This window comes from Mustela erminea, chromosome 10 (assembly GCF_009829155.1).
Source record: "Mustela erminea isolate mMusErm1 chromosome 10, mMusErm1.Pri, whole genome shotgun sequence".
NCBI classification, from domain to species: Eukaryota; Metazoa; Chordata; class Mammalia; order Carnivora; family Mustelidae; genus Mustela; species Mustela erminea.
The window spans coordinates 9,333,174-9,395,912 of record NC_045623.1 but is presented as its reverse complement, the minus strand read 5'-3'; the positions used below and the strand labels follow the sequence as shown (position 1 = coordinate 9,395,912).

The following is a 62,739-nucleotide window of genomic DNA, read 5'->3' as shown; positions in this document are numbered from 1 at the left end:
ATACATAGAATTACATGGTGGCCAATATTTATATAATATTTTAAGCCTCTGATAGCACTTTTACACATGACCAGACTCTTTCAGAAGTAGTATGGGTTGTGATGACAGATTTGAGCTTAAATTCTGGTTCAACTTGCTGGATGTGTGATCTTAAGTACGTTACTTAACCTCTCAGGATCTGTTTTCTCCTCTGTAAAATGGTGATGGTGATGGTGATGGGGCAAGGTGATACCCGCCACATAGGATAAGGCTTGAATGAGAAAAATATCTAGTATGATGTCTGACACATAGGAGGCACTCAATTTCCTTTCCTTCTCTAAAGGTAGCTATTTGCATCAGTTGACCTCAAACTTCCAGGGTAGTCAAATGTGTAGAAAGGTAACATAGTCTCTTCAGATCTGTCTCATGTCACACAGTGATTCTTCACTGCAGTGATGGGGGTGGGGGGAGTGATGTCTGTCTGGTTAAAAAGCCCCTGCATCCCCTGCCCCCAGACTTCCCTGCTGAGAATCACTGGGCTACACTTTGATATCCCAAGTATCTCTCAGTAATTTAATATTGTTGTTTGATATTTTCACTCATGGCTTTATTTCAATAAAGACTTGCCTTCATGGGAGGATAAGACATGAAGCTAATGAAAAAGGTGGTCCATTTTTTTTTAATTTTTACTTTTTTTCAAAGATTTATTTATTTGACAGACAGAAATCACAAGTAGGCAGAGAGGCAGGCACAGAGAGAGGGGAGGCAGGCACCCTGCCGAGCAGAGAACCCGATTCAGGGTTCCATCCTAGGACCCCGGGATCATGACCTGAGCCAAAAGCAGAGGCTTTAACCCACTGAGCCACCCAGGCGCCCCAAGGTTGTCCATTATTATCTTCTCATGTGTAGCTAGAGGCTGGGAAGCACTTTTTTTTTTCCTCCTTGGGCAGTGGAGGTGAGGCAGTTAATGGAAAGAATGGTGGAAACACAAAGAGTTGATTGGGCCATGTGGGGAAAATGGATAAAAAGGGAGAGGAAACTGAAGACAATTATTATTTTTCTCCTAGATCCTCATTTAGCAGGCTGTGACTTGGCTCCTTCTGGGGCACCACTCCCTCTCAATAGAAACTCTTACCTGTATGCGGTAACACTATCGTACTTCTAGTCTTACCTACCCTGGGTATGAGGCCTGGATCCACCACTGGAGTCCTATATGGCTAACCTGAACCAATTAATTGAAGTCCTATTAAGTACCATAAAGTCCTGGAATTGTATCCGTCAGAACCTAAATTGTTCTCGCTAGAATGACACATGAGTAGTTATAGTGTTTGGTAACTGCAAATATAGAGGGCAAAGAGAAGGGAAATGGCCTCCGTCTGCTATGAACTGCTCACAGACCATATTAACGGAGCATCACTTTTGGCTTGTTATGAAGAAGGGATATAGGACCAAGGTATTCATAAATTTCCTATTTGAAATGTTGTTTAGAGTTTGGGGTAAGGGACCTTCTAACTGAACCTGCTAAGGATACTCTTTAGGCCAGAAGGTTAGATTTGAACCGAAGCGGTAAAATAACACTGAAGGTCAAGTTATGACTTTTAGAAGACGCAGACAAACAATTTTCTGGGGGAGCCAAACCTTTCAGTACACATAGGGGCTCATGTAGCGATAAGTGCAGGGCCCCCTTCCAAGCTGCGATCTAACTGCTTTGTCTCAGGAAATAAGGCTTCCTGCGTGTATCTGTTTGACCCTCTTCTAAGAGCAGACTTCCAAGGGCTGCCTGCCTGGACCCCGTCCTTATTTTGTCATCATCTTCAAGGGAGTCCAAGTACACAGCAGTGAAAACCAATAGACAAAACAGTGTGTGATTTTGTGCTAAATTGCGTGAATAGACCAAAAAACAAGAGTAAAATCATGTTGTATAAAACTGCTCAGAAACAGCTTCACGGGGAAAGAATTTTTGCTGGAGGGGAGGTAGAATGCGAAAAAAAAAAAAAAAAGACAGTAGAGAGCATTGCTAAGGCTCTGTTTCTGTGACAGTTAATTCTCACTCATGGCTTTCATACTGAAACTCCTGGAGATGACTGATGTGAAAGAGGAAACAAGACAAAGTCAGAAGAAGCAGGAGCTCAGGCACATTTTAAGACAGTCTGAATTAGAGCAGCCGGTGGGATGTGTGGAGACTTCCCCAGCCGGAGGGAGATTGGGAATTCCGTTTCATCAATAGAACCGAAGCATACCATGTATGCTGTGAAGCAGAAGCTTTATTATGCAGTATTGAACTGTGCACACCCTTTCCCTCTATTAATAGTGCACAGATTGAGCTCACTGTGCACTTAAAACAAATCTTCAAACAACCTGGGGATAGCTGGGAGCTGATAATTCACCTTGAAGTTTGACTTGTTTGGTCAAATGTGCCTCTGGCATCAGATTTGAGCTTCTCCAGATGTTTGTGGTGTGTCATATTCTGGTTCTTGCACTTTAGCTGATACAATACGGTTGTCTAATGCATCTGCCATGTGCTCATGGACAAGGCCAAAGAATGAACCTGGGTTGGGAATGTTTATTCTCTCACAGTTTGCTTTTTCAGTTTGGTTCAGCACTGGTCCCTTCTTGCAAAAGGCTGATTGGGACCAAGCTGGAAATACAGCAGGGAAGAGTTGTTCTGAAAGTCCCCTGAGAACTGGCCCTTTGCCAATTAAATTTTCTATAGATTTTATCCCTCTGCCAACTGTCAGTGCAATTTTTGGCAAGTCACATAATCTGAGGACTGCAAGTTACACACACTTCACCCTGGGCCTCTGGATCATCTGAAAAGTGAAAGGACTAGGAAAGATGATTTTGAGGTCCTTCGCCTCTAAGATTTGAGAATTTCTTAATTCCTGAATAGCAAACATCAGGTTTTTTGACACCAGAGCAATGGGTTTGTTTACCTGTATGTGTTCTCCCAAATATTACCTGCCTCAAGCCACTGAGATCTTTCCCAGATGGACACACAGCAGGCTGGCAAAGCACTGTGGAGTTTCCTTAAGAAAGTAGGCCCAGCCACTCCTATTTATTATCTTTTCATTCAACAAACATTTATTGAAGGTCTGTTACATGCTAGTTGCTAATCTTTAGAACTTGACCCATGGCTTTTTATCCATCTTATGCTTGCTTTCTTTGACAAACCAGGCAGACAACAGTATAGGAAATGTGCATTTAATCATTCTCTTGAATGGTCAGAACTCAGAAATCTTAAGTTTTCTATAACAAAATGTAATACAGTCATGGTGGGTCCAAAGTGCCAGGGAGGCAGACCTCAACATGTGAAAAGTATGGAAAGGGGGAGGGGTGTGAACAATACATTCTTTTTGATCAAAGCTTTATTCCCCGGTCCCATTTCAAAGGTCCACTGTCCCTGCTTTCAGAAGTCTCTGTGTGTTTCAAGGAGGGGACATGTTTTTATTTCCTTCATTGGAATTGTGACTGGGTCCTGAGATCAGAATTTGGAGCGAGAGACATTGAGATAGAACTCAGGCAGCTCTCACAGAACCTAATTTGTACCTTAGAATGAAGGGAAAGGAACCTGCTAGAGATGAGTCCATCAGGAATTCCTGGCTTCCTGAGCTCTGGCTCTCTGTGCTGAGACAATAGCCAAAGAGGCAGAGGATAGTGCCTATCTGTAGGAAGCAAACCGGTTTTGTTAGTTCCCTCTTTTCTAGATCCTTTTGGAGGACTGACATTTGGGGCTGGGTAATTCTTTGTTGTGGGTGGATAATGCTGTACATTGTAGGATTTTGAGCAGCATCTCTGGGTTCTATCCATAACATTAGCACCCTCCCCTCTCCCCTGAGTTGTGCCAACTAAAATTGTCTCCAAACATTTTCAGATGTCCGCTGTGTGTGGGGAGGAGTGTGAAAAATCACACTGGGTGAGTCCCACCGCTCTAGATGTTGTTGAAAGCTGAGGTTATCGCTGTCCGTGCAAGATAGAAAGTCAGAGCCTGACACTTCGTGTTGACATAATGCCGTATACAGCGATGACGAGAGGTCCTTTCCCGGACCATTCAAGGATGCACGTCATCTGAGAAATCAAATGGCATTGGTTTGTTTAAAAAAGAAGATACTTGGATAATTTGGAAACCAGGGTGTCCCAACTACATGTTTTAAGTTACAATTATGACCGTGCCCACATTTCTTTAACATTTGTCAAGTGGGAGGAGATTCCAAGGCACTTTTGGCAGCATCCTAAGGAAAGGTGAGTTATTTGACCCATCACTACCTCTAAATTGTGACGTGGCAACTAATTAGCAGCTTCTTACTATATATACTGAGGTTTAATTTATGGATTATAAAATGTGGAGGTATTGCAAGTCAAAACTTTCTGGGAACTTAGAGCAATATTATAGCAATATAAAGATGCAGAGACAAGTCAGAGGCAATATCCCATCCTCTTACTCCCTGGATGTTGCTGGCGGGGGTTGCTGGTTAGTAAGGGGAGGTCCCTGAGGTACAGAGATCCACTTGTCTCCACTTGCAATTGACTTAGTCCTAACACATATCCAGTTCAGATGAGTTATGTTTCCAGCTTTTAATACATGTCTTTGAAGGGAGATTTATCTGGTTCATATTGGAGTCTTCTGTGGGTTGCTTTTGACTTTTTTTTTTTTTTTTTTTGCTTCTTGATCTTATTTGTTCATTCCAAACCTCTAGACATGAATTCATTTCCCCCCAGAAATACAAAACTAGGTCAGATCTTACTGTGAAATAGTTCTGCAGATTCCTGGGATTCTGAAAATAACACAAATAGGGTGTCCTTACAACCATTCAGTAAACATTTATGGAGAACCAGTTGTCTCTGTGCCTGTATGAGGGTATCTCTTGTTCAGAGATGGGCTCATTTTTCTGTTATTTTGATGATGTTCTATCAAGACCACTTGCTACCATGGGTTGCTGGGGGATGAGATGGCTTGAGTCTCTTCTTCAGGAAGGGGATCATGCTTAGAGCAAACAGGAACAGAGAGATGAGCCAGGAGCAGTCTCCTGGGTAGAAGTAGAAAGATGACTTCTGCTTGAGTGTCCAACCAAAGAATGTATGTGACCTAAAATGTTGTGCTCAGCATCGGTTTGATGTGCAACCCTCCCAGGAGCTCCCTGGGAGTAGTCTGAAACCACACCCCCTTACTTGTAGGGCAGAGAGAGACAGAAGAAAGAGGCAGGCCACTCCAGGCCACTCCAGGTTGGTGGGTGGCAGTTTCAGTAAGCAAAGGTCATTTATACACGAGGCTTGTCCTGGGTACCAAGAAGACGAGTAGATCCTTGCAAGTCGTAAAAGTTAATATAGAGGCCATTACTAGGTTCGGTCACATATACTGTGCAAGGTGTTCTCAACACCACAATATTATCTCAAGGCTGTGTCCTTGGAGCAGCCTCTGGGAGCAAGACAGACAAGTGGGATCCTTGTCCCAAGGACAGGGGTGGAGGTGAAGAGCCCCTGATCACCTGGGTCTAGCTCATGAGTCAACTGACAGTCACATCTTTTCAATGACCTTCCCCCACAGTTCCTTATGGTTTTTACAAGTAATGATAATCTACTTATTTATTTTTAAAAATTGATTTAAGGTTATGCCTCTGTAGTTGTATGGAGAAAGACTTGGGGTTGTAGCTAATCTGATAATCGTATATAACTATGTATGCTGTGAGTGAACATTCTTACATGCACGTCATGGCTTTTAAAAAGGCTGCCAATTACTGCTCGAAGGGAAATACAAGATAGAGATGAATAAGCCGTACTTTGTAGGTCAGATTATCTAGTTGCAGAATGTTAAAAATTCATTTATAGTGTCATGGGGAATCAAGGAAAGAAGAACGTGTTCCTTTTCTGCTAGTGAGATCCTCAAGGGAGCGTTTCCTCAGGGAAATCTCTCTCCGCTGAAAACCGTGGAGGTGGGAACCGGTGGGTTTCCTTATAAAGAATCCATTTTCTGTGCTTCACTGTTGTGTTTGGAGAAGAGAAAGAAGGAAAAGCGGTCAACAGATCTTTGCCTGCCCTACTTAACAATCTGGGCAAGGATTATACGTGCCTTCGAGAGTGTAAGATATCATGAATTATTCATGCATGCCAAGGGGATATGGAAGAAACAGACCACTGGGAAAGTGGGCTATAAGCTGGGAAGCACTTAATTGAAATGGGTGAAGGAAGTGTGGCTTTGAACTGCCAGCGAGTCTAGGAGACTTCCAGGAAGGGCCATGAGAGAGGGAGCAAGGCCAGAGAGCAGAGCAGGCAGCTGACAGAAGCAGGAAGCGCAAGGAAAGAAACTCAAAGAGAGCTGTGACCACATGGCTGAGGACTTTGACACAAGAGTGCCCAGAGAGTCACCTTAGGTTCCAGAGCAAAGGAATGCTGTGATGAAAATAGCATTGGAATATATATATATATATATATATATATATATATATATATATATATATATATTTGGCATCTTATTTCCTATCAGTGGATGCAGGGAGAGGAAGAAGCAAGTATAGGGTTTTAGAACTAGGCTGGTGTATGAAATAATGGAGGCTGAAATAGGGTCGGTCTGAGGGACAACCCAGGAAAATGCCATGCGGCCTTGAATGTCAAGGATAGAGGGGGATGGAAATAGCTCTAAGCTTGCGAGCCCGGATGCCTTGTGGTGATGCCGCTGAGTCATGGGGCAGTGCTGGCTGGAGCTTCATGAACTCAGCCACACAGACTCCATACAAGACTATTCGGGGAGCAATATCCTACCAATAATTGGAGCCAGAGGACTGAAGTGACAGGCAGAAGTCTCAACACGGGGAGCCGGCTGGGGAGTCATTTGTTAAACTTCTGGTCAGTAGGAGCTTTGTTGATGGGGCTAGGGAGGAAGTCACTTGTGTGAGTGTGTATATGCGTGTCCTGAGGCTTTATAAGATAACCGTGAAATCCAGAGGAACTCTCGGGGCTCAACATCTCTTTCTCTTTCTCTTTTTGCCCTGTGGCTAGATAACTTGGTAAAAGAAAAGATGTTTGAATTTGCACAAATATTTGACTTGCAGAGTTGTTTTTGCTGTAAGTGTATAGATGAGATCTACACTCTTTGTTCACACATATTTACCTTTCACAAGACCAGTAGGAACAGTGCCCACTGCCCTGGCATTGTCAAATGTTTCTTTCTGAGGCTGTTGCTGGAGGTTGCTTGACTCTTGTTAGGAACACAGCACACACAGATCCAATCCCCACACCATTCGTGATTCATCTCACCTGTCATACCAATGACTTTGCATGTTTCTGTGTGGCCAGAGGACATTATTTTAGCATCAGGTAAGGGGAGAGAGGCAGGAGTACCCAGCTGATGGCAAAGAAAGAAGAGACACCCAGGGACGCCTTTGAGTTCAGCAGCTGTAGGTGACTCCGCCTTTTAATCTCAGAGTCTGCAAAGGGAGAGAAAAAAGTTCAGGGTCACAGAGGAAAAGCTGGATGTCTTCTTCACGTGGCTGCTTGACAAAGAAAAGTACGTGAAGAATAGAGTAAGTTGTTTCTAATACAACTTTTTACCCCCATTTGGGGGCAGTTTTGTACCCTATTCTCTACCTTTCTGTAACTGGCTTAAAATCAGAGCTTTCTCTTTCTTCAAAAGAAGTTCCATTCTATTATCCACTCCCATGAACACTCAGCCAAATGAGAAACTAGACCAATAAAGAGATTGTTACTGCTTACCAAAAAAAGAATAGGATAAGGGGTCATGGCCAGTCCTTGGTTTCAGACACATTTTTTTTCCTGTAGGCAGTGACCTTTACATTTGCTTCACACTACTACAAGGCGATGTGAAAGTATTGTTCCCATTTTGAAGCCAAGAAAGGGAGAAGTGAAGGAATGAGACTACTCTTCTTTTACTGTATTTGCTTCTTAGACAATCCAATCTCATTTAATTCATTTCAGCTTTGACTTTTATTAGGCAGGTTATTCAACTTAAACATGCCTCATTTTCTTTACCTAGAAAATAAGGCTAAGATGATAATGGGCTTCACAGAGTTGTTTTGAGGGTGTAAAGCCCTGAGATACAATAGGAACTCGCATGTAATAAGCACCCAACAGGTATCACCTGTAACACTAAGAGGGACCCCAATAAGCATGACTTCCATTAAGCTGACCATCTCCAAACCCACCTTCTTAGTCTGAGCTCTGTCCTGAGTTCCACATCTAGATTTATGGTTGCCACTGTATATGCCCATTAAAAATTTAATTATTCAGTAAATATTTTGGGGGCAACTGCTGTTGGGGTTCAAAAGAGTCCAGTAAGTAATACCCTTTTCCCCACCTAAATTGGTTCTCAACCAATTAAAGGGTAAGACAAAAAGAATGAGGCAATTGGAAGGCCAAAATATCACCTTTACCACTGGTTAAGTGTGATAATAAAAGATGAAGCTTTATGAAGCAGGTAGATGGGCTGCTGCAGCCCAGACCTTCCCAGTGACGGGCAGCACCTGACTGGGGCAGGCTTCCTGCTGCAAGGACAGATTCTGCTTCTAGGAACTCATGGCTTGGGGGAGCAGACTTTCTGAGGGTTAGCTGGAGAGAAAAGGTAAAAGAAAGAGCCAAACTCTTTGTGTCTAACTTTTACTAAGGTCACTAATCAGATAAATTAACTCCTCCCACCCTGGGGAGAAGGGGAAGAAGGGAGACGAGAGAGCCTAGAAGGGTTACATGGAGGAGAATCCTTTCTTGTGGAGGGAAATATATAGAGGAGGGTTGAAGTTTATGCTGTCATATGCTGGGTAATGTGTTGTAAGCGTTGGACATCTCTGCCTACGTGCACGACGGACGCCTCCAACTCCTCGCCAAATCCTCAACTTCATGTTGCTTCTCCTATTTTAATTTGGTTTGCTAGCATCACTAACCTCCTAAGCACCCGGGGTAGAAACATCAGACCCGTTTTGACTTCCTCTTTCTCTTGTCCTTCATATTTGTGTCACGAAGATGATTTTTTTCATTAGCTTTTGATTCTTCCTCTTTCTTTTCTATTGCCGTTCAGTTAAAGCCCTCATAATTTCTCCCCTGGACCACTCACATAGGCTCCTGACTTCATACCTTCCTATTCTAACAAAACCATTCTCTTCTCCAAAGCCCAGCTTGAACTCTGCCTCCTCTACTCAGCCAGTCATAATTAACTATTCTTTCCCCTAGACACCACATCTACACTGGAATTCGTTCCTCTTAGAACATTTATGCTATTATGCTATTCACCTCCATATCATCGGACTTAAAAATTGCATTGCACGTATTTGGCACACAATAGATACTTGCTGAATGAATGACCTAAATTAGAAGTAGAGTCCAAGAACATAGGATGTAAACTCTGCCATCTTATCCAATTGTTTAAAAAATACACTTACTTTGTATGTGGCAAAGCTAAATAAGTCGGAGTTGGACCCTAAGACTTTCAGTCTTTGGATCGAAAAGTCTTCTCAAAGCCAGGCTGGAACCAAATATTTTCTGAAATTTGAGCTATGTCTTGCTACCATATTGTATTTAGTCCTAGCACTGATACATGGGACACTTGTCCTGATGTATTCAATAGGCATGTATGGAAAAAGAATCTGCTCACTGAATCAAAGGTGTGCTCAATTTCTGTGGTTTGTTCAGTTATTGTCCTTTCCATTGGAAGGCATTAGTTATACAGTTTGGGGATACTTATTGAGATCTGAACTGAGACACTGCTGTTAACACCTATCCTTCTAAATGCCCAATGCTTCATTTCCCCCTTTTCTTCAGGGAAGGCCTTCCATCAGGTACTGCCTCATTGATCTATGTGTGGGCAACTGACCCAAGTGGAGCCTTTCTGAGAATGTGGAATAGGACTGTGGGATTAAGGCTCACTCTGGTTACTCTATTGAGTGAGAGAGACTATTAAAAGTAGGAACTCTTCAGAATCACATTCTGCCCTATAGACTAAAACAGAAGAAATTAAATTAGTAACAAGAGAATAAAGTAGAGGGTTGAAAAGCCCAGTGGAATTTAAATTCCTGGTTCTAGCAGTTCCTGAAACCAAATTGTGCTTCCTGTTCTTAGTTTCATGAAATGTACTAATTCTCTTTTATTGAATTCTCCATTTAGCTTAGGGTTATTTGAGTTGGTTTTTTGTTATAGTCAACTAAAAGCATTCTATTCACTAGTCAACAATTTGTTCCTTAGGATAGTGGAAGATCTCTCTTTTTCTTATATGTATGATTTTTTTATTAGATACTTTTTTATTGTGATAAAAACATAAAATTTACCATATTTACCATTTTAAGTGTACAGTTTAATAGTTTTAACCATATTCACATTATTATGAAACATTTTCAAAAATTTTTTCATTTTAATCTGAAACTCTATACCCATTAAACAACTCCCTTTGCTTTTCCCTCCCCCACAAGCTGCTGGTAACCACCATTCTACTTTCTGTTTCTATGAATTTGACGACTACTTTAGAGATCTCATGTAAGTAGAACATACAGTATTTGTCTACCACTGGCTTATTTCACTTAGCATGATACCCTGAAAATTTATTCGTGTTGTAGCATGTGAAAGAATTTCCTTCCTTTTTAAGGGTGAATAATATTCCATTGTATGTATATACCACCTTTTTTTTTTTTAAGAGAGAGAGTGTAGGGTGGGGTGAGTTGGGGTGGGGCTGGGGAGGGAAAGAGGGGAGGGCACAGAGGGAATCTCAAGCAGGCTCCCCACCCAACGTGGAGCTTGACCTGGGGCTCTATCTCACAACCCTGAGATCATGACCTGAGCCGAAATGGAGCCACCAACTGAGCCACCCAGATGCCCCAATCTATCACTTTTAGTTTATTCATTAATCTGCTACAGACATTTTGGGTTGGTTCCATCTCTTGGCTATTGTGACTCATGCTGCTATGAACATGGGTGTATGATTATCTCTTTGAGAACATGCTTTCAATTCTTTGGGTACTGTTAGATCATATGGTAGTTCTATTTTTAATTCTTTGAGAAATTTCCATACTATTTTCCATAGCAGTTGCAACATTTTACAATCTCATCAACACATGCGAAATATTCCAATTTCTTCATATCCTCACCAATACTTGTTATTTTCTGTTTTTTGTTGTTGTTGTTGTTTTTGTTTTTTAATAGTAGCTATCCTAACGCTTGTGAGGTGATACTGTGATTTGGATTTGCATTTCTCTGATGGTTAGTGATATCAAACATCTTTTCATATGTTTGTTGGCCATTTGTTTATCTTCTTGGAGAAATGTCTATTCAAGGCCTTTGTGCATTTTTTAATTGGGTTATTTGATTTTTTGTAGTTAAGTTGTAAGAATTTTTCATGTATTCTGGATATATGATATATGATTTGCAAATACTTTCTCCCATTTCATAGGTTGCCTTTTCATATACATACTTTTAAATTAAAAAGTAAGCTGACAAAAATATGATTTATTCAGTTAAATTCAGCAAATATTTATAGGGCACTTAAATGTTCAAGGTATTCCACCTGGTTCTGGGCTTGATATAAAATAGCAGTTCTCCTGACATACTCCCTCCACTATAGACTGAATTTAATTCAGCTGCAGTAGAGATGGTCTTAAAAGTTATAATCCCATCTGTACATTTTCTTGACACTAGCTCAACCCTAGCTTTTTTATACACTGAAGCAGAGAAACTAGGGTGCTGGGCCTCTTGGAGTCCTACTCTTTTAGTCTGGGAGGCCAGTTCAATCTGGAGCTTTCTTATTAATGCTGGGCCACTATTAATGGGATCGTGAGCCAGTCCTAGATGGGCTGAGTAAGTTGGAGTTGGAGCCTAAGATTTTTAGTCTTCAGATCGAAAGTCTTCTCAAAGGCAGGCTAGAACCAAATCAGTTTTGGGTGGGGGATTTGGGACATAGATCACCAACTGAATATATCAAAGATGTCAAATGATTGTCATTTCCCCCATTGTTTCACCAAAGCAGTCCTTTTGAGTTAGACAGGGCCACAGAATCCTAAGCACTGGTCTCTAGGCATCCATCCCCACCCAGTCAATGAGAAGGCTTACAAGATGAAGCCTCATTGTGATTTTTGACCTGTATTCCATTAATATTGTTTCGTGTTAGTCTTATGTAATTCAGTCCCAACTGCAATTGTGATCAAGTTCTCCATGAAGAGGACTCTCAAGCTTTCTATGCCCCAATACATAATATATCTGTTAAACCAATTAGATTTTAATTTGTATTTGATTTTAGCCCAATAAGCCATGCAAAAAGTTTGGAGAAACCCACCTGTCACTTTGATATCACCTGTGGCTTTGGCAATGTTGTTCTCAATCATACAGGAGTATGTGTTGTTGATTGTGACATTGTAGAGTACAGACACAACCTTCATGGTCACATTCTCAGGGTTCAGCTCAAAGCTGGTATTGGAGACCTCTGAGAAGTTGGCTCCCTGGTCAACTTGGGATGCCCAGACCACTGTAGGCTGGGGGAACCATCGGGGAGCCTCACACCGTAAGCTCTCTGAGCTGGCATTATAGTCCACATTCACCTCTGGGATGCTGAAGGCTGCAGGGATGAAAGTCAAAAGGGACAGATGTCAAGGTCATACAGATAAAATAATATAGCCTTTGAAGAGCAGAGTTTTAAAAACATAGTCATTTCTACCACTGAAGTGACTCAGTACTTCCTAAATGGGCTGCCTGTGTATGGCCCATTGTATTATAGATGCAAATAATGACTTACACAACCCTTTGACAAAAATCACAAACTCCAAGGACCTAAATTCTAGGTATAATTGTTATAACAAATTTCTCCAACTAAGAGGAGTTCCAATTCGTCCCTTAAAGATAAGGGATAAAGTTGATCACAAAATGTTTATTCCTTAAGGATTTGGGGCATTTTTCTCAGGCACCTGTGAAGCTTCTTGGATGTTATGTATTTTTCTGCCTGGAGGATAAAGTTAGGGTGGGGAGGCAGAGGGAGAAGGAAAAAACAAACAGCATTCACTCGTCATCCACAGAAATTCCATACACGGGACTTGTCATCATGGGGGTTTGGATTTTGCTTGGGTGGAGACGCTCCAGTCCTGGTATCCAGGGGTAGAGACAGTCATTTGTTTTCTTCTAAGATAATCCTCCTTACTGGGGAGGTATATGAACTTTGAAATTGAGACTATTTTCCTCTGATATCCAGGCAATGAGACATTTGTGGAAAAATGTTAAGACCTGGACTTTTGACTATAAAATGCTTATTATGCCAAATGGCAAGATCCAAGTTATTAATTTATTTGGCACTTTTGTTTGCCTGGGACTGTGCTGGGACTGAGTGACTGGTGAAAGGAAAGCCTTGATTGCCCTTAGAGAATCTTCCATGTAGCAGGGGAGAGGAGACTCATCTGCTCACAGCAGGCAGGGAATGAACTCCTGGGAGATGATGTAAGTTGCTGAGAGTACATGATAATGAACCACCATTTATTGAGGGTGCATTCCTTGCCAGGTGCCAAATTCCAGACATTATTTCATTTGGTTCTCACTACAGTTCTAGGGATCTGTCTTATTATCAGCATTTTAAAAAACAAGCTTTGAATTTTGGAATGATTTTAGATTTACAGAAACATTGCCAAGATAGCACAGAGAGTTCTTATATATACCTCACTGTTTTCCCTAATGTTAACATCTTAACCATGGTATATTTGTCAAAACCTAGAAACCATCACTGATATATAACTACTAACTCATCTCCAGACTTCATCTATATTTTACCAGTTTTTCCACTCACGTCCTTTTTCTTCCCAGGATCCCATATTGCATTTAATTGGCATGTCCTCTTAGGTTCCTCTGGTCTGTGTCAGTTTCTCAGTCTTTCTGTGTTTTTCATGATCTTGACAGTCTGAGTGGTCCAGTTCAGGTATTTTGTCTTTACCCCAACCTCTATTGGAATTTGTCTGGGGTTTTTCTCATGAGGCTATGGGTTTTGGAGAGAAGGCCATAGAAGGAAAAGTGCCCTTCTCATCATATCATAGAAGAATGCATACTGTTGACATGACTTAATCATTGATGATGTTAACTTTGATCACCTGGCTGAGGCAGTATTTGCCAGGTTTCTCTGGAAGCTGGACCTCACTAAGAAAAACACACCCCAAGTGTGGTCAAGGGGGAGGGAGGTTGTACTAAGCTCCACCTCCTGGAGTGGGGAGATCTAAATACATTATTTGGAATTCATCTGTAAGGAAGATTTGTGTCATCTCCTTCATGTTTATGGAAATTGATAAAGTTGATCACAAAATGTTCATGTGTATTTGTTGAATACTTGGAGTTCTCATTTACTACCATGCTGTTTGTTTTGTTGCTCAGATTGTTCCAGCTTTGCCATTGGAAGCCCTTTGAGTTGGCTCCAGTGTCCCTTTGGCATGACCCTATTAATCTCCATTTTAAGATGAATAAACTGAAGGTCAGTGAATTTGCCTTGCCCAGGTCCCAGTACTTGCCCAGGTCTGGCTCTACATCTGTAGAAACACATGTCAGGAAGTGTCCAAGGAAGGCCTGTGTAGACTAGTGTAGGCCAGGAGGCCTCAGGTTACTTTCTGCCTATTTTGTAAGTCCTTTCTTAAATGCCATATTCTCCATGGGGGCTCTCCAATCTCTACCCTCCCTATGCATCTGGATGTGATCCCTCTCCCCCTGCATCCCCAAATTACTCTGTATTTCTCTTAAAGCATTTGATAGACTTTACCAATTATAATAGGTATTTACCTATTTTTCTTATCTCTGCCCCAGCCCTCAACTCTATAGGCTGTGTTCTATGAGCTCTGCAAGAGGAGGGACCATCATCTGGTTTTCTTTATCCTTTTTTTACTCCTCACAATACCTAATTGAGTTTCTTTCTTTCTTTCTTTCTTTTTTAAAAGATTTTATTTATTTATTTGACATAGAGAGAGAGATCACAAGTAGGCTGAGAGGCAGGCAGAGAGAGGGCAGGAAGCAGACTCCCTGCTGAGCAGAGAGCCCCAGGCAGCTGCTCAATCCCAGGACCCTTAGATTATGACCCTAGCTGAAGGCTGAGGCTTAACCCACTGAGCCACCCAGGCGCCCCAACCTGAGTTTCTTATACATAAATTCACCAAGCTGAGTTGATAAGGAAGGGTGAATTTCACTGGGGGAGGATTAGTGAGTTTATAGAACAATATTGGTTTTGGTTAGTTCCCTTTGAACTTCTCCTAAAATGGGTTCCATTGCTATGAGTCCCTGGAGGTACTGATTTCAGACTTGGGCTAGGGCCTGCTTAGCGTAGAACAGTCAGGCCAGATCATAGGTTTCTCTTACCAGCAACAACAAAGGTGGTATACCATAAAGGAGACCACACTTATTTTGGTAAAATATTTCAGAGAATATACCTGAAAATCCAGAGAAGACTAGAATCCAGAACAGAAGATTTTAAGACCTAATCTTATAAGGGGGCTATTTTGGGAGTGGGTGTGGGTCTTGGACAGCAAGGATGGCTGCTGGCAAGGAAGGTCTTTGTCTTCTTGGTCGCTCATGAGGATAACATATTTCAGCAGCAACCCATTGTCTTTAGCCCCAAATACCTTTGGGCGCTCTCTTTCCCCCTTTCCAAAAGTAACTCACCTCCAGTTTTATACTCAAGATTAGCATTCCCCTTGCCTTTGGAGGTGATGATATAACATTGGTAGGTGCCAGCATCTGTGAGTTGCACGTTCTTCAGCCTCAGAGAGGCATTGCCACCTATCACTTGATCAGCAAACACTGCTGTCCGGCCTCTGAACATTTCATCTTGGTCTGACAGGTCGTCTTTGCCTTCTTTGAACTCATGTACCAAGCCTATAACACCTTCCTTCAGCCACTGTATCACGATATCAGAAAGTTTGATGTCAGGTTCAAAAGTGCAACTCAGGATTCCATCCTCCCCGATGTTTCCTGCTGAGGTCAGAGTAGTGACTGTAATGGAGTGTCTCCCTGCAATTCAGGAAGCAAGAGTCAATGCCCAGGGAAGTTTTTGAATGTCTACAGCCAAACCCTTCATTACCAAAGGCCAAACAGAGACTTCTGTAATAAACTGGAAATATAGAAGAACAGGAGAGGCATAAAAAAAGAAGACATAAGAACAGAAAGAACAGGAAGACAGTAATCTTGAGTCTACAGCAGATCTGCTCCTTGAGAACAAGCAACCCAACCCTTGAGAGGCACCAAGGAGAGAACATATTGAACTTGGAGTTTGAAGATGAGAATTCAAGTCCTGGCTTTGTCATCTGATAGCTGTGTGGCCTTGAAGAAGTCATGTAACCTATCTGGGTCTCAGAAAGATGGAGGCGGTATTATCTGTCTTACCTATCTTAAAGGGTTCTCGTGAGGATCAAATCAAATGGATGTGAACTTGATTTGCAAACTATAATTACACACATAAGGTATTGTTATTCTTAGTTAACCAGAAGTGGCCCAGAAGTGAAACCTCATGTTAACTAAATGTGGCTAGCAATTTGGAAGAATGCTAAATTCTAAAGGGCTGTTACTTATATCTCCATTTAAATGGTGAAGAAATCAACGACAAGATAAGTGTCTTGGTCAAGAGTATATTAAGAGTGAGGTGCCTGGGTGGCTCAGTTGGTTGAGCTACTGTCTTCAGCTCAGGTCATGATCCTGGAGTTCTGGGAGAGAGCCCCCCATTGGGTCCCCTGCTCAGCAGGAGGTCTGCTTCTCCCTCTGCCCTTCCCCCTCTCATGCTCTCTCTCATTCTCTCTCTCAAATAAATAAATAAAATCTTTAAAAAATAAAAGGGTATATAGAAAGAGTGATGGTATAATGCAGAATGGTACTTAATTAAATTGATTTTTGGCTTAAGATAGAAGTCACTTCCTCCTCTCCAAACATACCACCAGGAGAAATATTAATTATGATGCCAACCATGTCCACGACCTCTCCCTCAATTGCCCAGTGGATGGCCTGGATAGTCTGAGAAGCATCGGCCAACTGTTCTCTCCTCACTGGACACTGCTGGCTGGGGATGCCTGTAGGAGGGTGATTCAATTAACTGAATCTTCTTGAGAGGCTCCTTCTGTGATTGGATATGCAGTGAAGAAGAGGAGGGGTATTGGATCCCAAGACGAGAGTGGAGCAGTTAGAAAGAAGTATGGGGGAGAGAACATGAGAGAGAAAGATGAAGAGAGTCTTCCATCCCTGGAGCTGTCTTAGATCCCGAGGATTTTCAAGTCTAGTTCCTGTCCCAATTTCTGAGTATCCTTTATGCAAACACTTTCTATTAAAACAGTCTGCACAAACTTCTCTTTCTTACAACCCCAAAAGTCCAAATTGATGGGTCCTGAGTACTTCTCAACTGCACTTCTTAGCTTCCTTATTGCTATTCCTGCCTCTGATCTTTGCCTCCATCCAATCTCTTTTGTAAAATTGCATTAATCTTACAGGTAAACCATAAAATACAATCTGGACGTGTCCGTTTTATAATCACTAATCTTCCACGGTTTTCAAGGGCTGGGGACTGAAGTTCAGACGCTAGCATGGCCTTCAAAGCTAAATGCGTCATGGCACAAATAGTGCAGGGCACATAGTGAATGCCCCACAGATATTAGTTCTTACTGTTACCTTTCCAGCACCATTTCCTACCACGTCCTTTTATAGTCTCTACTGCTTATAGATATCAAGTGATTTATTGATTTTCTGCTTTCACTGGAAAGAAACATAAGCAAAGCGTACCTGCTATTTTTCAGATTTCAGAGATAAACTTTATGAACATAACGATATTCTTGGGGTTTCACCCCAAGGGACTGGAATTAATTGGCTCCCAGGCCTTTGTAAAGTAGGTGAAGGTAATGGATGAGGGACAGAGCTGGAGAAGCTAAGCCGGATGGATTTATTTAGGAAAGAACGGAGAGTTGTTAATGGGAGAAAAATTATAGGTTAAAAAAGAGGCAGAGGAAACAAAACCTGTGCATACGGTGGATTGGGAGAATGTTTTAGGGGCTTCAGAGCGTGGGGGAAGAGGGACTTTGGAGCAGCAGCCATGCACGGTGGCTATTCACGTGGGAGATTTGGGAGAGAAATTATGAAAGAGGATAGGATGAGGTTTTGCTGTGTAATATGAATGCAACACACCCCATCCTCTGCCTTGGCATTTTTCTGAACATGCTTTAAAGATTTAATTTGCTTTTCAATTATTTTTACTTGACAGGCTAATATCCATGACATTCCAGGCTAGTACAGGTTATACAATTACTCTATGCTTCTTCACACCCCTGTTCATCCTGCACCTACAATTTATAGTTCCCTCCTCTCCTTTATCACCAGTTATCCAAATTCTACTTATATTCAAGGCTGTTCAGATGGCAGCCCTTGCATGAAACCCTCTTTTGATCTGCCAAGACAAAATTAATAGATTTTCTACTCTCCCGTAACACTTTCCCTTGCCTTTATTATAGCAGCTGTCTCCTTCTACCTTGTGTCTAGTCTGGCCCTGGCACAAATTTGTAAGCTTTTCAAGGACAGAAACTGTCTTAATGATTTTTGTAAGTCATCTAATGCTACGCTGGTTCACTGTATATGTCAACTTGACTGAGGCCCTGGGATGCCCAGACATTTGGTCAAACCTTCAGAGGTATCTGTGAGGATGTTTCTGGATAAGATTAACCCTTGAAGCCGTAGACTGAGTAAAGGAGATCATCCTCCTTAATATGGGGGAGGGGCTTATCCAATCAGTGGAAGACCTGAATAGAACAGAAAAGCCTGAGTGAGAGGGAACTCCTACCTCCTGACTGCTTTCAGCTGGGGCGTTAGTCTTTTTCTGCCTTTGGACTGGAACTGAATCTGTCTTCTTGGATCTTGAGCCTGCCAGTTTGGGGACTGGAGCTACACCCTTGGCTTTCCTGGTTCTCAAGGCTTTGGACTCAGATTGGAACTAGACCATCTGGGTCTCCAGCTTGCAGACAGCAGATCTTGGGATTGTCAGCCTCCATAATCATGTGAGCCAATTCTTTCTAAATCTGTATCTCTCTCATATCACACACACACACACACACACACACACACACACACACACACACAATCCTATTGGTTCTGCTTCTCTGGATAAGCCTAATATGAATTTCAGTACTGAGAAGTGGGGTGCTGGGGTAAGAGATACCTAAGCATGTTGAAGAAGCTTTGCAGCTGGGTAATGGGTAGCAGCTGGAAAAGTCTTAAGGTGCATGCTAGAGCTAGGGATGTTAGGGGTGATTCTGGTGAGGTCTCAGGTGGAAATGAGGAACATGTTATTGGAAACTGGAGGAAAGGCCAATCTGTTATAAAGTGGCAAAGAACTTGGCTGAACTATGTTCTAGTTTTTGTGGAAGGTGGAATTTACAAGTGATGGAATTGGATATTTAGCTGAGGAGGGTCCTGCAAAGGTTGGAAGGAGTATCTTGGTTACCCCCGACTGCTTCTAGTAAAGTGTGGGAAAGGAGAGAGATGAATTGAAGAAGGAATTGTTAAGTAAAAAAGAACCAGGGATGCCTGGGTGGCTCAGTTGGTTAAAGAGCTGCCTCTTGGCTTTGGCTCAGGTCGTTATCTCAGGGTCCTGAGATTGAGCCCTGAGAAGAGCTCTGGGCTCAGTGTGGAGTCAGCTTAGGGATTTCTCTCCCTCCTCTTTGCTTCTCCCCCATACCCTCACACAAGTGCTCTCTCTCTCCCTGTCTTAATAAGTAAATAAATAAGTCTTAAAAGAAAAGAACCATAACCTGAAGATTTGGAAAATTCTCAGCCTATCCATATTGCAAAAAAGAGAAAGAGAGAAATCTGTTCTGGAGAGAATACTTGGAATGTGGCTGTACAGCCATTTGTTAAGGAGAGCACAGGTGCTACTCCTGGGCTTAATCAGCTACCTCAGCAGAAGCCAGGAATAGAGGTGGGGATTATACCAGCAGCAACACTACCAATGGGGGTCAGAAAAACTAAAAGGGATAGAACAAATGAAACAAAATGAAGGAAGCCTGTCAGGTTTCTTAGATCCTGCAGGACAGAACAATAGAGCTATTCAGCCATAAGTGTGTGCTATTCTTCCAGAAAAGGGAAGAATAACCCTAAAGATGATTCAGAGATCATTAGGGCTCCTGGAAACCTCCTTGGTTTCAAAGGATGGGGGCCACCGCTTCTGTTCAACAGGCCAGACAGAGGGCCACTGATGGTAGCCTTAGAGATGGGGCTATCGGAAGGCTGGGAAGGACTTTCCAGCCTCCAGAACTGTGAGAAAATAAATTCCTGTGTTTTTAAAATTTTTTTAATTTTTTAATTTTAAAGATTTTATTTATTTGACAGACAGAGATCACAAGTAGGCAGAGAGGCAGGCAGAGAAAGGGGGTGGGAAGCAGGCTCCCAGGACCCTGGGATCATGACCTGAGCTGAAGGCAGAGGCTTTAACCCACTGAGCCACCCAGGCGCCCCTTAATTTCTGTTTTTTAAGCCACCCAGTCTATGATATTTTGTTATGGCAGCCTGAGCAAAGTAAGACAAGTGCCTCGTGCTCCATTTCTTCAAGGAAAAATAGCATTTGTTGAGTGAATGAATAAATGAAAGAATGCATGGAAATCAGTAGAAATCAAAGCACTATTTGAGATAACAGTTCTATCCAAAATGATTGTAGGCAAAAGGAACATTCAGCAGGATTACCACAGCTAAATTTTGGGGAAATGTGAGCCTGTGAAAAGAAAGGCAATGAAAATAACAGAGATTCTCAATAAAATCATGGAGCAAACGTAACAGTGTTAGAGCAAGAATAAATTTGATCATAGTTTATAAAGTGCCATTAAAGTTGAATTGAAAAATTACTTTTCAGAAAAAAAATACGTGATTAAAGCAGTTTATGGGAGGAATGAAATGGTAATGACATATCTTAGTTTGGTAATTTTGCTACCGAATTAATTTTAATGTGTTGGCCCTGAGCCCAAAGGTAGAGAATTTGCTGAAATATCTCTTCGAGAACTTAATGATTGAAAGTAGGCAAGTGTGGAGTGCCCCAGGGACATGCTGCAGGCTTGAGCCCATTTAAGGTTGCATTAAAGATGGGGCAGATGGAAGGAGTACCAAGTTGATTAAATCCTCTCCTCCCTTATCAAATCAAAAGGAGGAATAAAAGGCAGTGAGAACTGAAAAAACCAGGAGGACCCAGCCATTGCTTTGCACCCAGAAAGCAATCAATAAATGCTTGTTAGGTGAATAAATGATGATCAGGAGTGATTAAATGAAATGTAATTAGCAAACAGCAGCAAGTATAATTGCTTCTCAAAAAAAAAAAAAAAAAAAAGAAAGAAAAAAAGAAATCTGTGTTCAAACTTGCAAACAAATAGGCTCAAAGAACTATGTTCTAGGAAACAGAATCTGGCCTGGTAGGATCCTTCAGGCCTCTTAACCACCAGTGGCTCTTGTTTGATTTGGTGAGCCAAAGGGTTTTGGTTTTGAGCCAAAAGAACCCTTTTAAGGGCTCTAGGAAAGGGGCGCCTGGGTGGCTCAGTCAGAAGTAGACACTTCTTTGGCTCAGATCATGATCCTAGGGTCCTGGGATTGGGCTCTCTGCTCAGCGGGGAGCCTGTTTCTCCCTCACCCTCTGCTGCTCCCCCTGCTTGTGTGCTCTCTGGCACGCGCTCGCTCTCTGTCAAATAAAATCTTAAAAAAAAGAAAGGCTCTAGGAGGTGAGTTCAAGGCAGTTACCTCATGACAGAATTCTGTTAATTGAAACAGGCACAGATTTGAACTTTCAAGTCGGAAGACCCACCTATTTACTGAAAATGTATTCTCTAGTCCTGGAGGGCTAATTAGTATGACAGCTTCAGTTTGCATGGGAAAAGAGGAGCAAGCTAAAATCCAGAGTGTTCTGTTTTCACAGGAGCTGAACGCTGGAGTTGCCCTGTGCTGTAGGAGCAGAAATCTCTTGGAAAGTGAGGTTACAGATAATACAAGGCAAGAATTCTTCAGAGACTATGAATCTGGGATGTCCCAGTAGCATGGGATAAAACCTGGGAAATGGGGGCACCTGGGTGGCTCAGTGGGTTAAAGCCTCTGCTTTCCGCTCTGGTCGTGATCCCAGGGTCCTGGGATCGAGCCCCGAATCGGGATCTCTGCTTAGCAGGGAGCCTGCTCCCGCCCCCCCCCCCCCCGACCTTTGCCTGCATCTCTGCCTACTTGTGATCTCTGTCTGTCAAATAAATAAATCAAATCTTTTAAAAAAACAAACAAACCTGGGAAATGAACTCTTCTGAGAGACCAAAGTTGCATAAGACAAGACCTGTCTCCCGCGGCCTACAGAACATACTGGGCATGCTCAACAGTGGGCACTCAGCACCTGCTGCTCTGTACGATGCTGGACATCATAGCACAAGGCTTAACGGGGGTCCCATGAAGGCTTAAGCCGGCACTAGTGTGAGTGCCGCACCTCCCCAAGAAGAGAGCAGGTTTGGGGGTAGTAGTTGCTTCCTTGAGAAGAAATGAGGAAGGATGCTGGGCCAGTCTCGAGGAGGGAACAATGTGGGAAGCAGCTGGTGTTTGAGAACAGGTGTCAGGCCCTCTGGGTTCAAGTTTCAGCTGTGCCACTTCCTGGATATGTGACCTTGGGCACATTTTCTAACTTCATTTTGTCATTTTTTTTTCATCTGTAAAATGAAGATGTTAATGATAGTAGAGGCTCCCTCAGACGGTCCCTGAAAGGACTAAACGCTACAACACACAGGTAAAGAGCTTAACATAGTACCTGACTTACCATATGTTAAATCTTAATGGTATCAAGGACTGTTGCTATCTAGAATTATTTGGAAAGGTTGCAGATCAGAGCAGTAGGAGGGAAGGAACAACTTTAGTAAGTGCTTCAGTTAAAGTGACTTGTTTTCAGGCTGGTAAGAACCATGAGAGGTGAGAATTATCATTCTACCCATTTTATAAATGGTATAAAGAGGCTCTGTGGGAGTAAATGGCCACCTATAGCCCCATATCTAGCAAGTACCAGATCCAGTATTGAACACGATCTTGTCTGGAACTAAGCCTGTCCTCTTTCTCCCACGTTTGGCTGATAACCATGACCAGACTAAAATATGTAGAGATTGGTATCCCCACCTATGTAAAAATGAAAACAACTGAAGACCATAAAATAGAAGAAAGGCCAACAGCTGTTTCTCAGATGACTACAATTTTAAAAAATCTCTCTCTCTCTCTCTCAAATACTTTTCGAACAATTTGTTCAGTCTCCTATTTTGGTGCCATAAACACATGCCTGCTTGGCTTATCCAGTGTCCAAAGACACAGCATCTATTATGAGAAGTTTCCTGTGGCCTCCTACCCTGGCCTCTCTACTTCAAAGGGAGTCGGCCCTGGTATGTCCAGGATATTGTGCAAGTTTTAGGAAGTGCTATATAAATGCACTAATAATCACAAATTATCATTAATGGCACAGATGTTATTAATATAAAGAACAGTGGCAGCCATTTTCTCCGCTCATGCGGCAGGTACTTCACACATACTTTTCTCATTTAATTCCCACAACGGCTCTATTTTACCGGTGAGGAAACTTTTCTGGCAAGTTGTGTCCCAAAGGACACACAATTAGTGTCAGACCTGAGATTAGAATGTCTCTGTCTGATTCTTAAAGTCTTCCCTTACACAGAGCCGTTTGAACTCATGGACTGGGCTAAGTAGGGTCGGGGGTCTCTCCACATGTCTCCCACCCTTCTCGAAGGGTCATTCACAAATGCTGTCCTATGAGCAGGGGTTAACGGGAGCCTCTCAACCTCTCTTCCAAACAGTCACCTCAAATGTATTTTATGTTTTATGGGGTCTATATTTAGTACTTCTAAGGGGTAGGATGGCTATGAAGAGGTGATATATATGGCCTGAGGAGAGTTTCAAAGAAATTGAATGTTTTTTTCTGTATTTAGGAATATCTCTTTAAAAGCTGTGGTCTCAGGCATAATGCCTACAAAGCAAATCAGAAAACACCCTTCTCTGCCACAACCCTCTATGAATGTTACTATTGGCACAGGGTGGCAGGGAGGAGTGTGGGTTCTGGAAGCAAATTACCAGGGCTTGGTACTACTGTCCCACCTGCTAGCTGTGTGAAACCTTGTACTTAACAGGTTGTAGTAATAAGACTTATCTCCTATTTGTTGTGAATAGTAAATCAGATAACGTATGCCGAGTTATTTAGTACAATGAAGTGCACTTTGGAAGGATTCAAAAGATATCATCATCATCACTTATGTAATATCATTTCCTTAATTTCACTGTCTTGTGTATTAAGCCAGCTAACATTTTATTGAATTTATCTGAATTGTGATAATATGATGCTCTTAGGTAAGGGCTATGGTCTTTTTAATAAAAGCAGTTGGGAAAAATCCAACTAAAGAGTGTTGAATTTAAATAACAGCCCATTTTATCCAAAACAACTAGCTTTTACCCCATGAAATAGGAAGGAGGTGGAAAAACTCTTTATTGGTGGTAGGGTTTTCATATTATGGGGGGAATATTGCTGCACTGAATAGACTAGCTTTTAACTGTGTATTTACCTCTCCAAACATCCATCCACTAGTCCTTCAAAAGGCACTTAGGGAGTGCCCTCTGAGCATTGTCTTCAGGAAACTGAGCTAAGTACCTGAGGTCACTATAGTTATTCAACAGGGAAAAGTGTGACTGGCAAAGTGTTGACTTTCTCGCAGGGAAGCTGGGACAATGTGAAAATTCTTGCTAGGGTAGTCAACGCCTCTGACAAGCAAAACATAATTCCAGAGGGGCCCTGGTGCCAAGCCATTTAGCCCTAGGCCCCCAAAAAGTTAGTCACTAAGATTTAGAATGAAAGACAAACACTGGGGTTTTAATTCAAGGTGGTATATAAGATCCAGAATAGGGTAAATTATAACTAAGGAAGAGTTAAGCATTAATGAGGAAGGCACTGAAATGTATGCACTGATATCTTTAAAAGTTAGCCCCAAATATTTGCTTTATCAATATATTACTGCTAAAAATATATACACATATATTTTATATATTTGTAATATGTGTGTATATATGCGTGTATTAAAGTATAACATACATAAAAAACGTACACATCGTAACTGTGTAGTTGGAAGAATTATCACAATTTCATCCCATATAACTACCACCCACACCAAGAACTAGAACTTTATCATCCCCCGGATGTCCCCTCGCACTCCCTTCTAACTGGCTGCCCCTCAGGCTTTCCCTGCCTTTCTGAGAGTAGAGATTCTTTTGCCTGTTTTTGAACTATAAATACATGGTATTATACAGAATGGACTGTTTTGTGTCTGGCTCCATCACTCCACATATGTTTTTCATATGAACATGTACTCACTCTCCGCAGTCCCCAAGAAACAGAAATTAAGCCACAACAAGATTCCACAATATCAAGTGTTGGTGAGGACACAGAGCTCTCTCATATGCTTCTGGTGAAGAGTAAATTGGTAAATCATTTTGGAAAACTGAATGACGGTATCTACTAAAAGCTGTTTATTGCCTTCCTTGGCATACTGTTTTCCAAAGTGCTTGTTTTAAGATTTTAGAAAAAGAAAAGACAGCAAAACAAAGCAGAAAGTGGGACGTTAATAAAGATAAAAGGCAAAATTAATAGGAAAACAATCAGAGAAAGTAAAAATCAAACATAAACCCTGTTCTTTCAAAACTACTGTTCTGTTGACCTCAAACCTGCTTTATGATGAGACACACACACACACACACCCATGCCCAAGATTAGCAATAGGTAAAGAGATAACAAAAAGGAAAATGAACTATAAAGGAATATTAGAATGAAACAGGCTAGTACATTCAGAAACAGATCCATATACATTTGGATACTTGATTTCCGACAAAAATGGCACTTGGCGAGAAGGGCAGTGGTTTTAACAAATGGCGCTGGGTCAACTGGAGAGCCACGTGGAACATGTGAATTTTGACCACCATCTTGCACCATGCCCCAAATTAATTCTGGATGCTAAACAGATACAAACGTGAGAGGTAAAACAATAAGGCTTCTACAAGATAATCTAGAAAAAAAATCTTCATGACCTTGGGATAGGCAAACACTTCTTAACCTAACAGGTTATAAAAAGTTCCCATATAATGGAAAAGATGGATAAAATGGACTAGATTGAAATTAAGATCTTCTGTCGCTGGAAAGACATCAACATCACTAAGAGAGTGAAAAAGCCATAGAGAAGAGATTTTACATTGTATATAACCAAACTGCTTCCAAAATATATAAAGAATTCCTACAAATCAAAAGGAAAAAGATAACCCAATTGAAAAATGAATGAAAGACAAAATAACTTTTTAAAAAAGATCTTATTTTTTTAAGAAACCTCTACAACCAATGTGAGGCTCAAACTTACCACCCCGAGATCAAGAGTCATATGCTATACTGACTGAGCCAGCCAGGTGCCCTGAAATACCTATTTTTGATAAAGAGAGGAAGGGGACTAATGCCTTTTCCAGGCAAACATATCTACCATGTGTTTTCTTCATTCAGGCTTTGTAACCACGATTTGGTGGCGTCACATCCATGGCAGAGGAGAGGAACAGAGAGAAAAGGCAGATTATAAAAATTAAAGTTATAGAGTGACAGGGCCACAGACTAAGTTAAAATAGAAATGTTGGCTGGAATCAGGTAGTTTAAGGGAAATGGAGCAAACAGGTTGCCTCAGTGAAGACAGCTGCTGGCCTAACTCAATGTGTCTTACTGGAGGTGGCTTCCGTAACAGATGCTTCCAAGACAAGGTCCACACAGACAAGGAAAGATAAGACTCTTCCTGTTGCTGACATCAGCTGCGCTCAGAAACTCACCATCCACGCACAGCGGTACCTGTTCCCTCCACTGGTCACAGCCGGTATTCTCTTTCCCTGAGACCCCTGTGTACAAAGACCTGATGCTTCACTGCATGGGAATCATCCCTCTGGGCCAACCACAGGTAGGCCTTTCTCTGGGTCGCCAGAGTGACCTCCGCAGCGCTGACTGGTAGGCAGAACTCTCTGATAAACAGCCCGTGGGGTTCTCTCAACTACCTGGTCACATGGACATTATTTCCCCGCCTTATCACTGAGGAAACGGAGTCCCAGGGGGTGAAATGTAATTCAAAGAGAGCAGAGCCAATGAGCGGAAGAACCAGTGTTCTGAGATTTTCTGCACTCTTTCCATTTGGGCCCATCAAGTGGTTGGGCCGTAACGGCGAGGCGTGAATGAGTGAGTCACAGGAACGCGAGAAATCACATACCTGAAATACCAAAACCGATGATAAGGGCAATGGCTCCAGCCAAAATAATGATGATGCTAATAACACTATGGAGAGACAGAGAAACAGGAAATTACTCTTCATTGCACTCGACATGCTGCTTTGCGACTGGGGTTCCTGTGTGTTATCTATTAGAGGTGCGCCTAAAAGCATCTTGACCTCTGTCTGCACCATGAGCCCTTTCCTAGAAAGCAGAGTGCCTTAGGCAGGATTCTCAACAATCCCCATCTCCCCGGGGTGCTGGGAGAGATGAAAGGAGTTCATGACATGACGTTGTATGTCATCTGACTATTTCCAAATCGGGAAACTCTGTACAAAGATCGTTGGGGCAAAACTGATGATACCTCTGCAGTGCCAGGCGTGACTTGAGGGGGATGGGTCCCGTACTCAGTCCGCACGGAGCATGAATGCCCATCATTGACCTACCTGTCTTGTCTCCTTCCATAGACTTTACACTGAGGACGACAGTTATGTCTTTGTCCATACCCACTCATCCCTAGTTCTCCGAACCCTCTCGATTCTCAATGGAACTTTGCTTTCTCTTATTAAGAAAGTAATACAAGGGTGCCCGGGTGGCTCAGTTGGTTAGGCGTCTGCCTTCAGCTCAGGTCATGATCCTGGGGTCCGGGGATTGAGTCCCGCATCAGACTTCCTGCTCAGCGGGAAGCCTGGTTTTCTTCTCCCTCTGCCACTCTCCCTACCTGTGCTCTCTCTCTGTCACATAAATAAAATCTTTTAAAAAAAGTAATACATATTTCTTACAGAGAGTTTAGAAAATACAAATAGGTTAAAAAAAAAAGGACACTAAAATAACTTGCAATTCCATCACCCAGACACAACCACAGTTAGCTTCTTGAGATGTATCCTGCCCTTTCTCAATGAACAGATTAACAAATGACATTTGGGGGAAAAAAATAAGGAAGTAGTGTTTACATTTGCTGAGTTCTAGAATTACTTGGCAGACATGTTCTAGGCACCGTTTATGGATTATATCATTTATCTATTTAATAACCTTACGAGGCAAACACATTTATCATCTGCGTTTTACAGATGAGGAGATGACACAGGAGGTTAAGCATCTTCCCTACATGCGTATTGTTGGTCAGTGGCCCAGCTGGGAATAGAATCTGTGTCTGGAGCCTGCACTCATCTTCTCCCCGCACTGCCTCCCAAGAGTTGGGGGCTCGCACATGGGGCACAGGGGTCGTCTCCAGGGGGACCCATGCTCCTTGAAGGGCACCAGCTCTAGCTGCTGAGAGTGACTCAGAAACAGAAGGCCCACGTCGGTGCTGTGGTGTTGGCAGAGCGGTTCCTGGGAAGCCAGCCCACTGCTGCCCGCCCTTGCACGCAGGTCCTTAGGCAGGTGTCCTGGGCCACACTCTCTCCCTGCTGGCAATTCACACAGTCCCCACACCCACACTGATGTTACTCAATAGCAGGACAAAAGAGAGGCACAGGGAGGCAAAGAATGATACCACACAGAGAAAAGGGAAGCACAGGACATTTTCCTTTCTAACCTGAATAGGCTCATTGTACCCAGCTCCCCTTGGCCCAGGGATGGGCCCACCGGAGAAAAAACAACAGACGTCCATTTGAGTCAACAGTTTCCCTGGAGGTCAAGCCCTTGCGAGTGTAGCTGTAGGGGCAGCGAGTGAATTAGCTAAATGCTGCTTCTAATGATAATCGGGTACCTGCCACTGATTCTAAGAGGAGACCGTATCTGACCCTTTCCCCTCTCTCTATACCTCGGGGCACCCTCAGTTCTCACTGCTCCAAGTGTGTGAGAACAGCTACACCATCTCAGCAAGAGGTACCGACCGCTGAGCCGGAGAGCGGACTTGACTTTGGGACCCTGGCTCTCGCTTATCTTCAATTACTTCATGTCTCTGAGACTCAGTTTCTTTATCTTTAAAATGGGAGTAAGAGGAGACGCCTGGGTGTCTCAGGTGGTTGAGCAGCTGCCTTTGGCTCAGGTCATGATCCCAGCGTCCTGGGGTCGAGTCCCGAGTCGGGCTCCTTGCTCGGCAGGGAGCCTGCTTCTCCCTCTGCCTCTGCCTGCCATTCTGTCTGCCTGTGCTCGCTCTCTCTCCCTCTCTCTCTCTGACAAATAAATAAAATCTTAAAAAAAAAATGGGAGTAAGAGTAATTCCTGCTTTACGTGCTCTAGGGGTTAGGGGTTGAAGTGTGTCCCCCACCACCACCAAATTTACATTTGGAAATCCAAACCCCGAGTCCTTCAGAATGTCACTTGATTTGGAAATAGGGTCTTTGCAGATGTAATTCATTCGATGGGATCATATCGGAGTAGTCCAATAGGACTGGTGTCCTCATAGCAAGGGGAAATTTAGCCACAGACGTGCAAGCACACTCAGGGAAAACACTGCATGAAGATGAAAGCCGAGATTCAAGCAAGGAACATCAAAGATGGCCCACAAACCACCAGGAGATGGCAGGGAGGCCCGGAGCGGACTCCCCTTCCCCCTCCAAAGGAGGTGACCCCACCGACCTACGAGCAGACTGCTCATGTCGGAGCTGTGAGAGAGCACGTTTCTGGTTAGACCACGTTTCTGGTTAGGCCACCTGGTCAGTGGGTCTTTGTTATGGCAGCCAGAACAATGAATATGAAAGGGTTGTTTTCAGATCAAAGTAGATAGCAGCTATGTCATAATCTGTAAGGGGCTATTTATATATTGCTTTTTACCATCAAAAAGTTTACCTGCAGCTGTTTGCAATACATTTGTTATTAAAAGCTGATTTGGGACACCTGGGTGGCTCAGTCGGTTGTATCATCTGCTTTCAGTTCAGGTCGTGATCCCAGGGTCCTGGGATCGAGTTCACATCAGGCTCTCTGCCCAGCAGGGAGCCTGCTTCTGCCTCTGCCTGCTGCTCTCCCTGCGTGCGCACGCGAGCACGCTCTCTCTCTTTCTCTGAGAAATAAATAAGATCTTAAAAAAAATAACAAAAGCTATGACTTAATCCTGGGAACTGGTAATATTAGAAACATTACAGTATTTTGACACATCAAAAATAACCACCCACCGGGCTCCAGGCTGATGCCCAATGAGCATTTTCTCCTTTGAGTTACCAAGTCCTGCTGAGTAGCTCCTTCATGTCTCTCACACCTCTTCATTCCTGTCCTCACTGTCCCCCGTCGCCACCATGTCACCCCAGCATTTTTCCAGTGCCCTCCTCACAGTTTTCCCTGTTTGCAGCCTGGACGTCTCCCACCCAGTCCTCCCACTGCCAGCATTAGTGTGACTTTGGAATTTCTATACCGAATTAGCCGAGGGGAGACCACCTAGTGGCAAGATGGGGAGAAGAGACAGGCTGAGGTCCCGAGTGTGGCTCCCAGAGTGAGCCCACATGGGTTTGAGCCTCAGCGCCCCCGGGCTCCAGCTGTGTTTCAAGTTCCTGTTCCTTCTTGTTCAGATTAAATGAGCTTCCACAGCGTTACCCCAGGTTGGGTGATTTGTAAAATCACTTAGGAGAGTGCCTGGTGGGGCGCCTGGGTGGCTCAGTGGGTTAAGCCGCTGCCTTCGGCTCAGGTCATGATTTCAGGGTCCTGGATTGAGCCCCGCATCGGGCTCTCTGCTCGGCAGGGGTCCTGCTTCCTTCTCTCTCTCTCTGCTGCCTCTCTGCCTACTTGTGATCTCTGTCTGTCAAATAAATAAATAAAATCTTTTTTAAAAAAAAAAGAAGATCGCCTGGCACCTGGGAAGCTTCAGTAAGTACTAGCTATTCCCAGTCTTATTTTTCTGCTGTGGTGAGGTAACAAACATGTTTCTAAGTTAGAATATGTGTTTCCTTGCTGGTGCCCATGGTGTGGGGATGAGCCCCCCCGGCTCAGCTACTGAGCTCTTTGTAAGAAAGCCTACAAAACTGTAACAGAGTCAGCCTAGTCCTCTGCTTAAAACTTGGAACGTCCTTCCATCACCCCTGGGATAATGACTCACAGAGCCTCTCAAAGGGGCACCTTCCCTTCTCCCCAGTCTTTGCCTCTCCCCACGTTTCCCCTCAAAGCATTGTAGGTCCTCCCTGCCACAGGCCTTCACGTATGCCATCCTCCACCCTCTCTCAGAAAAAGCAAAGACACAGAACAGATACCTGGCCACACACCCAACAGGAGGGGGACAATGGAGCTTGTGTGGACCCATCAGAATGGCCGAGCCCAGCTCTGTCCCCACAGACCCACATGCTTCCCTAATTGTGGAAGCGGAACCCTCCTGGCTACCAGCCCTTTCTCTAAATGGGAATCACCTTGAGGTTTGTTCGGAGCTGCTGTTCCCTTGGGAAATAGCTCACCCTCTAGAGCCTTGGAAAGAGAAGCAGGAACTCTCGGAGCAGCCAAATTAAAATCGTTCCTGTTTTGCTGCTTATTAATTTTTTAAAAAGCTGAATAAAATATTCACATAAGGTGTACTTACAATGGTTTTTGGTTTTTACTTTTCCAGAATAATTTCCGGTAATGATGCTGCAGGAAATTGTTAATGTGAAACTGTCTTTTAACCACTACACTGGAATTCACAGGGCACATTTATTAGACACTCCTTACAAAGGGGCCCAGATGCAAATCAGTGCTTTTGGAAGATTTGTTCATTTAGGAAACATTTATGAAGTATTTATCACGTGAAAGATATTGTTGGGAGGACATTGTAGAGATTAATTGTCAGCCCTCAAGGAGCTTTTTTTTTTTTTTTTAAATATTTTATTTGTTAAAGAGAATGAACGGGGGGAGAGCGAGAAGCAGACTCCCCGCTGAGCAGGAAGCCCAATGAGGGACTTGATCCCAGGACCCTGGGATCATGACCTGAGCCGCAGATGCTTAACTGACTGCCACCCAGCTGCCCACCTCTAGGAGCTTATAGTGCATTTGAGGTATACACGCATACATGCATGTATAACATGCACAGACATGCAGACACACACGCACACACACACTGTAATAACACAAGACACGTGGTCAGGGCTTCAGTAAAGAGAGGAATAACTTCTCACAGGAATTCTATGGAGAAGGAGGTATTTTAAAACTGAGAGAATTAGAGAGAATCAAACTGTATTTCCATGGACAAATTTCAAATCAAGAGAAAGTCTTCACTGAGAAATATGTTTGGCTAATTCATGCTGCTACATGCTTTCTAAGACAGAAACCCAAAGAAAAGTGGCATTTTCTGCCACATGGACAGGGTTAGGACCCAAGCATCCTGTCAGGGCTCTGGGCTCGGAGAAGGTGCCTTCAGGGGCTGCAAGACTCAGAGCCTTGCAGGGGATGGACTTGGATTCCACCTAACACGTAGTATGGACTCCCTGAGGGTGGCCTTGTTCAGTTCCCTCCGTGTCTTCGCTTCTATTGCTGCTGCCTTGAAAGAAATCAGGCGTTTGTGAAGACATGTGAAGACATGTAGGTATGTTCCAGAAAAGACTCACGCTGTAGTAAATCACACTTAGTAAAGGAGCTGGGCTTATGGGGGAAAAACAGGGTTAAGGACAGACCACTCATGACCTAGGTGACTTTGTAATTGGTCTACTAACAGAAACAATACTGGGTATATGGGGAGGTAACTCGGACCTCCAAAGTGAGCATCTCAGTAGGGCCAGAAGCTGCTTCAGGGGATATTAAAAGTGCACAGAAACAACTGAGCAGACACTGACTGAGGGTACTGTGAGTCTGAGTTTTCTGGAAAGGTGGACGTATGGGAAGGTGAGCCTAGGATGGGCTTCTCTGGGGAGGGAGCTCCAAGGGCAGATGTTTATTTAAAATTAAAAAAAAAACAAAAACCTGAAGGCCACACCAAGCCACAAAATTCCCATGTGGCGGGAAGCCACAAGGTCAGAAGCCTCCCCTCATCCCCACCCCTGCATATCTCCTCTAGATCTGTTTCCAAAAACAAGGGCTTTCTGGATCTGCTATGCCATGTGTAGAGCACTATGTCTGGAAGACATAAAGCGCTCTTTGTTTTATCCAAACATTAATGGTTTCTATGTTCTCTAATTTCTGCCTCCTGCCCCAATGCCAGCAGAACCGAGAGATGCCACATTCCTTCAGATTATCAGCTTACCTTCACTTGAATAAACAATAAATGATTAAGACTCTGAAAAGAAGATTGTTAGCACACGTATGATTAACCTGAATAAATTATACTTTTAAAGTAAATACGCTTTTTAAAATGAAATATTTAAATTTATAATATAAATATAGAAATATAAACATTTTATATATTAAATAAACATATATACTATATACTATATATAATATATAAAAATAAATAAAAAATTTAAATTAAATATACCAAGCTTACTTAAATTCCAGAATATTTGAGTAAATCAAGTAAATATTTGAATAAATAAAACATATTACTTTGTTCATAAACTAACCAAGCCACTGAGTTTATAAAGAACGCTGACACTGGAGACGTTTACTTCAGCCTATCCAACACGTTTCTCTTTTTTCACCCCATCAAAGGTGAAAAGAAATTATTTTGAAATACTATGTGGAACAGAGCATTGGGCTTTAAGGCAAAATTATCTATTTTCTGGATATCGATTAGTACAGGTTTTAAGTTTCTGAGAGGCTTAGATTATTGTCTCCTCAACACTTTTCCCCCATCTCTACAGTCCCCTGCTTTATCTCTTTATATTGGTAAAATCAAGGCCAGTATTGATCCAGGGAACTGCTAGCATGAGCGTTTGTGAGTGGTAAATGGAGGGTCAGGAAGCAATTGGCAAGGAGGAGACTGTTATGTGAAGCTTATGTAAGTGTGTGTGTGCGCGCACACGCACACGTGTGGGTGTCCTTCCGGGCAGCCCTGCCCTGTCACGCTGCTCTCACGGTAGTGGACAGCATGGCTTTCAGTTTGGGGAAGAGATTTTAGAAAATTGCATGGGAGAGACTCAGGTGCTTTTGAATATCATGTTGAGGCATCCTGTCTTCCTTCAAGCTGCCGCTGAGAAACATGACACGATATTCTGGGGGTCCTCCAAAACATAAGCCCCATGATTCCATCCTATCTGGGCCTCAATGCCACAAAAGGAGACATGGCCAGAAAATGGATTACCTCTCGCTTGCCAGCTGCTTCTGAGTGATCGATCGTAATGGCCTCAGGTATTGCGTGGGCGAAGATTGCAAGGCTGCCTCCGGGCTCAGCGGTGGAGAGTGCCCCCATGATGAGAGACTTCTGAGTGAGTATGTGCGCCCCGTGAGTGCCTTCTCTGGGCCAAGAGCAACACATGAAAGGCGGCTTGAACTGGCCACTTGCCACCAACTACCACAGTCCTAGGCTAAGTTTACGGAAAAGTAATGACGGTAAAATGGCAGTGTTAGCGGACTCTTGTCTGTGCACATTTTTGGCTTGCACTTTAAGAACAGCCATGAATGTGCTTGCTTAGGACAGGGCTCCTCGGGCTCAGCACTATGACTATCTGGGCCACATAATTCTTTGCTGCTGCGGACTGTAGGATCCCTGGCCTCTGTCTTTTCGATGCCAGCAATAGCCCTGCCCCTCTTGTGGCAACCTAAAATGTCTCTAGACAGGTCGCTTCTGCTGAGAACCATTGATCTAAGAGAAGGGGGACTGGCGATGGTGATGTGATTAGAAGTCATTGCTTTTGAGGGGAAGTTGAAGGAACGGGGTTAGTTTAACTTAGAGGAGTCGAAATGTAGTAACGATCATTTCAGAAACTGAAAGGTGCCTTAGGGGCCTCTTCTCTATCACCCTGGAAGAAACGGAGGCAATAGGTCAAAGTTCTAGGAGGTTAGATTGAGATTCAGCATGCAGAGGAACCTTCCAGCAGAGCTCCCTGGTCCTGGTGGGAGGCTGCGGAGTTTCCATGGGACATGTGCCTACGGGCGGGGGCTGAGTAACTACTTAGGGACAGAAGTGAGGAAGGAAGTTTGGGGGCACTAGTTAGGGAGTGGAAGAGTTTTGACAGCCCCTGTCAAACAGTGGGATGATTCCGTAATTCGATGTTCCTCGGCCTTGCTCTTGCCACAGTTGCGTATTCTGTCTCTGCCTCCTAAAACCTTTATTAATAACATAGCAATGACAGCTGATACTTCATGAGTTCATGGCCTCATTTATCTCACTTAATTCCCACAACAACCCTATGAGACGGGTACTATTATCTTTCTTTTTAGTGTTAAGGAACTCATCCAAGGGCTCAACCCTAGATTATTAAATTAGAGCAAGATTAGACTTCAGTCTAATACTCCATGGCCTTAATTATTAAACTGTATGTTATATAAATCCAAAGTTCTCTAAATCCCAGGGTTCAAATCCGTTTCCAGGCTCATGTTTTGTGCAGCTGTAACCTCTGGACGGACACCATGCCCGATCTTCCTTAGACTGAGGAAGCTCACCTCTCTATGTGGTATCTTTGCGTTGAGACTCTGGAAGGAAAGCCAAAAGGCAGAGTCATAACTCTGGAAAAGTTCCTACTTTCTACTACAGGTGGAAAAATACCGAATGTGAACACATAGACACCTTTCCCTAAAGAATATTTGAATTTGCAGCAAACCATTCTATTTTATTTTTCGGCCACTCTATTTATAACCGTTCCCTGACTGCCCATGAAGCACGCGCTAGCATTTCATCAGCCTTGTGCACACTGCTTTCCAGTGGCGCAAGCAGAGCAAGACAAAAGTCCATATAAGGTTGATTGCTGGTCTTTTTAAAATCATACCTGTGTTTCCCATTCCTCCCTATTCTCACTGCAGAGGGGGGAGAAAAAAACCTTTCCAGAGGATGTCTCCAGCCTTATCACCGATCCCATTGTGTTTAATAACAAACACACTTGAGAGTGTTGAGGAACCGCCCATGAATGTCTGTCCATATGGTCAGAAAAGCCAGGCAGCCCTGGAACAGTCTGTGTGGTCTCAATGGAAACAGCCTAATTGGAAGTCTTCCAAACCATAGCTTGGGAGAGATTTGCAGGGGTGCTCCCAGCACCCACAGTGAGATTGGGCCGCTAATAGGGACATCCTTGCCGTGACGGGCGGTTGTTTTCAGGCTGCTGTTCTCCCACACACCGCCTCCGTCCCGCCTCGCCTCTCCTGCTCCAGCCGGATCCAGCGGAGAGCAGGAGCGCTGCTCCGTGACCGCCTGGTCATTTCTGAAATGGATGGGACAAAGAGAAGGTGCTTCTGTGCCTCTCCCCTTATCAACTGCACGGAGAACCTGGTGTTCTGTTCCCAATGAAGCCTTCATGGGAGCAGGGGGCTCGCATAATTGAGCGACACTGCAATTCACCCTCCATGTCCACATTAAGCACTACTATGTCCACAGAATCACTGTTAGGGTCAAAGAAACAACTATGCTTTCTATAGATATTAAGTATTGTTTTTAAATTATTAATGTTAATTCTTATTTTTAGCCCTTCTCTGTATCCTCCAATTTAAGTGCTTTCTCATTGCTTGTAGATCAAGTTCAAATTTTGCTTAGAATTTAAGACCCTCCTAAAAGGCCCCATATAATCTAAGCGACGCCTCTCTCCTTCTGGAGCCGTGAATTCTCAGCAAACGGATCTGTTCGTTGCCCCCTGTTGCCCTCTGCCTCTAACATTTTTCTACCACTTCTCTAGCTGTGAAAGGCAGGCCCCATTCAAAGCCCGGGTCAGCCCTGCCTTGTCTCTGACACCTTTCCTGAAGTCCCAACCCAGAGCGTGCTCTTCTTTCTCTTTCCTTAGTGGATTTCAGGGGGTAAGGCAAGGGGGGGGAACCTCAGAGGGCAGGGACAGAGAGAGGAGGAGGGCCAGGCACTGGGGTTCAGGAGGTGAGGACGCCGGAGCTGGAACTGAGAAGCTGGATAGGGGAGGACAGGGCAGTCTCTCTCTGGGGCAAGCACGTTTCCTGTAAGCCTCTCCCATAGTCATGGTGACCTGGGCTCTGACGGATGGATGGAGCACGGATGGAATGATCTGGAGTCTAGCTTCCCTTTTCAATAGCTGAAAGCCACAACGACTGTGGTGACTTTTCATTCCTTTCTTGCCTTCAGGAAACCCGCACTGTCACGGAAGAGATTCAGAGAAGTACTTGGGCTGTCTTCTCTCAGAGATCCTAGTCCCGGGATCGGCTCATTGTCATTAGGAAAGCCGGAAACAAGTCTATCTGTTACCCTCAGCACTTTACTGGAACACGTACCTGTCAGGTGGTCTGATGTCTCTGTGTTCTGCAGTGGGATCTAATGTCATATTTGTAGCCCCCAAGGCGTCTCTCATTCCCTCTCTTTTAGTCATACCAGTAAAGTCCCCAGTGAAAAGCAGACCAGTGTATGCCGGAAATCAAAAGGGATACGTTGTTCTGTCTTCCCGAAGTCCGACCCTGAGTTCCACCACAAATCCTCCCCCTAGGACCCACATCTCCTTGTGTAGGTGCGGGTGGTCCTGCAGGTGTGGCTGTAGGAAGCTCGGGAGGTGGGCGTGTGGCAGTTAGACAGCTTGACCCATTTCTTGAGGGCCTGGCCTGCCAGAGCCACGCCCCTCAGCCACTGACCCTGGGCTGTTCTCTCTCACACACGACAGGCTTTGGCTGCTCACTCCAAGGATGGCAGGGGAGACACACTGCTGCCCCAGGTTCCACAGTCATCTTTGAGTTAAACTCCTCTGTGAGACAAAGACCATTATCACATGATCTCACTGATATGTGGAATTTAAGCAACAAAACAGAGGAACACAGGGGAAGAGAAGAAAAAAATGAAACGAGGAAACCAGAGAGGGAGATAAACCACAGGAGACTCTTAATCTCAGGAAAGAAACTGAATATTGCTGGAGGGGAGAAGGGTGCGGGAGGGGTTAACTGGGGGGCGGCCATGAAGCACGGCACTGACATAATGAGCACTGGGTGTTATATGCAACTGATGAATCACTGACTACCTCTGAAACTAATAATACATTCTATGCTAATTATCAAATTAAAAAAGATTATAAATCTCTCTGTGCGCCTGTTCATCTGTAACAAACACAAAGAAAGTTTCCCTGGCCTTCCAGCCTAGAATCTGTACCCAGCCTGTGTCCTGGAGCTGGGCTTGAACCCAAGGCCGCCTCATGATCGTGGACCAGGCTGCTTGGTCGTTTTCCCCTGCTCCAGCCTGACTTCCCGGGCATTAGTCTCAGCTTTCTCCTGTAGATTCACGGTTCCCGCATTCCCCCAGGTCAGGACTCCCAGCCAGATACTCTGTGCAAGAAGGTTCTGCTGTGTTCTCCTGTATCTACCCCTAACTCCCACCCCAGACCCTGTGGGCCACCCTAACCCATGGCTGGCCCAGGGCTTGGCACTGGCCCAGGGATTAATTGGTTACAGAACTACTAGGAGACACAAAATTTCTGTTTTATCTTCTGATGTAGACTTCTACATATTCAAATACCATATTTTCGTAAAAGCTTAAAATTTAAATCTAAATATAAAATATTGATTTGAACATAAAAAGTAAGGAATGTGTATGAATTCTGAAAGTTTAAACAGTTCCAACACAAATACAAGCTCGAGAAGAATTTACATAAATGTGTGGATACGTCTTTCCATTTCTTGCCCCATTTCTGGCCCGCTACTTCCATGTTTCAACTCTTCTAAACTACTCTGGGCCTCTAAAGATGCCAGGCTGTTTCTTACCTCTGCGTTTTATTCCTGCTGTTCTTCCAGTTCTTAGAACATGGTAGGGAGTTAATAAATGTTTGTTGAATAAATGCTTCGCCTTGGAGAAGGCCTCCCTCAGAGTACCTAGCGCATAGTATTTAAAAGTTGTTGAATTAATGAATAAATCAAATATCCATGCTGTGTTACTAAGGGAAACTAATGCAGTTTTAGCTTTCGAGCAGCCTTTTATGGGAGAAATTATCATTTATATTCCTCTCTAAAGGAAGATAATCTTTTTAAAAATTAGGTCTATGAAATCTTGCTGGTGCCATGAATTCTAACGCACTGCCTGGGAGGGCTGGGAATAGAAGACCTAGCTGGTGGGATGTGGGGGAGAGGACGGGAAGCGAACCTGGAGGTGGAATTAATCGATAACAGCTGTGCGTGATCACTTGTTGAACTTGGGTCCTTTCCGTCATCTCTTTCTGCGAGGGATTTACAAAATAGAGGTGTCCCTCTAATAAGAAAATGGAACTTGTTGGGAAAGGAAAATGTAAATTTCCAGCAACAGTGGCTAGAAATATCCTTTAAAAAATAACAATCTTACTTTAAAAATGCTCTGCATGCTGAATCAACCCAAAAAACGCACACATGTTTTTTGAACACTGGTTTTGCTGGCAAGAGAGTAGAAGTTTGCAGAGTCAAAGGCTAAAAACGAAGGAAACTCCTGAATCCAGACAGGTAGGAGGCAGCACTGCACTGCGCACAGTGGTTGTCTATGACTTCCAGTGGCCAAAAGTTACCAACCTAAGAGTGTGCAGAAGACAGTGACAAAGCTAAGGGGCCACACAAGCTGGGGACTCTGAATTGGAGATTCACATAATCCAGGACCCCTGTTCCTCCAAAGCATGACCACCTCATCTGGTATTGGTTTTTGGGGGAAGAGAAAGCAACCCTACCCTGAGATGGTGTGTATACCAGCCAGTTGTCAAGCAGGTCTGCGTCCTGATTTCACAACTATATAAGCTTGTAATAAAAAATCACAAGGAAGAGGTGCCTGGGTGGCTCAGTTGTTAAGCATCTGCTTTCAGCTCAGGTCATGATCCTGGAGCCGTGGGATCGAGTCCCACATCAGGCTCCCTGCTCACGGGAAGGCTGCGTCTCCCTCTCTCACTCCTCCTGCTTGTGTTTCCTCTCTTGCTGTGTCTCTCTCTGTCAAATAAATCAATAAATCTTAAAAAAAAAAAAATCACAAGGAAAAAGTTACCATGATTAAGAACTGGTAGAAACAAGCAGCAGATTTGGAATGAAAAGATCTCATATACTGAAACCACGGAGTACAGAATATAAAATAAGGCTTTTCAGTGTGTTCAAATGAAGGAAGGAGGGAACGCTTGAGGAAGGAGCAAGAGATGCAATCTGACCGGATAAAGGTTTGAAAGACAGCCATACAGAGGTCTAGAAACGAAAAACAAATTACTGAAGCTTCTTAAGTTACAACTGCATACAACTGGAGGGGAGACTCGGTTAAGCACAAGTGAGAATTGAAGAATTGTCACATGAGGCGGTAGAGGGAAACAACAAGATGAAAAATGTGCAAAAGAGGGTAAGACACTCCAAGGCCAAAATGAAAAATTTTAAGATATATCTGATCGGAGGTAAAGAAAGGGAGAGAGAGGCAATACCCGAGGAGAAGACTAAGTATTTTTTAGTATTGATGTAAGATGCCAATTTGAGGATTCAGGAAGCTCAGTGAAGCTCAAGTAGGGCTAATAAAAGCTACCGGTGACTTCATAATGCCTCTGATGAGCAAAGACCAAAATGATCCTAGAAGCGAGAAGAGAGAAAAGACATTTACCCGGAAAGGAATGACAAACTAATAGCTTGCTTTCTGAAGCCACAAGGGATGCCAGAAAAAATGATGGAATGATATCTTCAGTGTGCTGAGAGAACAGGAAACGCAGGATGGGAAGAACAGCTCTAGTGCCCAGCGGATATTACAGACACGGATATGACTTGGAGGGAATATGGCACCCAACATGAAGGCTTCGTGCCCGATTCACAGATTAGTAGATGATGCCATGAAAATGGAAAAATAAGATTTATACCTCCGCTGCAGGGTAGAATCAGTCTTCATGGTCATCCAGAGAATTCGTGTCGGGCAACATTGAACTAGTTAGAGAAACAAGTGGCAGGGGTCCAAGCTAGCAGAACGTCCAGAGATGGGCCAAAGCAATCTTTATTGGGCAGCGCCTAAAGCCCAGGCAGTCCTGGGTTCTTTGTGAGCATGACCTTGTGGCATCAGCACAGCCGGAAGGGCAACCCGTCCCTCCCACCCCTAACCAACACTCACAATGGGACCAGAGATCAGTTAAGTTTCAGTGTGTTCTCCAACCAGGAACACTGGAGGGAAGTGGTTTAATTTTAACTTGTATATACATTTGTGTGTGTGTGTGTGTGTGTGTGTGTGTGTGTGTGTGTGTTTTAAGGTTTTATACCTTTTGTACTTTGAATTACTTGCTGGTTGGTGGGGCATTAGTGGGTACCATTACCATCTTTTTAATGCTCTGAATTCAGGGGAGAAATAGTTGAAGGCCAGGGAGGGAACGACCTTCTTCCCTTGGTGACTTTCTTCATAGTGTATATAACACCTATTGGATAGAGTCTGGCCTGTAAGAGCAGAGGATCTAAAAATATTATAATCCTTTCCTCTCCCATGAGGCCAGGGCCCACGTGCAGAAGAGGGTGATGGTGATGACAAACTGGGTTGTTCTCCAGGCCAAAGGGGTAGAGGGTGGAGTCAGGAGAGGAAGGTCTCCTGCGGGGACAGTTAGAAGCAGATTCTGTTGAAGACCAAGAATCCTACCAGGCCTGGGAGAAATGCCTCCCCGATTTATCCCTTGGTCTAGAAACTGATTAGCTTTGTTTCTCAGGAGGCTAGATGGAGATGAGAAAAGGAAGTGATGTCAGATTCCTTAAAGCTGCACCAGCCACATCGACCTTGACTTAGATTTCAGAAGTCAGGATAAGAAACTAGCCTTGTTAGTTTCATATTTATAATGGCTTCTTAGTTTCTTCTCCCTTTCTAGGCATCTCTGCCCCAAATCAAGGATGGAAGGTCATATTTCAGTCAAATAGGACCATTCCGGTGGCCACCAGAGCTGAGAAGAAACTCAGGATGGCCTTGGGGATGGGGCAGTGCAGACCGGGGTGGGAAGGGGCTGCAGAAGACAAGAGGCAGGGATGACTGGTGGAGATGTAGGAACTTCTCCATCTGGCCGGGTTTCCTACTACGCAGTGAAAGCCAGCACCATTCTCCCAGAGGAGGTTTCCAGAGGCTGCCAGAGGAGTCCGAGTCTAACGGGGTTGGGGATACCCTGGACAGGACATTCTGCTTCACTTCTTCTAAATGGTCTCTGGTTGTGGGGGCGATCCTTCCTAAAATGGGAACAGTGGTTTGACATGTATGAGAGGTCTGAAAGGGGTAGTATGGATTCATAAGGACTTGAATTTCTGGGCTGTCCATGGCTCGGAGGGACAAGAGTTAAAATAACTAAAAACATAACTGGCCTGTGGACGTGTGGCCATGGTAGGGTGTTCTCAGTGTGGGAAGTGGATTGGACCTGTTTGGACAGCTGGATGGGACATTTCCGGGGTTCTGGGCTCGGCAGCATAAGCTTCAGTGGAGGCCCGAACTGCTCACAGCATCCTTTCCTCTTGCCTCAGCAGCCTTGGACAAGCAAGCTCATTCTTAGCTGTTCAGTATTTTCCTGAGAATTGTGTATCGCCAGGTTTTGGGTTGGGGTTGGGGGCTGAGAAAGTTCGATGAGCTATTTATTGCGAAGGAAAAGAAGGAATTGGAGGGGAGAGAATGTGCAGAGAATGAGAAGGTAGATTCAGAGGACAGGGGTGCTTATTGGCCTTCTCTACCACTGGCAGCCGGGGCTGTGCGTGGGGAGATGTCTCCTTTGCGTTCACAGATGTCACGGAGCCGCCTTGGCCCCAGAACCTGCCCCGTGTCTACACTATCTCAAGGCAGATTCAGAGAGGATTACTATTTTTACATTGGGCTGCCATGATTTCTGGGCCTCCTTTCAAACACTTAGAAAAGGATCCTCTTCCTAGCTACTTTAACCAATTACACGCTATTTCCGCAAACCTGTCATCTTTTTCATTTCCCCAGGCACTTGGGCAATGGGAGGACACCTCAGTAGCTTTTGTTGTGAAGCATGAGGTTCCCAGGCGAACACCATGTTCTTTGAGCTCCCATGTAAGCCACATGGACTCCTCATTCTTTTACGTATGGCTTTCCTCCAGATAATGTTTAAGGGAAAGTGGCAATAATTTGTATCAGAAGCTGTCTCCGTGTCCTTGTTGTCCCCAGTACACGTTTCTGTCCCGATGCTTGTCACATCAAATTGAAATGATCTGTTTACACATTTGTGTCTCCTCTGGCCTCCACCAAACTTCTCAATAGCAGGCACTGTCCCTGGTCCTTTTTGCATCATAGGATGTTGAGTTGAAAGTTGCAGCTGGGGCTCCAAGATACAATAGAGACAGAATACCAAAGCAAGATCCCACGCCTCTCTGCAGATTTTTAAAAGGGGAGCATTGATAGCCAGTTCCATGATTCTGAGACACCTCAATCAGATGAAGGATATAAAAAGGGCTCAGATTCGTGAGGTTGTTTCTGAGGACATAACTCCTGTGCATCATCAATGCACCAAGCACACAGTTGGCATGTGCTGGAGACACCATGAGCTAGACCCTAAATCATACTTGAGAAATTTAATGTGGTCTAGAACAGGTCAGTGAGGGAGAAAGAGACAGAGACAGGGGTTCACATAGGGAACATAGGGGGCAGAAGGAACACAGGGCTGCATTTGGAGGTCATTTGCCCTTGTGTGAGGCAAGGCATACGTAAGTTTGTCCATCAGGCCAGATACCCTGGAGTCATGACGAGCCCTCACCGGTAGAATACTTGGAGGAGGGCAGGGGAGGGGACCTGAGCATTGAGTCATGTGAGAAGTGCCCCTTCCCAGGACAGGGGGGCTGCGGGCACATCAGCCCACTGGGGGAGAGGCCAAGTTTTCATCGGAGCGCTCGGAAATTTCGTCATGTATTTCCCTACTGAGTGCACTTTAAAAGGTCAGAGAGAGATAAAAATAAAATTTCGCTTTGATTAGAACCTACTGGTCATGCTGAATCAATATATCAGTCACATTTATTCCCCTAAGTGTCAGACACAGGGCCTGACTCATCATAAGCATTTGATAAATACCAGACTGAGCTGTTCTGATTTTGGAATGTATTTTTCTTCTACCGAGCCAAAATACGTCCAGGAGGCAGCCCAACTGAATGGCAGTCCATATTTTATTTCAGGGTTATCTCTCCTTAAATAACTTTTTGGGAAAGATTTTATATGAATAATTAAAATGAGTAGCTAAATATAAATGCACATTTAGAAAGCAGCTTTTCATTATTACGCATAAATATTGTCTCGTTCCAAAGACATGAAATTTTTTCATCTTTTTTTAAAAGCAGGCTCCTCTTGGAGCCTCACATGGGGCTCGATCTCACCACCCTGAGATCAAGACCCCAGCTGAGATCAAGAGTCAGACACTTAACTGACTGAGCCACCTAGGTGCCCCCAAAGACATGATCTCATTATAACCTATGGAAAGCCCAAATATCCTGTGGTCCAGTTTTTGGCAGTGTCACCATCAAAGAAATACCAACCCAATGGAAAACTGTCACTGAAACCATTGGACATCCAGGAAAACATCAAGAGCATTACATGGACAATGCATAGCAAAACTTCTTTTAAAAAATCCTCTTTTGCAACTTCTATCCTCCTTATGAGCTAACCCAAGCTCTTCCTTCTTGAAATTTCCCTGAAACTCTCTGAAGTCCACTCCCTGCTCTCTTGTCCCTCATTACTTTAAGTCTATTCTCACCAGCAAATCCTCCCTCCTCTCTCTAAGACCTTTCTCAGTGTTCTCTGCAGGGTTGATTCCACTGAATTCTTCATGAGCTGGAGGGTTGGGGGAGACTCAGCAGAAAACACCCAAGGTTTTCCTGAGGGGTTGGGTCGAGAAGGAAGAGGCTGTGAGTATTCATGGTTTCCTCTGTCACTCCACATGAGAGACTTGGCAAAGGGCAGCCCTGGGGGGTTAGGGGAACAGCTGACCCTCTGTTTTACCACCTCTAGGGCTTTCTCTACTCCACAGTCTGTGCCATCAGTAGCTTGATAATAAAGTGAAACCCTATAAGAAATTTAGTCCTTTGGTTTTGTGCCTGATTAAAATGTATAGTATAATATTTTATCTCATTAGTCACTGAGACCTGGGTGTAAATGAGTATTAGATATTTTATTGACAGTAGGGTCGGCCAGTAAATTAAGAAGGTGGCTAAGGCATGAAAAAGAAAGCCTCAGAAATGGGAAAAAGTGGGAACATTAGATACAAAATTTGACATTTTCTTTTTCAAAACATTGGCAAGTGTTAGTGCTGGTCTTAAAAAAGGCCTAGGCAGACATTATTATTTTGGGGAATCTAGATGGCTGGCAGGGGTGTGAGTTGATGCACACTTTAGGGTGAGGAGGGGGATAATTTGTTCACGTGTATCAAAAGCCTTACAATGTACCTAGCAAGCTTCCATCCAGTAATTCAACTTCTTTTTTTTTTTTTTTTAAAGATTTTATTTATTTGACAGAGAAAGAGACAGCGGGAGAGGGAACACAAGCAGGGGAAGGGGAGGATTCCAGCCCCCACTTCCCCAGCAGAGAGCCCCATGTGGGGCTCAATCCCAGGACCCTGGGATCATGACCTGAGCCAAAGGCAGACACTTAGTGACTGTGCCACCCAGACGCCCCCAGTAATTCTACTTCTAAGAACTCATTCTAAAGAACGAAAAAGATGAATTCTTAGAGATGGCAACTAAAAGGTTAGTTAAAATTAACATAGTAATTGCAGGCCAGTCATTGAAAACAGCCTACATGTCTGAGAACAGAGAACTGAGTGAGTGAATTAATTTTCATTATTAGAGGCGATACTATGTAGTTGTGAAGAATCACATCACCCAAGAATATTTATTTATATGAGACATATTCCCAAAGCCAGTAAATAGAAAGTAGTTTTCTTGGGGCGCCTGGGTGGCTCAGTGGGTTGGGCCTCTGCCTTCAGCTCAGGTCATGGTCTCAGGGTCCTGGGATCGAGCCCCGCATCAGGCTCTCTGCTCAGCGGGGAGTGTGCTCGTGCTTCCCTCTCTCTCTCTCTGCCTGCCTCTCTGTCTACTTGTGATCTCTCTCTGTCAAATAAATAAATACAATCTTTAAAAAAAGGAAAAAAAGAAAGTAATTTCTTTTTTAAAATTTTATGTTCTTTATGTAATCTCCACACCCGGCGTGGGGCTTCTACTCATGACCTTGAGGTCAAGGGTCTGATCTCCACCCATCGCACCAAGCAGGCGTCCTGAAAGTTTCTAAGATAATATGCACTGTATGATATCATTTATTAAATACAAATAATGAGGAAAGAGACTGGAAGGACACAATAACATTGATTATCCCTCAGTTAGGGAGGATACGGATTTTGATATTTTTTTCTTCCATGCTTTTCTGTATTTCCCAAAGTTTCCACACTAATCCCACATTGCATAAGTAAAACAAATAAGGAAAACACGTTTTGCAAAGAAACCACTATTTTCTTCAGGTTTGACCTGTCTTTCCGACAGTGAGTGAACAGTCTTTCAGTGTGATGCCATTAAAACAGAAACAGTTAAAACAGTTTCATGGGTCAGTGGTTTACACTGGCAGAGTCAGAGAGGGGACCCAGTGCATATGGGCTAGTTACCCACAACTGGTTTGCCTTCATTTTAAGTGAGCAGATGTGTTCCTAACGTGATCGGCTGTTCACACCTGCCGGGCCCGATGGCTTGAGAACAGCCTCAGTTCTAGGAAGCCCAGGTGGGCAGCAGCACCAGGAGCCCCCAGAATTTTCAGATAAATAAAAAACACTTCCTTCACAGTTTGGCCTCTTTGGGGAATGCCAGAGAAAACCCAGCATCTTGCAACCTACTACTTTACAATTGTACTTGCCTTAAGGGTAGGAAGCTAGCAAGATCCTCTATACACGTATCAAACAGATTCTCTCATAGACCCCATATTTTTTGCCTTGGAAAATTAGCATTTATATTCAGGTAACACCTTTATTAGAATAAATGGAATACGTTGGGGTCAGTATTAGGGCAACGATAATTACCTATTTGCTAAATCTATGAAAGTCGAGCATTTTGTTGATCTAGGAATTTGAGAAAATGACAACCTGGAAACATGAGAAAACAGCCAGATTTATCTTTTCTTTTCTTTTTAATCAACACATAATATATTATTTGTTTCAGGGGTACAGGTCTGTGAATCATCCTGCTTACACACTTCACAGCACTCACCATAGCACATACCCTCCCCAATGTCCGTAATCCAATATCTTTTTCTTTTTTCCCCCAGTTTTGGTCATGGTCAAAAGCTTTTGAAGTTTTTTTTCAAGATTTTATTTTTAAGTATCTCTACACCCAGTGTGGGACTTGAACCCACAACCCTAGAATCAAGAGTCACACGCTCCACCAACGAAGACAACCAGGCACCCCAAAACTTTTAAAATTTTAATCTTCTCCTACAGTTTAAGCACAGAAGTTTGGGGGGACCTGTTTAAGGAAAAAAGTACAAAAGGACCAAGAACTTGATAGCTTTACAGTATCAAAACACCACTTCTCATACCAATATCCCTCTTTGCTGACATAGTTTTATTTCGAAGGACTTTTAAAGAAAGAGCGGAACATGGCTTTTGAGGTTTTGACATTGAGGCTCCTGGGGAGCTGGGCTCTGACACAGTATAGCCATCAAGTCTTTGGACCTAAAGGGACTGACCTCATCAGAGTCACCTTGCCACCAGCCCGGGGCACCCTGACTTCTCCAGTTGCTCCAACCACTTATTCTTAGCATTAACAATAAAATAAATTTCTTTCTAAATTAGGAAAGGGTATAGACTTCGGAGACAGATAGATCTAGAATCTGCTTTCAACTCCCTCTGTGTATATTATATTCAACAGTTGTGATAATGGTTAAGTAGTGAAATTCGCGGTCCCCTGCAGAAAGGATAAGTAACGGGCCTCACACAGTCCTGCCGTTAACCAAGGGCTTCCTGACCTCATCCTGTCTTCTCACTCATTTGAAAACCGTGCTCATAGGTGATTTGATCGCCTCTGCTGCTTTTGCACATCTTCTAGCCTTTCCCCCAAACCTCTCCCTTTACTTTCTCACAGCACCCTAAGCCTGAATTTACTCAGCTGCAGAATGGGAGGATAGAAGCCAACCTCTTCATTTGTCGAGGTTAGATCTCGCCCGCGCTGATCTCTCCAGGGGCTGCTCTGGTCCCGGCTCTCCCTTCCCACTCGCCTTCCCACCTGCTTCACCCCGTAGACCTTGCACTTTGCCTGGATGTTCTTCCCACTTCTCCTTGCTTCACTAATGCCCATTCAGAAGCCACCTTCTGATGCTCTCTAATAACCAACACTGGATTACAAGTCGATTTCAAAGCGTTCTGAAACTGGTCTGCAATGGCATGTCGAGTACTGTATTTAATTATGTGCTTATCTATCTGTCTCTTCCCATCTGTACTCTGAGTGATGCTGGTACATGACTGTAACCCTAGGGACTCTGGCACCAGGTACAAAAAAGATGATCGATAAATACTTGTTAAATTAATCAGTAATGTATGCAGAACTTGTAGAACTGTATTGACACAGGAAGAACCCAATATAGGAGGCCATGATTATAAGGTTGCAGGAGTGTAAGGTGATCCCACAAGAAGGCTGCCACCAGAATGGACATAGTTGTCTGAGAGAGCCACAGTGTGGGGCTACATCCCTAACATGGACAGACTCTTTGAAGGCTGGATCCGAAAGGAAATGAACGGTAAGTCCTGTATGACCGTGGCTTTTAATATTTCTGCCTATTTTAAAGTCCCCAGTATATGGGTCTTGGTGCTTTTATCTTCTTGGGGCGCCTGGATGGTTCAGTTGGTTAAGCATCTGCCTTCAACTCAGGTCATGATCCCAGGGTCCTGGGATCAGCCCCGCATCGGGCTCCCAGCTCAGCAGGAAGCCTGCTTCTCCCACTCCCTCTGCCTGCCCCTCTCTGCCTACGTATGCTTGCTCTGTCAAGTAAATTAAAAAAAAAAAAAAAACAAAAACCTAATAAAAAATAAAAGTTATCTTCTTCAAATGGGTGAGGCAACTTCTAATGAAAGATGTAGACATGTAAGTAATGCAAGAGAGCTATGTGTTGCGGTCAATGTCACTGTTATGATAATCTATTGTGCCTAATTACCTTTGATCCTCAAGGAGGTTTGGGGCTGTCCATTTGTTGTCCTTACTTAACAGGGGAAATTAAGTGACCGGCATATTACACAGTATAGATTTGGAAAGGGGAGTCGAGTCAGGTCCCTCTGGTTCTAATCCCACCCTCTTCCTTTCTATCATACAGCCGAAGAGAAGGGGCAGCATCCATGCCCCTTCCCATCCTGCCACTCCCAGAGCTCCCCAAATATTACGAAGGTCATTTGACTTCTACAGGTAGAAGACAAATGAGATGTGAGGATCTGAGAGACCATGTGGCCTGTTCAAGCCTTACCCGTGTTTGCTCTTTCAGCATCCTTAAAGGCTTGTGTTTTGAGTTACATCATGAGAAATCCAAAAGGCTGTGGTTTTTACCCTTCCTGGCGACCAAATGTTTGTAGTGATGCCCCCGACAGGCTAAGCACTGCTTTTGTAAGCCTGCCCACTGTGGGCCGTGTCTTCCATCACAGGACACAAAACCGTCAGGGCCCCATTTAAGGTCACTTAAGTCCCGCCAGGCTACAATTAACAACTTTAATGAACTCTCTCCTCTCCTAGGGAAGCAACACCCTACTATCAACTCTCCTCCTCTTCCCCAGAATATTAGATAATACCTGCCTGCCCCTAACACCTGCTAGATGACCGCAGGGGCTGACAAATGTCCAGAAACCTCGTCACTCCACGGAGGGTTGGTCACCGTGATGGCCATTAGGTAGCATACAAATGACTCAGGGGAAGAACTCCAGACAGTGGGACAGGGGTTGGGGAGGATGGAAGCCCTGAGGATTTAGTCCTGGCCAAGCCCGTGTACCCTTTTCTACCCGAATCTGCCCTGTCCAGGGAGTTCATCCTCTGTCAGGGGCATTTGGCTCTGGCGCCCAGAGAGCAAAAAATTCAAACCTGGCTACGTGCCCACTTTCTTTCTAGAGAGTATGTGAGATGCTCCCTGGGGCACCAGCTGCCGGGCTGAGACTCGTTCCCGTGTCCAGATTAGCTGAACTCACCTCACTGTTGTAAGCAAATTAGATGAACACTCCTGAGCCGGGACGAGGATAATACCCGGAAAAGATGAACTAATTAATAATTATAGTAATGAGAGGGCAGTCAAAATAATACCCATGATTATTTAGTATCTGTCACTTGAGGAATACGGGGTGAGCCATTGATGTCACCTCATGAGTCCTCCCTCTACTTTAGGAGGAAGCAAAGGGCAGGTGTCAGTTACAAACAAGTCTATTTGGAAGAAGGTTCATCAGGGAAGAATTCATGTATAAGGGGAAGGTCTGAAAAATAGGACTTTGAATATCAAAGCTGGGCGGGCATTCCCGGGATGGAAAATACCAGCCTATTCTTTTCCTCCTGTGCATTTGCTCAGCCCTGGTGCTGCTCCCTAGCTCCCACGTTAATGTGCTTTTTTCTATTCATGACTTCTGTTCTTTCCTAATTACTCTGGCCCCTAGACTCCCAAAGTGTGTCCTGATGTTTATTAATAAGTATTATTTTCAGAAGGATTACAATTTCATAACATTGCATCAATCATAATCAAACAGATTTCTTTACCTTTAGGACTTTAATATGCTACTATGCCTAAATGAATGTCCCAGAAGAGTACATTTTAGGTTGAGCCTTTTGAAATTACCATTTCTGTAGATCGGAAACAATGGAACATTGACAATTTCATATGATCCAGCCTAATAAGATTCAGCACTTCCAAACTTGCTTGACTACAAAACTCTTCGGGGGAAAATTTTGTTGCAGTATCAGTGTCCTTTGGCCTCACTTTGGGAATCACTATATTAGGTACTTAAACACAGAGATTTTGAGGTGTTTGAGTCGTGCATGTTGCTTAGATTCCATCTTGCTCTGATGTGACAGGAAAATAGGTTGAGCAGAATGAGAAGCAGGCACATGGGGGAATCCTGCTAGGCACTGAGGCTGTTTCCAGGAAGGGTGGCCCATTATGGCCATCTTCCTACAGAGCACTTGCTAGTACACGACTTACCTTAGCATCCTTATGGGACTCTACCCCAATCCCAAAGCTGATGCCAGCCCCTTTAAAGGATGATTGTCCCTATACCATTATATTTTGTTCCTGGACCCTGAGGCTTTTTAGCAGAGTAGAACCAATCATCAAGTATCGGAAATGACTGAAAGTCCTCATACCAGAGCAGGTTCCCGGAGGAAGATCCTGATTGATTTCCAGTTGCATGGGGCAGCAGAGGAACTTGTAACCATCCCAAACCAGGACTAGGCATAGAAAAGCAGAGGTGAACCCCAAGAGACCACACCAGTATCACAGAGGAAGGAGGGTGTGAAATCAGGAAAGTGTAGTATCATGGAAACCAAGAAAAGAAATCCAAAAGTAGGTAGTGGGACATCTGCTTTGAATGCTGTTGCGAAAATAGGTACAGAGAAGTCCACATTAGGTTTGGCACTGACAGGAGCAATACCTTGGTATAGAGGGGACAAAATCGTGGTTTACAGTAAGGGTCTGCTAAGTGCTCTATACGTATTAATTCACAAAATTCTCAGGTCGTTTTATGCAGATTCTAACATCACCCTCGTTTTACAGAGGAGGAGCCCAGACACTGAGAGAATCAATAACCTGCCCAAGGCCACATTGCTAGAAAGTGGCAGCCGGGCTTTAAGCTGTGCTGGGAACCACATCGTATTCCTTTCGTGACACCGCAAATCTCAGATCAGTAACTCCAGACAGTGCTTCCGGCAAGATTGCTAAGAAGGGAAAATAGATCTGGGGTGGGAGCTGGAGAGGCTGAGAGAGGGTTTCCCCTCGAAAGTAGCAAACGCTGCCTGTGGGCTGCATGCTGACAGGGATAAAAGAAGGCGGGGGTGGGGGTTGGGGGGTGGAGGACGGTGGATGCTGGCTGGTAGAGGCATTCTCGAGCAGCAGGCGAGATCCAGATGGATCCCATGGACCCAGGGCACAGAGGAGTTGCCCTTTGATAGGAGCTGGGCTCATCCTCCGTATCAGGAAGGGAGGCAGAGAAAAAGGGCACAAGTGAGTATAGCCTGTAATTTTGGGAGTGGAAAGATGAGTACTATCTGCTGACTCCTATTTTCTCTGAAGGATACAGCAAGATAATCATCTGAGACTGGGGCAGGAGGTGGCGGGGAGGAGGGGACCTGCAAGAGGACTGAAGAGAGGAGAGGTATGAAATGGCCATTCTGGGTTAGGGGTGGGAGACAGCACAATGAGGAGCCCTTAGGAAGCTAAAAGAGACAATTCAATACCCTTAAATTTTACGGATGCTCTCTCCCTTTCTTAAATCTTTCATGGTTTTTATTCTATGAAATTTTTCATTCTAAATCTGCGGAAAAAGAAAGAGGGGAAACTGTCTGCCCTTTCTCCCATTACTGCTGTGCTGGGAGTAGTAGGAATACATTTGGAAGTGATGGGCTAGTAAATCCGAGATGGTCCAGGCAGATGGTTTGGGATTGCGGAAAGCTAATATAAAGAGAAATATGACCTGGGTTTCTTACCTGCAGAAACTTCATGTTTTTCCCTTTGTTTTCATCAAGGCCCATCTGTCCCTCTTTAGGACGTTTCTTAAGGAGGAATGTGGGATGATAAATGATTCCAGGTGAAATTTATCTCTGCCTGGGTTAAATCCTCGTGCTTTCCCCGAGGAATCAGGGAGCACAGACAGAACGCTATTACAGCTTCTAGAGCTTGAGAGCTGATCAACATCAGCTGGGTGGCTTGTTACTCCACATTGCTGGGGCCCCACCCCCAGGCTGTGAATCAATAGGTCTTGGGGGAGCGGTACCGGAAATAATTTGCATTTCTAACAGGCTCAGGTGGTGTTCCCACCACTGCTGTCTGGAGACTGATTTGGAGTGTTTTGTAGAGTGTGTTGTCACTGGGGTGGCCAGGGATGTTCCCATATTCTCACAAAACAAGGACTAGGAAAGAAGGTATCTCCAGTTGACTCAAGCCCCAGAGCAATTCAGATGCTGAGGTTCCTTAAACCCATCTGCTACTGCTGGACTTGTCCTTCCTTTCCCTCCCTCCAAATCACTTTGTTATTCTGTAAAAAGAGTAGCAGGGAATAATTGAGTAAGAGTAACTCCTACATAAAGCGCTAACCCTTCCAGGGGTTAGCACAACTGTGTGAGGTAGGTACTGTTATTAACCTCAGTTGAGTGGGGAGGAAATGAAGACACAGAGGGGTTAAGTGACATAACTTGAGGTCACACAGCTAAGAAGTGGAGAGCTGAATATGAACACACATTAGCTTAATTCTAGTACCAACATTATTTCTACTCCTTCCATATGTCAAAGGTAAATGTGGAGGAAGCTTTGGTCCCCCCAATTTGGGGAGCCTTGCTGTTTGGGTAAATCGTGGTTGGCTGCCATCCAACCTAGGGACACTGAGCAATACAGGATTGTTGAAAGAGCTCTGTTGTACTCACTTTTCTAAAACTGCATAACCCTTGGGCAAGTCACGCAATTTATTTTCATTGTCTCAACAATAAAATGAGGAGGTGTATTGTCTGAATTTTCAAGTTCTGAAAGCATGAAATTCTCCCTGAGTTTTAGTCACGTTTTCCTCCTCAGCTCACTCATCTAGAGCTCAGGTAGATGTGTGCTACTTGAAATAACACAAACCAGGGACGCATAATCCATGGGCACCAGCCTGCTCTGGGGACAGCTCCTTCTTCCATGGTTAAGAACCCTGGCAGTCTCTTGTCCCAGAGGTAGTGAGCTTTGCAGTACGAGATGGGTTTTGCTTCAAGTGGCAGAAGAGTAAGTACTAATTATAAAGATACTCTTCTAAAAACAGTCAGTATGGAGGTCCACTGGGAACCAGTTGGTTCCTGCCATTGGCTGGCTGGGAGACACTGAGCAAGTCGTCTTGCCTCAACATTTGGATCTGTGAAATGGAGATAATTAGGAGTGTGGGGTGGTTTAGCTAGTTAACCATTACCTAGTGCTTGGTCAGATCTCCATAGCCAGACAGTCTCAGGTTGAAAGACGGATTATGTATCAGTCTCATAAACAATAGAAGGCGAGGTGGTCTTGATTTTTTTTTTTTTCAAAACAAGAATCTAGAAAACTCTGACCATTCTCTAGAGTGTTGTTAGAGTTAACTGTCTTTGGAAGATCCCATTCATGATTTAGCCAAAGTATAATCTTACAAGAACATCTATTCAAGGGACAGGAGGGCCAGTGGGGTCATGGAGTTGAGGTTAATAAGGTCTTACAGAGAGCTAGTCATGTATTGGGCATTGTAGAATTGCAAGTAATGATTCTAGCAATAGCTAACATTTATAGAGCTCTTAGGATGTGCCAGACATACAATCATCACATGTCATTCACATAACCCTAGGAGTTAGGTACTACTGTCATCCCATCTTACAGATAGGGAAATTGAGATTTATAGAGGCTAATTAGTCAGACTAATTCCAGTGGGATAAGCATTCAAGGTGATAGGAGGATTTGAACCCAGATTGATGAGGGAGCAGGAGGCTGGCTGAAGACAAAGCAAAAGCTGGCGCCTTGCACCCCCTCTCCACCCGCTCCCCTCTATATGTGTAGCATTCCTCAGGCACCCCTGACTGCCATAAAACGATAAATAGTTAACTTGCAGGGATCGCAATCCTGCAGAACAGGAATCTCCCTTGCTCTACAGATGTCCTAGAGACCTAAACAGGGAGGTTACCTTATCAATAGCACAAATTTCCAGAGGCAAATAACTCTCAGTTCCTGAAGCTCTAATGTCTCCCTCCCCACCATAAACTGGAGGAGGCTGAGATAGAAAGGAATGTAAATGATAGCAGGATCATAACACCCCACCAAGAATCTCCCATCCATTCACACCCCCCAAAGGCAACCTGCCATCCCTCAAAACCCGGGGCAGCAGCTTTTCCTGCCTACGGGTCCTGTCCCTGTGCTTTAATAAACCACCATTTTGCACCAAAGATGTCTCAAGAATTCTTTCTTGGTCATCAGCTCCGGACCTCAGCCCACTGAACCTCACCTAGGTTCTAGAACTTCATCAAGATGGTCTGATCCCAGAGCCCAGATACGTAGCCATGGTGTTACATTGCCTTCATACAATGGTGAACAAGACAAAGGCCAGACCCTCAAGGGGCCAACCATATGGAGAGAAACAGATGGGCACCAGGAATAGAAATCCATCAACATGGCCAACCACGAACATAAAAGGAGCAATTGACTGCAACCAGAAAGATCCAGAAAGACTTCAAAGTGGAAAAACCACTTGAGCTGGACATTGAAGGAGAGGGGTGTTGTAAGAGGTGGAGATAGGGAAAGAGGGCCAGCTCAAAAGCATGTACTTCTGATAGGGGCAGGAGTACAGGTGCCTGTTTAAGTCTTTCTTCTAATGTGCAGTTTTATCTAATTTTGTAACTTCCTGTTCTGTTCATAGGGGGTGGGGCCTGAAGCCTTAGATTTTGTAGGCTCAGAGAGTCTGAAAGTTGGGCCCATCTCATCCCTCAGTGGGGTTTCAAGTATCATCATGCCCTGTGCTGAGATCTTCCCCAAGCCAGACCTTTCACGATTTTCTCATCAGGCAAACTTTCATTGTGCTGCCAAACACTGTTTTCTCTGGCCAGTAACGTCTGGTATGTTTGAGCCAACCACCAGCTTGAAAACTCAGGGACAATGGGAAACCAAGACTACAGAGCAAAGCTGCTTGAGCTCTCTTATTCTAGCCTCCCTCATTTTGTGTTTCATGCACCTTTCTCAGGTAAAAAGATTCCTGCTCTTTCTCCACTAGTAACTTCCTTCCTTTGACAGGTCTTCATTAATCCAATTGTTGCTGGTGATTTCCCCCAGTCTTCTAACGGAAGAGTCAGAATAAGAGTAGATGAAGAATCCAGGGAAAAGTAAAGAAGGCAAGGAGGGAGGAGAGGGGAGGGTGGCGGGAGGGAAAGCAAAACAAAAATGTGAACTTTGTGCCAGCTGAGCCGCATTTCTGCTACAGTTGTGTCTCTGATTTCAGGAAGGACAGCTATCACATGCTCCAGCTATCTGGTGTTCTCTGCTGACTGTGCACCCATGAGCCCTTCTTCAGGCTAGACTGAGAGCCGTTCCTGCCCCTTCTTGGCCTCGTTGGGGTGCAGGGTCTGCTTGGCAGTGTGTTCTCTTCATTGTCTGAGCATACCCATGTGAGTTTTGCTAAAATGTTGCATAGGCCGTATTTTTATCAGGATTGGATCTCTATCAGCACCAGACCTTACTGAGCCTAAATGACACCCCTTGCAGCCCCGGGACCTCTATGAAACTTTTCTCCGTTGACATCCCTGAGACTTATCTATCCTGGTCTCTTCTCTACCTTTCCCACCATGGACTCCCAGTTCTTTCTTTGACTCCTCTTCCTCTGCCCACCCTTAAAATTTGGTTTTCTTTAGTTTCCCATCCCTGCCTCCTTACCCCTCTCTATGTGCTTTCCTTAGAAGACATGCCAGGTGATCGATCATTCCCTGCCTGGGAGTCCTTGACTCTCAGTTGCTATCTCCAGGCCTGGCTTCTCTTGGTTTCAGCTGCGTGCCTTCCACTGCCTGTTGAACATCTCCAGCTAGAGGTCCCAGGGGAACTTCAAATTCATCATATACCCGAGTTAGCTAACTCTCATCTCTCCTCACTCTTCTCTATTCACTCTGTGCAGTACAAAAACGGGGGTGGGGGGCGTTCCAGACTCCGCCCTTTGCCTCACCTACTCCTACTCTGCACCACCCTACCTGTCCCTCCATTCATTTATCATATATTACTGATTTTAAGTTCTAAACCTTCCTGGAATTGATCTTCCCCTGTAGATCCTCGCTATCATTCTCTACTTGAAGTCCTCATTATTTCTTATACTTTGGACCACAACTGTTTCTCCTGGCCTCCAGGCTCAAGGCCTTCATATCCATTCTCCTACCACAGAGGTATCTGGAGTAACCCACCTAAGAGGAAAACCACCAAGATTCTCCTGCTTGAGAGCCTTCATTGGCTCCTCATCACAACAACAAATTCCTAACTTTGAGCCTGGAAGATAAGGCCTAAACATGACCTGGATCTGCCTCTCCTGTTTCATCCCAGAACTCCCTACCTCATGCTTTATTCACTAATGATGATGCTAGGAGAGTAGCTTGTAGCTTTCCAACACCCCATGCTGGCTCATGAGTTCTAGTCTATTCTTTCTTTCCTCTGCACAGTGTCCTTCCCACCCTTCTTCATCTGGATCACACTAACTCATCCTTTAAGACTTAATCCAGCCATCACCTGGCTTAGGAAACCTTCCCCCAAACCTCAGGTTAGTGAATTTCTGCTGTTGCCTCCTGCTCTTATTATCTCTTGACCTATGAAGAGCAGGTTGGAATGATCTGTCTGGGAATCCTTCTCCTCATTAGGCTATAATCTCATCAAGGTCTTAGCTCCTTTTTCCCCAGTCCCTAGTCCAACACCCCACATATAGTAGGTACTCAGTTAATGTTGTTGATCAGAACATAACCTCAGTGAGCAGGGGTCATGAATTTTCCACCCTTGGACTCCTAGCAGGTACTCAACAAATGTCCCATGGGCAAATGCTGTTCCTGTTGACAGCTATAATGGGAAGAGGGGAGGAAAATTCTGATCACATAGTGCTTAAATATACTAAGGAGGTCAGGCATAATAGAAACCGCACATCGGTATTTCATCCTGGAGTGGCATTCATCTTTGAGCACGAGATTTGAAGGTATTAGGCTCTCCGGTAATTATTTAAGAGAGTAATCTACCACCAAGCCCTCTCATAAGCTCTCCCACATCACCAACGGTCATGATTGCCTCAGTAAAAGGAATTATTATGAATTAAGAAAATTGTGGCAAAGAAAGAGGGTTTGAGGGCCAAGAGTAGACCCTGGGTTCCCTCAAGTGGGCTCCCATGGTTCCCTGGGATGAATTCTCCAGACCCTGCTTCCCACCAAGCCCACCCATTGACCCTCTTCCCAGTAGCCTCTTTGCACAAAAGCTCTGCTGCTCCATGGCTTGTCATTGCTCTTGCAATTGCAGAGCATAAATAGCTAATGAGGCATGCTGGGGCCAACAAGAGGAGCCTCTGTGGATTCCATTTGGTCTCTGAAGGGTGGGGGAATATGCATTTTGAACACCCACTTCCTGCTAATCCTCCCACCAAACCAGTCAGGCTGGTTGTAATGTATTATTAGAAAGCCCACACATCCATCTTTAGAACAACAGTCACTTGTTGCATGAGGAGTGTTTCACATCTATAGAACCAGAATGGAGGAATGGGGGTGGGGGGTGGGGGAAGCTGGGACAGACAGGTCAGGGACGGGGGTGGGGACAAGCATGGCCCAGAGGACAGAGCTTGGGTTTCAGAATTAGGTAGAGTGGATTTAAATGCTGCCCTGTCCCCTGCACACTGTGTGGCCTCGAGCCCATGACTTAACTTCTCTGAGGCAATGATGAACTCTCATGGGCTCTGGTGAGGATTAAAGGAGGCTTCTGTATGGCACCTAGCCCAGGGCATGGAGAAAAAAGGTGCTGGCAAAATACCAGTTCCTCTGACGTCAGTGCTTCCTGGGGTGTTCTTGCAGGGCAGAAAAGCCCCAGTGGATGCCCTCCACTACCTGCTGCTTCTCCTGGGAGCAGAGTGTTCTTACCAGCCACAAGAAGGGAAGTGCTGCCCAGCACCCTTACTGGCCACACAGAGCCCCCCCCCCCCCCAACCCCTGTTGCAGGACTAGCTATTCCAGATAGACACAAGGGATGGAGCTGCCATTCTGTTTGAAGGGAGAGAATTTTCCAGGCTGCACTGCGAAACAATATTCCTTCAACATCTCGACAAACTTTACTGTTCATCTGAGCTTTCCTTTCTTCCCTCTGTTCTTTTCCTCTCACTAGAAAAAACACCACGAAATGAGAGGACTGGTCTCTCTAACAATGCCCAGAACCAACAGGTACCAGCCTTCCTGTCTTCCCAAACACCATCATGAGTTGTGACGAACAATGAATCACCAACCCTCTCAGGAAAACCCTTCCTTCACTTTCCATCTCTTTCTTTGCAGAAAAGGAAGTGATGTCCTGAGGGGGAAAGAAGCAGCTAGAGGTAGCTAAGTGAGAGGAGCAAAACATAAGGGACAGGCTTTCTCCTTTCTTCATGATGGGGGTCTAGGCTCGCCCCTGCTCTTAGCTTTGGATTCTCCAGTCCATCAGCTCTACTGCCTTCTGCATTTGTGCCTCCAATGCTCTTTCTTCCTGTGTCCTGTCTTGCTCCGCCCCAGCCCCCAGGGTGAGCAGACTCTGGGGCCTTAACAAAGGCCTGCATTCTCAGCAGCAGCTGCAGGGGTCTCCTCCCCAAGGAGTCCCCGAAGAACTAGGGACCCCATCCTGGAGCTGGGGGTGGAGGGAGGGTGTTGGTGCAGGTTACGCAGCAGTACTGGGAAGTCACACCCCCAGAGAAGGTCAGAGAATGCTCACCTGCTTCATCCCAGGGACCGCATAGTGAGCTCCCCTACATCCCTCCCATCATTAGTCACTGGTGTCCTTCCCTCCCAGCACGCAGCCCCATGCCACCCTGCTCAGTGCCCCCCACCCCCGCCAAGAGCCTCGATGTCTCAAGGAACGCTTAGCCCGAGAGCTGCTCGGGTTCCCTGATCCAGAGCTGCCTGCGCAGGCGCCAGCTCTCCATGGCAGAAAACCAGCCTAACCCTGAATAAGTGCCTTGAGTGGTTGGGGTGTGATGCTCAATCAAGTCCGGTGAGGCTCAGGTCTGGCCAGGCTTCTTGCCAGCCCAATGCTGGGTCGGATAAGGGTACAGGTAGCCCAGGAGTCCTCAGCAACCCTGCTAAAGACCTCACCCCTATTCCCTTCACCAGCTAAGCTAGAGAAGAGTACACTACCTCCAGAAGATGATCTGCCCCAGGGAAGCCATGGTGAGGGGAAGGGTCCCTTCCCTCGGTGTGCTGGCTGCTGGGGGACGTGGAGCTGCTGCTGCCCTCCCGGAGCTGTGACTCACAGCCAGCTCTCGTGTGCTGGCCTTAAATAGTGTGCTCAGGCCGGGAGTGGTGCGTGGCGGCAGACGGCTCAGGTATGAGGAAACAGGGCTGCCGGGCAGAAGTCCCCGCAGGCGCAGAGACTGCCTGCTCCCAGCCAGCCTGGGGAGGCTGAGCTTGCAGAGCTGCCTCTCTGGGCCCTGACCTGGCCGGAGGGGAAGAGGCAACAGCTGTCTGGACCCCCGGCTTCAGGGTCTTTATGCAGCACACGTCTTCTCCTCCTGACTCTGGAAGGGAGCAGTAGGGGTAATTTAATCTCCAAATAAGAATGGCCTGGAATAGCTCAAAGTGTCAGGCTGTGCCAGCAATCAGGGAGGATGGAGTCCCTCTCCTTAGGGGCAGTGGATGATCAGAAAGAGGCTGGTCACAACCGGTGTGGTATCTCCAAGAGGGAATTCATGCCAAGAGACCGCAGGAGGGCTGTGAGTGGGGATGACAAGAGGGCTGAGTTTGTTGCCGAGGACGGAGTTCCCCCTCGGCCCCTGAGACAGCCCAGCTGGGATGGCAGACGTCTTTAGGCTTCTTCTCAGCAAAAGGGGGAGAGGACCTGCCCTGCCCACCTCACCATGACTTTCACACTCCCAAGAGACGCTGACTGACATTCCCCAGAACCTAGTGCTGTTGGGAGAGTGGGTGAGAAAAATTGATCTCCGACATTTAATCTAACCCTCAGATTTGCAAGGAGGCAGGAAGTTCTTAAGGCATAAAGCCCTTTCTCTTCCTCTTGTCCTATTGTTTCATCCATACCCTCAGTATCCTGGAGGAGGGCCCTGGAGAGTAAACACCCACTGCCTACCTGACTGCTGATTTCAGGGTAAATCACCCCGGGATTTCAGCCGCGTGATTCCAGTGTTGGTGCACTGGCTGCTGGAACAAGCATGGAGGATGCCTGCCGGGAAAGGAAGGCAGAACCAGACAGGAGGTTGCGGGGAGACAACAAGGAAGAGGGTCGTTTAACAGTGGAGAGATCTTTTTTTTTTTTTTTTTTTTAAAGATTTTATTTATTTATTTGACAGAGAGAGATCACAAGTAGGCAGAGAGGCAGGCAGAGAGAGAGGAGGAAGCAGGCTCCCTGCTGAGCAGAGAGCCCGATGCGGGACTCGATCCCAGGACCCTGAGATCATGACCTGAGCCGAAGGCAGCGGCTTAACCCACTGAACCACCCAGGCGCCCCAACAGTGGAGAGATCTTAAGAGTCACCCAGAGCCAGGTCCAACTTACTTTTAGTAATCTCTACACCCAGTGTGGGGCTTGAACTCATGACCCCGAGATCAAGAGTTGTGTGCTCTTCCAACTAAACCAGCCCGGTGCCCCCGCCTCCCAAATTCTTAATTAATCATGCAACTCTGGGCAAATTACCTTTCTTCAAGGCATCTTGAAATCCATGAGAGGAGGTCCATGTGTCTTCCCTTTCCCCAGAGGAAGTAAAGGGAATGCCTGGAACCAAGGAATTGTCCGGGCTAATTGGATTTTCCCCAGTCTGGGCGGCTGAGGTAAGGGGGAGTGGTGATTTCCACAATTCCTAGACATCTGAGCCCACCCCGGAGGCATAAGGTTTCTGCCCAATTCCTCAAAAAGCCTTAAAAACAGCAGCGTCACCTCCAACACCCTGGAGAAGGGCCACTGAGTCTGTGTCCCCCATCACCCATCATCACTACGGGACTGACCATAAGAAGGCCCTGAAGGGAAAACCAAGAAGGAGCGCTGAGATGCCCCTGCAGGAGAGAGCATGATGAAGAGGCAGCTGGCTGGAGGAGCATCCCTGTCACCAGGGCAAGCACTAGCAGGCAGGGGGCTGGAGCTAAAGGCGTTCTGCCGCCTCTGGAGAAGCAGACAGACATTGCTTTGGCTCTGACTCGAAAACCTGGAAAGCAATGCACATAAAATAATGGAAAAATCACTGCTAAGCAACAGACCAATATTGCAAGACAGTAGAACAACATAAACGTGTATGTATGTGTGTGTGTGTGTGTGTGTGTGTGTGTGTGTGTGTGTGTTGTGCGAGCGCATGCGCGGTGTGAAGGAGTAAGAGACAGAGACTTTGAGACGTTGATCTCTCAAGGATTCCAGAGCCTCTCTTGACATTTTCTTCTCCTGGAAATGCAGAAGCCTCTCTCTCTGTCCTGTGCCCAGGCCATCCTTCTTCCTGTAAGGGGTGGGGTTCTCTGTGATTCTGGCCTCTGCCTTCTCTTCTCAGTGCTCACATGTTCCCTGGAGGACCTCAGCTGTCCTCTGCTTCCGCTGCCCCTGTATCTGAAGATCCCATCGTCTGGACCCCCTCACCACCCCCACCCCTACTCCTGTGTGAGCCCAGCCCCACACGTCCAGGCGCTTAGTGGGCATCTCCACTCATTGCTCTATAGGGACCACGAACACATCCCAGCCAGAACCGAACAAGTCCCAGCTGGAATGCTTCATCTTCCATCCTCAACCCCACTGCTCCACCTCTGTTAGAGCTCTTGGAAAGTGGTGGCATCATCTGCCAGGTGGCCAAGGCAGAAACCTGAAAACCACCCTCTCCTCTCTTCA

At 44.8% G+C, this 62,739-nt stretch overlaps 1 protein-coding gene across 5 annotated transcripts; it reads right to left on the bottom strand.

Annotated features, from left to right (window-relative positions):
- Window positions 1-3,166: 3,166 nt before the first annotated feature.
- VTCN1 (V-set domain containing T cell activation inhibitor 1) lies at window positions 3,167-60,209 on the bottom strand. 5 transcript variants are annotated; one of them, XM_032360685.1, is made up of 7 exons: window positions 60,058-60,209; window positions 38,827-38,934; window positions 27,210-27,274; window positions 15,574-15,921; window positions 12,236-12,514; window positions 7,228-7,397; window positions 3,167-5,954 (listed from the first exon to the last, which is right to left on the bottom strand). In XM_032360685.1, the coding sequence occupies exons 1-6, from the start codon at window positions 60,087-60,089 to the stop codon at window positions 7,273-7,275; spliced, it is 957 nt and encodes a 318-aa protein (XP_032216576.1). In that variant the 5' UTR covers window positions 60,090-60,209; the 3' UTR covers window positions 3,167-5,954; window positions 7,228-7,272. The 5 variants fall into 5 exon arrangements, with proteins under 5 accessions (XP_032216576.1, XP_032216577.1, XP_032216575.1 ...); XM_032360686.1 differs by having other exon boundaries at window positions 3,167-4,751; XM_032360684.1 differs by having other exon boundaries at window positions 3,167-4,044.
- Between the last annotated feature and the right edge of the window lie 2,530 nt (window positions 60,210-62,739).

Excerpts from the sequence above, each read along its gene's own strand:
- VTCN1 (XM_032360683.1), bottom strand. The coding sequence starts at position 60,089 with ATGGCTTCCCTGGGGCAGATCATCTTCTGGAG. Across the intron at positions 27,275-38,826 it reads AGCAGGAATAAAACGCAGAG|TGTTATTAGCATCATCATTA; the intron begins GTAAGAAACAGC and ends GTCTCTCCATAG. Across the intron at positions 15,922-27,209 it reads CATCGGTTTTGGTATTTCAG|GGAGACACTCCATTACAGTC; the intron begins GTATGTGATTTC and ends CCTGAATTGCAG.